Here is a 72,089-nt window from a genome sequence, read left to right on the forward strand (position 1 = left end):
TTGTATATTACTAGCCAAGAGGTAAATACATGTATGGTCGGGGCTACAAATCTGTGTACCCTATCCCCAAACAACTATACATCAAAAAGTTCCTTTCTAGTTCTAATTCTGAAAAAGGTCAGTTGCTCCCTTTCTGTCTTCATAATAGCTTTCGTGAAGAAAGAAGAAGTTCAGTGTCTCTTTACTCCCTAGTTAGCTTCCCTAACAGTGAGAGAAGCAAGAGTTTCCTTCATTCTTTAGCTCCACAATCTGCCCGACTACGTGAACAGGTGTGACTGAAACTATGTTTATTGCATTTATAAGTACATGGGAGTCTGCCTCCACCCAAAAATCTCCATAACCGAGATCCAAAACTAACTGCTATTAGGATTACCCTAACTACGTCCATGTTACTTGAGCAGATTCCAAATTATTCACTATGGGTGTATTTAGTATGAAGGAAAATATTTTTTGAAAAACGTTTTTCAATTTTTTCATGTTTGGTTAGGTTAAATATTTTTAAAAATATTTTTTCCATGAACACATTTTCCTCTAATTTCAGAAAAACCTTCTCTAGAAAGGGAGGAAAAATATTTGCCGAAACTCTCCAACTGATGATTCCAACCCTCCCACCCACTCCTGCACTCCCCTCACCCGCCCTGGCACTCCTGCCCCGCCTGCCCCTACACAGCCCCAAACCCCCCGCCTACCGACCTTCCACCCCCAACCTTCCATAGAAAATAAGTAAGAAAATCGCTTATTTTATAGAATTTTTTTTTTGAAAACATTTTCCTTTTACAACTGCTGGACCTAGATTATTCTTGTTGCGTCCATCTATGGTCAGTTTGGAGTGGCCATCAGGTGGCTTGAGCCAATTAGCGGGGATGATCATGAGTCTAGGTTTAATTCGTTCCACCTTAGTGGAGCAGTGAATTGTACACAGTAGTGTGAGTATCACATACTGAATCTGCTGTGGCAATCTTTGTGTAGAGGTCTTCTCTCCACCATATTTAAGGACATATCCCTCCTCCAAATTTCCCTACAGATAATACTTAGGAAGACATTGTAAAATAAATGCATGTACCTCATTCGTTGGCTTGGTTAGCCACAACTTCATAAGATTGTCTCAATCCAGGTGTTGTCCCAATTCCATAAGTACCATCAAAGAAAGACCAGGCTGCACCGACACCCTCATTGTCAAGGAATAAGTAGCTCAATGGTCTCGGAAGTTGGGATCCTACAACTTGAACAAATAGGAACATAATGTCCAAATCTGCTTATTATGTCATTGAACGGCTATTTTTGTAAAGATCCCGAAAGTAAATTCACCTAGCTATGCTACAAAGTTGTAAAAATAGCACGGTATAGCCAGTTTTCGGACTGGTCATTCAAAAATAGCCAACGTTTACGAAGTCAATGAAAAATAGCCACTATTTTGCTGCAACAGAGACCGGTCCAGCATAATATACTGGAGTTCGGTGCACCTGTGTATGAACTCCAGCATATTATGCTGGACCGGTATACTTTGCTGACTCCAGTATATTATACTGGACAATTATACTTGCTGGAACTCAAGTATATTATGCTGGAGTTCTAGTGTACTTATGCTGAAACTCCATCATATTATGCTGGAGTTCCAGTATACTTATCTTGGAACTCCAGTATAATATGTTGGAGTTCAAACATACTTATGCTGGAACTCCAGTATATTACTGGCGTATTTTCTGGGTTTTGAACAGTATTTTCGCTCAGATTTATCTTTACATGAAAAGTGGCTAAATTTCGATTACTTTTGAAACTGGGCTATTTTTGAATGACCAGTTGTAAATCTGACTATTTTTGAATTTCTCCCAATATTTAGAGTTGTCAATATGGGCTGGCCCAGTCCAGCCTAGCCCAGTCCACGCGTGCTTTGGCATTTGATGGACTAGGCTGGGCTGACCCACTGTTTCGATGGCCTTTAAATGGTTAGCCCAACCCTATGTGGGTCACGAGCCCCACGGGCAACACTATTTTTTACAATGATTATTTATATTTTTTAAAATTTAAGTTTTAACCTAAAATGCATATATATATATATATATATATATATATATATATATAACACAAAAGAGGAGGAGAATCTCAAAACAATCTACTCAAAAATATTTTCAAGGTGCTCATGGCATATCCAACACCAACAAATCATCCTCATCAAGCACATTTGAATCCTCTTGTGAAATAAAGGTGTCTTAACATCTTCATTTTCATTTAAATCTATAGTTATACGCAATAATTAGTTGAACATTAAGGAATAACTAAAATTTTAAGAACAAAAAATATTTAAATTCACATAAAAAAATATTACCAATTTGAGATTGGACTACTCTTCTTGTTATTTTTAGTTTCCTATATTTTTTATATTAATTTTATTTTTAATTAAATACATTTATTAAGCCTACCCCAACCTCGATCAAGCCTCATAAGTCACAGGCTTACTTGAGCCTAGCATAAAAGCCTCATGGGCTCCAAAAATCTTAGACCAACACTATTAAATTACGACATGTGTTGGTCGGCCCAGCGGGCCAAGCCTATATTATCAGCTTCACAAATATTAGTAGTTGCAAAGGTTGAGCTTTTGTTTGTTTCATGGCATGGCAAGCTGACCTACAAATAAAATTCTATTATTGTCCAAGTAAAATTCTATTATTGTCCAAATGGGTTTATCAAATGTAGCTCCCCCACGAACCTTCATCTAGGAGTTTTATTGTTGCACATTTTGATATGGTATTAGATTTAAGTTCGAGTCTTACTGTCATTCATCACCAAAAAGAATTTTCAATGATAATCACACATTCTAACAGGTTCACACGTTAGAGGACCCTCTTCCCCCGGCTACCCGGCCTTCCTTCTTTACGACTTTCGACCAAGCCATTATTGAAGAAACTCTTGTTTAGTCAGGACGTCGTTCCCGTCCCTTGTGGTGCTTTTTCAACCCCTTGCTTTGACTTGGTAAATTTCATCTGGATTCGCTCCAATTCCAAGAGATACCGCATTATCTGCATCACCAGTTCTAGGCGTATACTATGTTCCAGAGCCTTTAGTTTAGTTGCAGAGCTAGAAGCTACTATATATAGATAGTGCCCGATTTCTATATCCTGCCTGCGAATCGAAGCTCTTATCTCTGGACACAAATCCGTCATTCTTGTACTTCAGCTTAAACGGGACAAAAGTAGCTATCTGGCACACTAGGGAGTCCTCAAAGTATGAGTCGATTCACTTGCTAGCTAAGACCGGATAAGGCCAAACAAATGTTTATGGCTTTTGGACTCGTTCATTATGCCCCTTGTAAAGCAAAATGCCATTTGGTTATCTTATTAAACCGTGACGTTCTTAACAACTGATTTCTATGTAACTATGATTTATTGATTGATTACATGGGGGAAGATGAGCTGAAGATTGTGTCTCATTATGCATCATCGCTGCTATTTATTTAAAAGTTAAAAGCTTTACTGCTCTAGGCTACCGTCTGCAGTTCTAACATTTCCACTGCAAGTGCTATTTTTGAGTAAGAGAAATTTCAATCTTCTCTCGTATTTTTGCGTCATATTATCACCAATAGTAAATAGAATTAAATTATCTTCTTTTTTGTTCCAACTATATTCATAGATGAACACGATTGATTGAGAAATTGAGATAGAGCTAAGAGTGTTAGGACCGAAAATACCAGGTGTCATGCGGAAGCTATCTAAACAAATCTTGAACGACGATAAATCAGACAACAAAGGAGAAATATACCAAAAGAGACACAAACATTTAATGTGGTTCGCTCAACTGACCTACGTCCACCGCGAAGATGAGCAATCCACTATAATAAAAAGAGAGTACAAAATATCGAGAGAAAAACCTCACGAAGAGGCAAACACAAGTGACACACTAACACTTGTCCCGTAAAGTTCTAACCCTAAACACGACTCTCAAGCCCCCTATGGTTACATTATAGATGCTACTGAATGAGAAGGACGGATCTTTAGTTTATAGAATTCCAAACCTTTTCCTACAAGAAAAAGGACTAGCCAAGTATAGGAGAATTATAATTTCCTTCTACAAAAAGGAAAACCCAATTAAGGTAATTATATTGCCCTTTCCTTCAACAAATAGGAAAATCAAATATGGTAAGAAAATTATGGCAAACACCTAACAATTTTTCCCCTTGGCCGGAATTTTCTGACAAAATAAACTTGATCCACCTTCTTCACATAGCCTTCAACAGGTTGCATCTCCAAATCTCCACCACAAAGTTTGTCTCAACGTGCGTAGCACACCGGTCAAATTTCTCGGACAAAAATCATGATTATCGTCAAATATGTTGCGGCTAGAACTAAACCCGCCAAGATGAACCTGTCTTGAACCTCGCTCTGATACCAAGCAGTTCCTCGAGGGTCTCCCTTCGAGATTGACATTTGCCATGCTCGGCAACCCTCTCTGCTCGAATCTGAGCAGCCTCGGCCACCTCCTTTGCTCGGACCTGAGCAGCTTCAGTATCAGCCTGATAGATAACCACCACTGCATCAACATTGGCCTTAGTCGCTTCGACATCCGATTTGGTTGTTTTGAGCTCCGTGGCCAGGTTCTCCTGCTCGGAAACTGCTGAACACAGCTGGGACTTGAGCTCTTCGATTATCTTGGCTTGCACAAAGGTTTTCTCTTTTATGATTCAGAGTTGGATTTCAGATGAGGCCAGCTAGGCCTGAGCAATCTCCTTTTCGAAGGCCAGACGATCCATGTTCTTTTTTCATTCTTCGGCCTTTGCTTTTACTGCGCTCACTTCTTCATGAAGCTTCCCGTAATGTCGAGCTTTTGTTGGACCTGCGGGTTCGTACCATCAGTCACCATAACCGATTCACCAGCATTAACTTCAAAATTCTTCTTACCTGCTCGGCCAGGTCGGCATGTTCTTTTTGAGCCACTTCCAGCTCATCCTAGAGACCTTTAACTTCTCTTTCCCTTTGCTCACTAAGAATTTTGAAGGCATCCTTCTTCTCAGTGAGACCTCGGATCTCGGCCTCATAATGGCTCATCTCCCTGTGAGATCGGAGGAAAACCTCATGATGAAGCACCGAAGCCACCAAATACAGAAAAAAGAGTTATATAAAGGAGAAGAGTATAAGTATAAAAATTGACATCAACAAAATCTGGGATTACCTGGTTTAGAACTTGTTGGGCTTCGTTGAAAAGACATGGTGTTTCCACGTCATTCGTCTTATCTTGGTCTTCTTCGGTCACCAAGCATCGGCGATAGCTAGCCACCGAGCATCCTCCAGGACCGAAATGATAATTGACCGTTTACGCCTGGGGTCGATATTGGGGGATCGGAACTGATTGGTCAATTTAAGGCTCGAGGAAGCCTCACTCGAGCTATTCTTTGGTATCTCCAAGTCACCCAAACTAGTGACATCTTCCACTCTGACAAAATAGCCACGGAAAGGGTCTTCTGTACTATGGACCCCTTCATCATGTCTCTGCCGCATGAGCATCCTTAATCATCGACTCAGTAAATGTAGGAAATGAGAGGGAATCTCCGATTTCTATCACCCAGGTAAATCTTTTAGGGTACCGCCTTCATCTCGGGGAGCCTCGAGCATGGTTTCTACACCAACATCAACCGCCTTCTCGATAGCCTTCTCACCTTGAGGCGAAATGGCTTCAGCTCTCTCTGGCTCGGGGACTTCGGCCAAGGCATTCCCCTCATTCTTATCAATTCTATGCAGAGCAGTTTCAGATTCTACCGGCTCAGAAGTTCCTCGAATCTCGATGCGAGCTCGCACATGGGCCACCAGCCCGGAGTCTTCTTCTTCTTCTTCTTCTTCGGACTCATCCCTTAGCCGTTGGACTGACTCCAAAGATAGAGGGATGATGTTCTCCTTGGGTTTAAGGGTTGTTTTTTTTTGGGCTTCTATACCTCAGAATTCGTGGAATTCGAAGCCCTTTTCCTCTTCTTCTCCCGCACTGGCTTCAAAACAGATGGTGAGGGGAGGATTTCTTCATCACCAGATAGGGGCCTCATTGCCACGTCTTTCCCAAGACCTACAAAAGAAGAAAGATGAGTAAGCTCGGGAAGAAATTCAAACAATGGTCAAATCATTGAGTTAGAAAGAAAAATTTACCATAACTACTAGCCTCCCATCGACCATTTGCCAAATCACGCCATGTGCGCTCAACATGTGTTTGCTGCGATACAAGGCCCCTGACCCAATCCTCGAGTTGGGGAACAAGGAACTATACTTACGTTTCGTATTCCATTTCTCAGGAAATGACATACTCTCAGCCAAGATCAGGTCTAAGGTCCTCACTCGAACAAACTGACCTATCTAGCCAGGGTCTTTATCCTCATCTATGCTCGAGAAAGGTGCCCTGGTGCCCGCCGTTGAAGCTTTATTAGTCCTCCTCGATATAGTCAGGGACTATACAAGCATATAAGATGATCGAGGGTAAAAAGGACACCCCTCGATTTTGCATTGACAAAGTAATATCACTATCCTTCAGAAAGAAGGGTAGATCTGACCGAAGGTCACTTCGTACTTCTTGCTGAAATCTATAATTATCGGATCCAAGGGACCCAACGTGAAGGGATAAGTGTAAACACTTAAGAAACCCTTCACGTGGGTAGTGATTGATTCCTCAGGAGCATAAACCACCACATTTTTATTATCCCAGTTGTAATCCTTCTTTGCCTGGGAGAGGAGGCTATTGGGGACCGAACAGATATATCTCGATATCGGTTCGCGTCAGCCCGATATCGAGGAAGTCTTTTCAATCTTGAAATCAGAATCGATGACACACCCTCCGGAAAAAAACTCTTCAGGGCGTGGCTCCGTCGTCGGTTCCTCACCGGCCGGCCATGACGATGAAGCAGTCTCCTTTTGTGGAACGATTTTTGAAGTGTAGCCATTTAATTTTTATGGATGAAAAAGAACAGAAATTGAAAAGGAATACTTGGTATTTTGGGATAGAACAAGCGAAGAAACACAGAGATATGAAAATACAAAGTTCTGAGGAAGGCAAAGGATTGTGAAAATTAGAGTGAAGAAGATTTGAAAGTAAAGTTTGAAAATGAAGAAGTAGGGTATTTATAATGTCTCAATGACGGTTCAAAGCCGGTAATAGCCGACCGTCGAAAGATGCGCATTAAATGCCTGGGAAACTGTACCGACAAGACGTTTAGGCTACCTCAGTTGCTTACGTCATGATGTATCGAGGTGAAGATTGAGGGCTCAAATCGTTTCTTGTCATTACTCTCCAAAAAACGAGGGGACTATCTGTATACGGTCAAATCGGGCTTGCACTTTCTGTATGATTAATTGAGACTGGGGGCGTGGCAGGCCAAGGTTCGACCCATGTCGTACCAGACCATGACACGAAGTTAGATTGCCAAGCTCGTGACTCAAGGACCGATCGAGATCGAGATTAGCCAAGACCGAGAACGAGCGGGAAAGAGATCGAACAAGATCGAAGGAAGCTTGCCGAGCCGAATAGCGAAAATCCAAAATATCCGCAATTGGGCAAGGATGACGACGGAAATCTCAGCACATATCAAGGCGAGGTCGATTTATCAGCTAATCATGAGATTTCTTACCGTATTTAGAATGATACTAAGGGTAGGACTCCCCTACAATATGAAAGGGAGCTGATCATTTGTATAACACATCATATTCACGCTACATAAAGTAATATACTATCTTTTTCTTATACTCTCAATACTCTATTACTCTGTTCATATTTTTCGGTGAAATACTTGTTTGATTCGAATGCGACCTAGCTCGAGGATCAAGCTATACATTTTCTTTGGTTTGCTTTATCTTTATTTGCAGTTAATTTCAATATCACTTTGCGTTTTTTCTTAGTTTGTGCCAAGTAAAATCACGTGTACTTAAAATCACAATATAAATTCAATTGTTATCCATTTTTAGAGTAAACACACTATGGGGTCGGTTGGTTTGAATATGGCTTATGTCGGGATAAGTTATGTTGGGATAAGTTATGGTGTGATTAGTTATGCTGAGATTATTTTTTATCCACTATTTGGTATGTTATATTAAAACTGACAATTGCATAATTTCTAAGAAGAAGGTATAAGTTATCCCGGTGTTAATTTTAATCCCGAGATAACTTATACCTGGTTTGCTAACCAAACGAAATATTAAGGTGATGTTAAATTTTTATACCAACAGTATACCTTCTTATACTTGATACCAAAGTACCCTGGGTTTCACTGAAGGGCAACACGGTGTTAAAGATAGTACCAGAAATTAAAAGAAAAGAAAATATATAAAAACGCACGGCGAACCAGAAAGAAAATGGTGGGACCGTGTGTAGTACGTGTCACATCAAAGCAACTGCAATCTCAGACTGAGAGTCCAACTAACAAATTAACGACCTCTCTTTCATTTCTTTGAGGAAAAGCAAAAGGGGGGAGCATATTCAAATTTAATCTTCACCCCACCCTATTTTCCTTGTGTATTTGGAGACAAGGAGGCTCTCCTCCCTCTTCCTCCTCCGTTTCTCTCTATGTTTGCATCTCAATCAACAACAACCTCTGGTATTTTCAATCTGCCTTATTTCATTCATGCATTTCCTTGATTTATTCTCTTTTCTCATGCGTCCTCTTTATTTTCTCTATTAATCTCCCTTCCATTTTCTTTTCTTTCCCGATTCCAAAAAGGCATTTATCAACTTTAAATATCTTTAGATGGATTGCCCAATTAATTATTTGGTGATTGCTGCTTTTTGTTTTTTGTTTTTTGGTATAACCTTATGGTATTCGAAAGTATCAATCCAGATTCATGCCCGTAGGGCCCCATTTAAGGGCCCCGCTCCCTGCTAGGAGTTTCTCCATTCTTAGGGAAGAAAGATATCATGAGTTGTATAAAAAGAAAACTTTTTAGGGTCCTGTCCCTTGGACGACTTGAGTAATGGGAGAATGGCAACTGGGCCCTGCAATGGTAGAACCTCATAAACCGGGCATACTACTGACGAACCCGAGATGATTGCTGGTTACCTTTGTCGATACCCAAACTCTTGAATTGGAAAAAGCCTTGTATTTTATCTTACATCTAATCGCCATAATCTTAGACATATCATTAAGATTTGTAACCAAAAGATGACTTTGGCAAAAGAAAGAAACAATCCCATTCATTGTTTCCACGCGTACATTCAATCATCTAATTACATTCTTCACTCATTGCATTATAGACTTTTGTTAAATGTATGTCATGATTTTTCGGTTGTTTTTCCAGAAACACTTAGTTATTTGCAGCTTCCTCAAATGATTAGCCAGTATTTTGCATTCTTACTTGCAGATCTTCATGCTTCTTCCTTGTGTTGGATGCTGTGAAGATAATTAACTTCAAAAATGGCTTCGGTTAGCTTCAAATACTGGGATGATTGTGTGAATCCTCATGATCTGGAAGCCATGTGGGCCGATCCAGATGTTAGAGCCGAATGGCTTAATGCTGGTGAAACTAAGGGATCAAAAGTCCACCTCTCACGTGATCCTGATGGTCAGCCTTATCTAACTCAAACAGAAATGAAGGTTGAGCTGTTTAGACAGTCACTATCATTGACACAGAATATGATTCTTCTTTTTGTGTATTCATGTCGAGTCAATGAATTTTGTACTCAATTTCCTTAATTTGCTGGACAAAAGATAACTAGAGGGAAATATTGCTATATTGCTATTCCACAAGTTTCTCATAACTTGTTTGCGGGATATATAATGTTAATACTATATCCTCTATGCATTAAACTCTCCAACCAATGATGTCTTAGAATCTCTTCCAGAAGTTATGTTTAGCTTATGCATTTGACAGAATAGTTTACCTGCAAAAGTTATTTTCTGAATTGTTCCTTCTATTTTTCTTTACAGGCAGTAGCAGGTATTATAGTCCGAAGACATTTCCTATCGCAGATTGATTCGGTATGATGTCCAAGATCTTGAATGTCTACTACTACATGTTATAGAGAATTAGTGACCAAACTCAGAATATAATGAAATGTTCTAAATATTGTTTGCTAAAACTTTCTGTTGTTTTGCATCACAAGGGGCACTGTATTGTTGATGAAGTTGGGATGGGTGGTGGGGGGTTGTGGGGAGATAGTGTTTTAGTATTCTCTATTTCCAAAGGGTTAGATAAATGAATAAATGCGGATGAGATTAATTGTCGAGACCCGTTCTTTTTGTGCATGATAAATGGCAGATAGCAGTCAGCTAAACATAGCATCAAACTTCGTTTAATAGCGTCTTTCTACTAAAGACCTTTTTAATTATCAACAACCGGAACATTCAAAGTATTTTGTTTTCTCAATTTCATCTACAACTGTTAAAGCCTTTTACTCATGTAAATTTTGATCTTGTGGGTGACCTTGTTCTCTTTAAACTAGAATGTTAATACTCCTCATCCACTTAGAGTTTTTGGTGTATGCTATGATGCTATTTTATACCTTACATGCTTTACGCAAGCTTCATGAAGTCTAAGTGAGGACTACTTATACAAGTAAGTGCCTTGTCTCCACCTAGAATATCTCTGTGTCTCAACCTGCAACTATTGCTAGGTTGCTTAGTCAAAATTGAAGTCTTCTCATCTTAGAATATATATGGGGCAATTTGCATCTCTTTAAGGATGAATCAATTGATTTTAGCAATTATCAACACCTTCTCTGTAGTTCTCCAATGAGGTGGCCTTCCCATATTTTCAGGATATGCTTTGCGCTATCGCTGAGCTTGAAAGTGACCGGCAGCTTCTTGCAACACAGTACAATAAAAAATCAAAAGAGATTACTATGGGAATTATGCAGATTTTGCCTAAAACTGCAGACTGGTTGGTGAGGTAGTCATTTCCTTTTTCCTTGTTGAGATTTTGGGGAATTATGCAGATCATCATACCAAACACTGTGGACTTGTCTGCTTCATTTTTTTTTTGTGTGGTTGAAATAAGCTTAATTTACACTTTGTTACAGTGACTTGGGTTACCGAACATATGAGGTGGCAGCAGATTCGAAACTTCTTTACAAACCTTTTGTAAATGTGTACCTTGGTGCTGCATATCTAAAGTGGTTATCAAATTATGGAGAGAAGTAAGTTGATATGGTCATTTCTTCTTGTAGTATCTTCTTTCTATTTCATGTATCTTACATGTATTAGTTCTAAGGAATCCTAAAGATATTCTAACCAAGTACATAACTGTGGAACTTTATGAACAGGGAGAGAAGTGAAGAGTTCATGGTGAGAGCTTACAAGGCTGGTACTAAGAAGGCAACCCATAAGTCCACCTTACCATTTTGGAGAAGCTATCTCTCCGTCAAAGAAAATCTACCATCGAGGTAGCTGTTTGCATGCCATGATTTCCTTGCTGTTTGAAATTATTTCTACATTTTCTGAGTTTAAATGGCATCAAGGGCATGAGAGTGCACTCCTGTGGTACTATATGGTTTAACATAGTGGGCATTATATTATGAAAGGGAGTTGTCCAGTATATACTTTTTCTGAAGACGTGTTTCAAAAAAAAAAAAATAGGAAGAAGGAATTTTTATTGTTTATTTAGCTCCTTTTGTTTTATTACTTGTGGTTATACTAAAAGATTGAATATGCTATTCAATGAAAAGTTTCAGACTGAGCAAGTTTCTTGAGTTCAATCACATGTAGTATTGTCCACACTTCTCTATATATGATACAAACTTAAGACTTGGATCTTCCTTTTCGAGCAGAAAATGGTATAGTTTCTTGTGATACTTGGGTACCACTTTGAGCATATTTTCTTCCAAACAGAAATCGAGGTCTACTAGAGGCCATAATCCTCCCTATTAGAACAACATGAGGGCTTACTAGACCAGTGCAGGCACAGTTTGAGACAGTGGGCTGATCGAAACTTCCATTACCCATCAAAGCAATCTGGGTTAACTCAGGAAGGTTACTATCAAGTATCAAGTCTTGTGAATACTTTCAAATGGAGGTCCTGGCATATTACGGCATCATCGATGAGTCCTACAATGCGACTAGATCTTCAATTCAGATACAGAGTCTGTATAAGTCAATTATGGTGGAGTTGGAGCCAAATGGAAGTGAGGCTTAAAATTACTGCAATCTCTCATCTGACCAGTCTGCTTGTCATGTCTAGCTTCTGATAAACTGGTATTTGGGAGGGTGCTAGTTGAAATTTTGGAGTTACAGTAGCAAGGATGTGTTTGGGAGCATTCTTTAATCTCAAGCCTCCATCTCTAGAGTTTTATTGGCTGTCAATCCTTGACAAGGATGCAATCTTTGAAAAGGGGGCAGCCTGTGACACCATTTCCAGTCTCACATTATGGTGTATAACTAAATTTTCTATTTTCCGACTTTATGAACCTTCCCTCAGTTCTCGTGATTGATCACAATTCAGTAAGATCTAACAAAGGATGATTACCATTTTTACCATAGTAATCAGCAGGGGATATCATCCTCATGCACAAAAGGGTCATCTGAACACTAGTGACAAAGTGAAGAAATACTCTTGTTATGTACCTGAGATTCATGAGAAGGTTAAATAATACTGTAGGTGTATGATTGTGTTAGTATGCAAGAAGACTATCTTGACAATTTATACGGACTGAGTAGATGCTTCTGATTTATACATACTACCATTTGCTAATACTTATTAAGTAAATGACTGATATACTTGTTCTTAATAATTGCTACACTATCTGTCACTTTTATAGGAAAATCTTTGAAGTCAATCCATTACCCCCTTCAGCATCCGCTGGTGGAGTTCCGGAAAGGAAAGGTACTGTGAGCATAACTAATAAAGCATAGATATTTAGTTCAACTCCTTTCCCTCTCTCTCTCTCTCTCTCTCAGGCTTCTTCGTGCAAAATGCATATAACAATTTGTGTGAGAATCTGTAGTAGGATCACTTAAATGTGGTGGGTAGGGGGCGAGGCTTTATTACATTCACTATATCGGTTCATTCAGTGCCTTAAGTCTTGAAGTGAAAAATTAGTATTTAGTATAGTGACTTAAAGAGAAGAAAGGTAGCATGTTTGTCATGCAGCACTTCTTATGCTCGGATGTCTATGTTTTACTTAAAGAGAAGAAAGGTAGCATGTTTTTCATGCAGCACTTCTTATGCTCGGATGTCTATGTTTTGTGAAAGACCATTGATCATTGAAATTAAGAAATAGCTGGTATCCACAGTTGGACATTGCAGCTGGTATGAAATGTATGTTTACCACAGTTAAAAAGATGTCTTGAATTTTCTATTCAAGTTCTGTGAGTTGTTTTGCAAGTTGCAGTAAGTTGGTTTGCAATGTGATCGCTACTTGGAGTAAGATGGTCTGAAACTTGATTACAATTTGGAGTAATCTGGGTTGCAGTGTGATTGCAATCTCGGAAATGAGTGTGTTTACAACTTGGTATGATTTTCAATCTACCACACCAAATTGATCAAGTTGGCAATTTGGTGTTGGTCACGGAATCCTAATAAAGTCCTTCCTATAATAGGCATATCTTGCTCATTTTTAGCCACAAAATCTGAATGGAACAAAATGTAAATGAGAGTTGGATAGAACTCTCTCGCAGTATGAGGAGTTGAAAGCGCTTAAAAGTAGATTGAGAGAATTGTGAAAAAAATGTTACAATAGTCTTAGTATAAACTTTTGCGAAATTCATTTTAGAGTGAAACTTTTAGGCTATTCTCTTGAGTTTATTTTATGGATGAACTAGAGTGAGATCTGTTCTCTATAAACAGACTTCAATTATGGTGAAATTTCTCCTCCTTGCCCTTTGACGTGGGTATAACTAGTCGAACCATGTAACTCTCTGTGTTTCTACTTCTCTTACCGTATTATCACATCTTGACTATCATGTTCCGATCAGAAGTATTAGTTGATCCTCCACAGTGTAACAAATTGGTCCCAAAGTCTGAGGCATTTTATTCATATAGAGGTATGATTCACATTTATTATGTGAATTCTCTTGTATACTCTAGCATATGTGTGGTTCCGATGGATGCAAGGCAAGTTCCCTTATATCCCTAACCACTTGTGAGTTGCGATGAGTTCTCCCGTATACTTAGTCATTTGTTATGATTGACGGAAGGTGAGATCTTAAACTTGATTAGTGTTGGAATTGCTTAGTTAATGTTATTCAAGGCGGAGCACTCCATTGTGTTAGAAAATTCAAGTCAAGGTGGAGATTTGTTAGAAAATATTATGTAGTTTTTCTATTTACATTTTTTAAGTTGTTTGGTTGCAAGTTCGAGAAAGTTGGTTTATAATTTGTTTAGAACTTGGAGTGAGATGATTTGCAACTCGATTACAACTTGAAGTTAGTTTGTAACTTGATTGCAATGTAGTAGTGAGCTAGTTTGCAACGCCAATCGGTCACACCAAATTGATCAAGTTGACAATTTGAGATTTGTGAAAGAATCATGAGATAATCACCCGATAAAATCAACCTTTTTTCTCATTGTTAGCCATGGGATGGAAATGTAAGAAATGTAAACGAGAGATAAAGAGAGTTCTCTCATAATATGAGGTGTTGAGAGAGTTTTTAAATAGACTGGGGGAATCATGAAATATTAAAGAAGTGCTAGGATAAACTTGTATGAAATTCATTGTAGAGCTAATTTGTGAGATATTCTCTTGAGTTTATTTTCTCAGTAAATTAAAGTGGCATCTTTAATCTCCATTTATATTTTGGTTATAGTGAAAACTCCTGTATAAATCTTGGTTAAAGTGAAATTCATCCTCTCGACTGTGGGATGTATGCGTAATGACCGGACCACGTAACTCTTGGGGTCTCAAGTTTTCTAACCGTTACTATCATGTTTTGTCTGTCCAGCTTCAATCAAAGGCTCAATATTTTTCAATCGGATAACAATCTCTTATATGTTTTTTTCATTTTGTGCAGGTCCAGTCAATACAACTTGGGACTCTAGAACTTCTGCAGAAGACATGGAAGAAATGTGGAATCATCCTAGTGTGAGCAAGGAGTGGAGCAAGTCCGGGGAGAAAAGAGGCCATGTGCGATTTTCTCATGATACTGAAAAGAGACCATATCTTTCCCGGGTAGAATTGAGGGTAAGAATGCATGGTTAGTATGTATAGAACTGTAGAACCTATTAATAGATGTTGGATGCTTCTTGTCCTGGAAACTATGCCATTTGACCTTGCTGATCTCCAATTGTTAAGTTTAGCTGTTTTTTTCAGCAAGAACTGCTTGCACCAATTAGACTTGACAAACTGTAAAATCATTTCTAGTTATTTCATGATAAAACTGGAAAGATGGAGAGGTATTTCATAGTAAACTATAGATGCTGCATGTAGGAATTTTTCTTCTAATTTTGAGTATTTTTCATTCTAGAAACTTTTTACGCCTGTTACATCTGTTGAAGGTAAATATACTATTACTTTCGACAGAACCAGGTTTCTCAACCTACGTCATTTCTAGAGTTGTTTGATCAATTTTCTGCAAGTTCTAAATTTCTATGATCTGAAATTCTGCAATTACCATCTTGCTGCAGGCAGTTGCGGAAGTAATTGTATCAAACCACTTCATCACAAGAGGGCTGAAACCTGTAAGTGTCTGGTCCCTGGGGTCCACCTCTTTTAAGCTAGAAGCTACTGAAGTGACTAAAGTTAACAAATAGGACTGTATTGTTTATCGTAAAAGCTCTGTGTGGATAACCAGAGAATGGAGTGATATCTACGAATGTCAAGAGAGTGGTTAAGCTCACATTTGAAAAATTAAACAGGAAATATTTGGATGTTATAATCTTTAAGATACTAAAGAATTCTTGTTGATAGAGAAAGGAGGATACAGGATTCAAACACATGACCCATCTATAAATTTCACAGCACACATGGCGAGTTTAGTATCTCGTATTGATTAGTTTACAATCTAAAAGGGATTGCTGGACGAATGCTTGTGTCGTTTTCTTCTTTTTCCCTCTTCCGCCACTTGGTAGAAATAGGAAACATAATGGGGATATTTCCTTTTCATTGCAGACTGTCCTGTGTGCTATCGCTGAGATAGTTACCATGCGTTTTGTTGAAGGAATTGGACAACGTACTGGATTAATGGGAATTGACTATCCCACAGCACGCTGGCTTTACAAGTATGTGACATAAACCTTCTTGTATCATTTTGGTCTGGTCTAGCCATTCCTTTATTCTTTAGCAAATTGGTAACCTATGCTCACTTTGGTAAAGTTTCTCTAATAGGAGTACATTAGCAAAAGTTGTCTATAGAAATGCTTAATTAATTTGACAGTTGGAGTAAGAAAAGCAACGGTACAGAAGGTCAATGATGTATGCTAAGTAAGTAGTATGCGCGACCAAAATTGCTGATTAACGTGAAATCTAGGGACTTGGGGTACAAGGCTTACCGAGTGGAGTCAGTTGAGGATCTTACAAAGCCATTTGTTTCCATGTACTTTGGCGCGGGCTATTTGGCTTGGTTGTCAGAGTACGAGGGAAGGTAAGTCTTCTTTTGTTGGTACTGATTACGGTCCATGGGACGTGAAAGATTATATGATTGATTGTATTATTGCTAGAGAAAGGAGTCTCCAGTTTGTTGTCCAGGCTTATCTTGGTGGACCACAGAATGTGAACTTGCAGGAGACGGGTCCTATGTGGCTCAAATTTGAGGAAGCACTAAGCCGTTATGAAGAGTTAAAAAAGTAGGCATTAGTTAGTTATATTTGTGATTCGAGATTGAGTGACCAAATGTCCCTGAATTCTGATGAAGAAGCTTTTACTTTCAGGGAAGCAGGTAGTTGCAATATTATGTGAAGTCAACTACATACTGTTTCACCAAATCGTTGAAGGGGTTGCTTAACAATAGAGAAAGGAAATAAGTATTTGCATGCAGCACCAGTACAATGTACATCCTTCATTGTTGTTATATTGTTATGTAAATTTTCCTTGTATGCATTTGGGTCATATTACACCACTGTAAAATATAATTTCATTTACGCAAGTTTTACCAATATGCTGAGAAAATGTAACGTTTTCACCATATATAATGCCTATTTTGAAGAAGCGTGAATTACTCCCAATAGCATTTACAGCTTGTTTGGATGATTGTTACCGATTGTATTGTATCGTATTGTTGCTTTAAATACGATATTTGTTTTGATTGTTACTTAAATTTTATTCGTTACATAACGACAAAATGTGTCACTTTATGTAACGACTAATTTGGTGTGGTTGCGTCGTTATCTAGTCTTTTTCTCTCCTCTCACCCTTCATTATTATAAAATAATTTTATTTTATCATTTACCCAACCTTTTTATATAATAAATTTAAACCGCATTATAATTTTTCTTTATAATATTGCAAGTTCTTAATACTGTTGGTGAGTGATATCATGAAACAACATAATTTATCCAAACATTATATTTATCAAACGATACAGTATAATATAATACAATACGATACATTATAAGCCGATGTGTAACAACCATCCAAACAAGCTGTTAAAGAAGGGGAAGGGGAAGAGCAAAAGGTGGATCTAAGAATATAAAATGAATCCAAGTGGAGATTGGGAATGGAGCTAATTAATGATTGATGAGTACTACTCCATATAATTGATGATTTGAGGCAAAGGGAGAGCAGGATTTCCCCCCCTTCTTCCGCTATATCTCATGCCTTTGCACCCAACACAAGATAGACACTCTCTTCAAACTTAAGTCAGCTGCACACTATACCATGTTGGATTTAGCCCCCATTTAAATTCCTATCCTGCCACCATTATTATTGTACACACACAAAATGATAAGTTCTCTTTTCTCTATATTTTCTATGACATAATAATAGGACTAAAAGATTCCTAGCAAGTATATGACCTAAAGCAATCATAGTAACATGATTAATATATATACCACCATCCAATAAATATATAATAAATATATAAACAAGTAAAGCAGCCTGCTCCCTTGGTCCTATATATTTTGATTAGCATTACAGTTTCAACTGAAAAAGAATAGCTTTGAATTAGGAAATGAATTAGGAGGTATTACAAAAGTGATATACATTGGTAAGAAAGCAAGTTTTATGTGATAGGAAAATTAAGTTGTGAATGAAACAACTTAAACTAGAAAAGATAAAAGTAAGAACTTTGGTATATCTGTACACTAAATAAAAGTAATTATGTGGGGAATTAAAGTTTGGAAAGGAATTTATGGAAGTTGACTGACTTAGTTGGAAAATATTTGACAGTCTTTCACTTTTTTAAGCTATTGAATGCATGACATTTCAAATTTATGATATGTTCTTTTCGTCTATTTTTTAAAATGAAATTGTACTAAATGACTATGCAAGTATGAATAAATTGTCCCAAAAAGAAATAAACTACACAAAGAAGAAAAGAGAACTTCCAGATACTCCTTTTTTTTCTAAAAAAAAAAAAAAATTAAAAACTTCAAATTCATATCCTAGTAGAGCAACAAAAGAGAAAAAGAAGCTTAGGGGTTTGAGGGCAAAAAGAAAGGAGAGAGAGGCTTGAGACAAAGCCGTCATTCTAGTATTTTTTTGGTGTGAAAATCCGAAGAAATGCAAACAATATAGTAATGGATAGAGAGGGAGTGAAAGGGAAAAAAAAATGAAAATACTAATGTAGTCAGTGGGTAAGTATACAAATTCAAATGTCAAAATGGCGGTTTTATGTGCTGCAAGCTTCTCAAACTCTTATTTTCAGGTAACCATCTTATCTCTTTTGGTTCCTTTTTCTAAAAGGATTTCCCCTTACAATGTTCTTTCAACATTTTTGAGGGGCAGATATCACTTTATGCAATGTATTTCGTACTAAAGTTAAAACAAAGACAGAGGATAGATGATCTGGTATTTTGAGCAAGAAACTTCTTTTAGGACTTTTGTCTTCTTCAGAGCTTCTACGTTATTGTTTCACTGCAATGTGAATTTGAATTAGGACATGTGCTATGTGCACGAATTGAATGACATAGTCATAGCCTTGGATTATTTCGGCAAGTATACTAGAAAAACTTATGGATTTGAAGCTCAAGCAAGAGTGGGAGTATCTGTATGAATTATTGTTAAATATGACCAAAGAAGCCTATGAAAGAAAAGTCCACTTCTTCTTGGACTTTCGGAAGTTTGTAGTTTGTTAATAATTTGTTTGATATCTTTTACGTTTCTTGCACTGTTATTAACTCCACATCTATTTTTTCCCCTTTTTGTCAGCATTAATGGTTTAAGAAGTGTACTTGGATGGAGCGTTTGTGGCTTGAAAGAGAAATTGCCTTTCATGAATTAATTGAGACCCTAATTTTGTTAGAGCAAAGTCAAGTCAGTAGCTAGTAATGTAGCTCCGATTGTCGATTGCTTCCAGTGCATATGTATTGATGAACTCTGGATAGACTTGTTCTGTGCAAAGTGTTTATTCTACTGCATTTAGGTTCGTGCTGCTCCTTTATAGACATAACTAAGTATACTGGCATCCATATCGGTTACCATTGAGGTTGAGTTTATAGAGGTTGTGGTCTAATGGATCAATCAAACAATGGGACTTGTATTCAGTTCACTTCTGCTGAATATCCAAATGCAGAAATTCAACCTGGACCTCCGGTTTTTACATCGGACCCTCCTGATCATCCACATCATAATATAAAGGCTCCAAAAGATAATTGTTCAGAGGCTAAGCCCGTGCTTAATTTCTCTTTACAAACAGGAGAAGAGTTTGTACTTGAGTTCATGCGTGATCGTGTTAATCCCGGGAAAAATTATGCTCCCAGTACTTCTAGTGATCCTAGTTTTCCACAAGGTTGTTTGGAGCTAAAAGGCATCTTAGGCATCGGTCATACTGGATCTGATGGTGGTTCCGACACTTCCATGCTAGCGATGGTTGAAAAAGGTCCAAAAGAGTTTGAGAAACAGAAATCTTCCCTACATGAAGACAAAAATTACAATGGGTCAGTGCAATCAGTGCAACAAACGTCATCAGATTACTGTGGTTTCCGTTCTCTTGTGTATACCTCATCTGGAGCATGTGATGATTCAGTGGCAAAGCTTAAGGCGATGTGTAGCTTTGGTGGTAAGGTATTATCTCGGCCTAGTGATGGGAAGCTCAGGTATGTTGGTGGTGAAACACGGGTTATCCGCATCAGGAAGGACATTACATGGAATGAATTGTGGCAGAAAGCTGTTGTAATATATGATCTAACTCATATAATTAAATATCAACTACCTGGGGAGGATCTTGATGCTTTAGTTTCTGTGTCATGTGACGAGGATTTGCAGAATATGTTGGAGGAATGTGATGTCTTAGAAGATGGAGATACTTCAAAAAAGCTTAGGATTTTCTTGTGTTCTATCGCTGACTTGGATGATGCTCATTTGAGATTAACAAATTCAGATGCGGATTCTGAGTTTCAGTATGTAGTAGCCATCAATGGCTTGGAAACTGGATCAAGAAGTAGCTCAACTTTGCATTTTCTAGGTTCTTCTGCAAATAGCTTAGCTGAGTTGGATGGAAATAACATGGAGGAGGACTCAGGTAGATCTGTTACGGGCTTTGTTGGTGCGAGTAACTTACCTTCAGCTGGTTTTGATGACTCATCGTTGATTGCTAAATCTGCTCAGCCTAATGTACCAAGTCCCCCCAGTGCTTATGACATTGATTTACGCTTTCATCATGGCCAGATGGAAAATTGTGACGACAGTAAGCAGCAACAATTCCAATTTGGTTATAGTTCTAATTCTCAATTCTCAGCTACTCAAAGTGCTACTCATTGGTTCTCCAAGGGTGTAGTGGACTACCAAAATGATATTGAAGGTCAAGGCTCCCAAACACAAGTGAAACAATATGGACCCGATATGTACAGTAAGGCTTTTGTTCCTGAGTCTGTCACTTTAGAGGTTGATTCAACGGATATAAGCTTCTCTGATCCTGCTTCACCACCTCAGAGCGCTTTCTGTTCTGTGCACATCCCAAGAGGGAAGATAGAGTTCTTTAACAGGTTATCAAAGTCGGACGATTCACACAATTCACAGTTTCTTGCAACTCATTCCCATACAGATATTGCACAGCCAGAAATTTTTAAAGAATCCATTGAGAAAATGCAAAATAGAAACATGAATGAGCAGCTTGTTTCTACTGAAAAGCCATTGAGCTATAGCCCTCAAACTGCAGCACATGATCTTGGAGCGCCTGCGAATTTGAAGCAGGTTATTCCAAATGCTGCAAATATGAAAAGCGCCGTGCATGTGGATCAGGTTCCCCTAGCTAATCAACAAACAGTATGTGCCGACAATAAGTATACAAACTATTTAGTCAAGCGGGTGGAGGATGGTGGATCAAGGCCAAGTCCACTGACCTATGCAGATGCTGAAAATCACCACGAAAATGCGGGGGGCATTCATCTTGAAATTCATCAGGGTAACAAGGCTGGCAGCAAGTTCACATATACTAACTCTCAAGAGCAATCTCAATCTTCAGATTGGATGGGAAAATACAACGAGTGTGCTTTTCAAGGGGAACCATCTGTTGTGTTACCCAGATCTGAGCAAGGAGATATCTTGATTGATATTAATGACCGGTTCCCTAGTAATATCCTATCTGATATATTTGCAAAAGCCATACTTTCTAATAGTTCATCTGATATTTCTCCAGTTCAGCAGGATGGAGCTGGTATGAGTTTAAACATGCAAAATGAGGAACCAAAACACTGGTCATTTTTTCAAAAATTGGCAGGTGATGAGTTTGTTAGGAAAGATATTTCGCTAATTGATCAAGATCACGTTGCATTTGCACCGGGTCTCCAAAAATTTAATGAAGAGCCTCCTCCAGCTAATGAATGTGTGCCCTCAACAATCAACTTGGATCCACAAAGAAATAGTGCTGAGGATGGTCCCAAAGAGCTGCCTCATGCACTTGGGGATGTTGATAGTCAACTTCAATTAGGGTTTGGCGCAACCCAAACAGAAGTTAGCGAGGACATGCATGATGATAATATGGTGGATAAATCTAGGGCTTTAGACATTGATTCTGAGGTGCGTTTTTCTGCGAATATATGATCTAATAGAGCTTTCTGTCTTAGTGTATATTTCCTAAGAAATCTTTGATCCCTTGTGCTCTTAGGATGGGTTTAAAAACGTTGTACTGCCTCTAGGTCGTACGTTTGCGGATATTGACATCAACTCCTTGCAGGTAATCTTTCAAATTTTGCATTCTTGAATCTTAAGAGTGAGGCACATAAGGAATCCGTAATATGCTTGCAACCTGTGGATTTTTATTGTGATGAAAACTACTAACAGCTGTAAGTTTGGAGCTAATTTCTTGTGCACCAATCTGTCATAATTGAACTGTTCGTAAATTATGGCTTTAGGGGAGGAAATAGATATGTTCCTGGAGTAAAAAGGCTGGGAAATTAAAGATGTTAGGGTGCTCGTGAGGGGGGGGGTACCTTTCTATTCATTTGCATGCTATTACATGCAAGAAGGTGTGCACTTTTGGAAGGAAATGGATATTGTCCTTGAAGTTAAAAGGCAGAGAAAAGGAAAAGCGTTTAGGTAATCCTGAAGGGAGTAAAGGCAGGGGACACAATGGACTTTCACCTGTGGGGAGACTGGAGAGAGAAGTGATATGTCTAACAACGGATATTTTGTACATTTGCTAGGAGGAAAGTTTGGGTAGACAGCAGCTGGAAGCTTTTGATGTGATAGAGGGGAGTTTTCAAATACATTGAATTTTTTTTCCCTTTCCTATTGCCAGATACTGAATGGACACCATGTTTCGGAAATATCCTGCCATCGCTTTACTAATGCTCTCATTTCCTTCTGTATCAAACATACTGCTATAAACTGGGCAGAAGAGTGGGTGTACGATTTGCTATATTAAACAGCCTGCTGTCAAAATCATTTTCATAAATTCTTTGCTTAAAAATCCTAAGCTTCTCCTAGGCTTCACTCTTTGTATTATAGAGGGGGGCGGGGTGGGAGGTGGACAAAGGAGTTCTCAATAGTCCTCATTTCATTTTCACATTGCTTTCGTGCAGATCATTAACAATGAAGACCTCGAGGAACTGAAAGAACTTGGTTCAGGCACATTTGGCACAGTGTATCATGGAAAATGGAGAGGAACGGATGTTGCCATTAAGCGGATAAAGAAGAGTTGCTTCACTGGGCAATCATCAGAACTAGAGAGATTGGTAACCTTTCTTAACACTACGGACCCAAGCGGTTTTCCCCCTCTTTCTCTGCATAGCTTTGCCTAGTGCCTAAAGTATGTGTGTTAAAGCTCTATCAGATCAGCTACTCATAATCTTTCCACCTTCCAGGCCATAGAGTTCTGGAGAGAAGCTGAGATTTTGTCAAAGCTTCACCACCCAAACGTTGTGGCATTTTATGGTGCAGTGAAAGATGGACCTGGGGGTACATTAGCTACCGTGGCGGAGTACATGGCTGATGGTTCGCTAAGACATGTTCTGATCCGTAAAGATAGGTAGAACCCCTCTTATTAGCTCTCAGAATTTTGCACGCATTCCAAACAAAATATCTGGTTCGTTAGTTTCTCCGAGGACACGAAACAACATATCCACTCTCTTTCCATTTTGAGCCTTGTTCCCCTGTTATGATATAATATTCACCTTTTACAGACATCTTGATCGCCGTAAACGACTCATAATAGCAATGGATGCGGCATTTGGAATGGAGTACTTGCACTCTAAGAATATTGTGCATTTTGATCTGAAATGTGACAATTTGCTGGTGAATTTGAAAGATCCATCACGACCAATTTGCAAGGTCTAATCATGATATTATTGTTGTTTAATTAGATGATCTTAAATTTATTATTTGGTTTTCTGATGATATTGCATGTAACTTGAGTTACCCATAAAAAAAAGGAATATGAGTTAAGGTTCTTAGTAAACTATCTGCCAGCAAATGTGAAATTAGTATTTGATATTTTTGTGATGGACTTGCTAGGTAGGTGATTTTGGTTTGTCAAAGATAAAGCGAAACACCTTGGTTTCTGGTGGTGTGAGAGGAACACTACCATGGATGGCTCCAGAGTTGCTAAATGGTAGCAGCAGCAAAGTTTCTGAAAAAGTAAGATGCCAACCTCATGTCTCTCTGTTTATCTCACTTTAGGAAACAGAGAAATTCAAGTCTGTGCTGTACTAATGCACTTCTTGGTTCCTTTTAAAACAAACGACCCCTCGTCCTTGCAAAAATGTTGTCAAAACCGTGAAGGAGTAGTCAAAAAGGAAATAGTTCCTCTCCCTGTGCATGTCATCATCTGTTACCCCCCCCCCCCCCCCCCCAAAAAAAAAAAAAACACACACACACACACAGACACAAAACACTTTTAAGTGATTGGACAAAGGCTTCAGGGTAATTTCCCAATTTTATTTCTTTATAAAATCAGTTTCTTTCTCCTACTTTAGTTTTTATATTTCACTTAAATGATGGAAAATGTTAAAGGCAAAAACCTTTAAGGATGGAAGTCATTTCTTCCTCAAATTTTCTCGTAAAAGGAGAGCGGAGAGCACCTGGTCGCTATTTCAATTTTTATGGACTTTATAGAATCATAGGAAGTCACAACAGTCTTTTCAGATGTTTTCAACATGTTTGATGTGATACTCGGAATAGTTAGAGTCTTAGAGAGTTGGGAGTTGGCATTTTCTTCATCTGTACTCCCTACATTTAGTTACTTATCATGCTTATGGAAACTTTTAGCGATCTTCTTTTCTCTTGACTATTCAACAGGTCGATGTGTTTTCTTTTGGTATTGTCATGTGGGAGATTCTCACTGGGGAGGAACCTTATGCCAATATGCATTATGGAGCTATTATAGGTCAGCTCTTTTCTTTTCTATTTTCAAAGATTTAGGTGGTATCAAATTGGTGTGTTATGAGCTAAGATACTCTATCTTGAACTAAATTGTATATCAGCATTACTTTTCTTTTTTGGTTTTGAATCAGCATGCTAAGTAGGAATCTCGATCTTAACTGTTATAACCTAGGTTACGTCTTGAACCAATTTGTATATCGGTTAGTCATCTCTCTTGCAGCCATTTATGCATAAGCTCCTCTCTGGCAATTGTTTAGGCGTTGCTCCTCTCTCCTGAGATCGTTCAAGCATTGTTCATCTCTCCATCGTTCTAGTGCTACTATCGCTCCAGCCAGCGGCGCTGCTACTTTGTGCACAACCAACGCCTTTCTCTATACGTTGAATTTCTTGTTGTTCTACCAATTCAAGTTGTGATGATTACAACACTATATCTCTTTTCCAGGATTAAGAATAGATTCCTTTCTGTGTATAGTGCAAGAGGCACTTTTTTTCATTGTGCAGTTACCAAGTCGGGGAAAAAATTCCAACACCGGTTTTCTTTATGGTGATTGTGCACTATTCCCGTGAGATTTCACTTTCAACTTTTATGTTTCCAAAATATACAAACTCAAGTTGATTTCTCACTTTGAGTTTGAGGAGTTCTATTACAATATCAAGAGAATATATGTCTAGATTTATACATGTTTAGATTCATTGTACTTGAAAAAAGAAACTCTTATAGAATGTTCGGATACCTTAGAACATTTTATATTTAGTTATAGGATATTTACTTACCTTATTACTGTTGAAATTGATTACCTACCATAGTTTGTGAGGCTTATGACTACTATATATGGAGCATGTCTCAGGTCAATGAGAATCCCAGTGCTTTGATCTAGTGGTAAGAGCTCAACATGTGATGTAACATCCAAGGGTGTGACCCGGTGGTCAATAAAGTGAGTAAAAACCTTGGATACCAAGGTGCAAATCGGGTTAGAGTTGCAAAAAAAAAATAATACTAGGCGATTTCCCATTTGACTAAGTTTTGGTGAGCAGAGTTACCCGGTACCTATGCTGGTGAGAGATAAGAGGTACCTGATGGAATAGTCGAGGTACATGCAAGGTGGCTCAAACACTAATAAAAAAGCACAACATGTGAGGTTAGGCGCAAGTCATGGGTTCGAACCACACCATAGATAAAAAGACTGGTATATAAATGGAGAAGGGTAGAAGGGTCAGTGGCAGATCCACCTTGAGAGGTGGGGGTGCCATGCCGCCCGCAAGTTTGGCAAACTTTTTAAAAAATATATGTTGAAATATTTTAAAATATGGTTAAATGCATACGCTGCCACCCGCAATATCAAACCAGACGAAAGTGCCTTGTTTGGATTAGTTTCTTAAAGTTATTCACATGTTTATGCTTAGGTTTGAGTCTGAATCTAATGAGGAACTCAATTTTTAGTTTGCTCAGTTTCCCTTTTCTTTTATTTTTTCCCCTTTTGTCTTTGTCTTTTCTACTTCCTTTGTTTTTCTATCATTTTCCTTTTTTCGTTTTTCTTTTTCCAATCTTTTCTCCTTTTATTTGTTTGTCAATGACCTTGGAAGGAGTACATAAAAAAGCAACTTCAAATTATCAAAGTACCATAAATAAAAACTGTTGCTCTTAATTCAAAATTCTGTCACTTGTGTTAATAAAAAGTACACAAGATTATTCTTTTTAACATTCTGTTAGTTTGTATATTTTATATACGAAGTGCAGTTGTCCTATTGAAAATATATTGCTTGCAATGTGTAATTTCTATCAATTTTTTTCTTTTTTTTGCTTATGCTCTTAGGGGTCGTTTGGTAGGAGGTATTAGAAAAAATAATGCAAGCATTAGCTCTGTGCATTACTAATACCTTGTTTGATATATTTATTCAATCTGTGTATAACTAATACTTGTATTAGAGTATTAATTATACATCATACTTGGTATTATCCTATGTATAAGTAATGCATAGAAAACCATTACATTAAACCAAGCCTATTAATGCATGCATTAATATGGTTAAAGACAAAATTGTCCTTAAAGTCCCTTATAGCTAGGACATTTTTGTAAACAACTATTTTTCTTTAAAATTATGCAATGACCCCTTAGTGTGATTCTTCTATTGAAAATACTTTCATTTATGCAAAAATATTTAATAAAAATGGTGTGATTCCTTTATTGAAGGAAGATTTCTAATTTTTTACTTGTGCTGATTTGTTTTTCATAAGATTAGTGGAGCAATATAGGGCGATGAAGAAGGACTTGCATATGGTGTTCATTGACCTGGAGAAAGCCTATGACAAAGTCCCAAGAAAGGTTCTGTGGAGATGTTTGGAGGCTAAAGGAGTGCCTGTAGTGTATATTAGAGTGATTCAGAATATGTACGATGGAGCTAAGACACGGATTAAGACAACAGGAGGAGACTTAATACTTTCTGGTTGAGATGGAGTTGTATATGGGATTAGCACTTAACCCGTTTTTGTTTTCCATGGCGATGAATTCATTGACGCGACACTTGTATTCAAGGGGAGATACCTTGGTGCTTGTTATTTGTAGATGACATAGTCCTGATTGATGAGACACGAGGTGGCGTTAACGAGAGGCTGGAAGTCTGGAGACATACTGTGGAGTCTTAAGGGTTTCAAGTTGAGCAGGACCAAGACAGAATACTTGGAGTGCAAGTTCAGCGGTGTTACCCAGGAGGCGGACGGGGATGTAAGGCTTAATACGTAAGTCATTCCCAGGAGATAGAGTTTCAAGTATCTGGGGTCTATAATTCAGAAGTATGGGGAGATAGATGAGGATGCCACACACCGTATCGAAGCTGGGTGGATGAAGTGGAGACTCACTTCTAGTGTCTTGTGTGATAAGAATGTGCCGTTGAGACTTGGGGGTAAGTTTTACAAGGTAGTGGTTAGACCAACTATGTTGTATGTGGTAGAATGTTGGCCAGTCAAGAACTCCCATATCCAGCAGATAAAAGTAGCTGAAATGAGGATGTTGAGATGAATGTGTGGGCATACTAGGTTGGATAGAATTAGGAATGAAGTTATTCGGGATAACGTGAGAGTGGCCCCTGTGGAGGAAAAGATGCGTGAGGCGAGACTGAGATGGTTCGGGCATGTTAAGAGGAGAAGCATAGATGCCCCTGTCAGGAGGTGTGAGAGGTTGACCTTGGGAGGGGGGGGGGGTAAGAGGAGGAGTAGAGGTAGGCCAAAGAAGTCTTGGGGAGAGGTGATCAGACAGGACATTGCGCAGCTTGCGCTAGCCGAAGACATGACCCTAGATAAAAGGGTGTAGAGGTTAAAGATTAGGGAAGAAGGTTAGTAGGTAGTCGTGCGTTTCCTTTTGTCTTCTCTAGTTCATTAGTGCTAGTACGATACCATTTTATCCTTAGTTTGCTATACTCGCATTTCTTGTTCTGTTATTACTTGCTATCGGTAATCCCGTAGTTTGCTGCCTTGGATTTAGTTTTCTAAATATATTGTCTTGCTATTACTTGTTATCGGTACCTCTTTCATATTCTCTGTTGCTATCTTCGATTTAGTTTTCTAATTATTTGTCTTGCTATTACTTGCTATCAGGGCTTCTTTCACCTTCTTTTGCCGAGGGTCTATCGGAAACAGTCTCTCTGCCCTTCCAGGGTAGGGTTAAGGCTGCGTACATCCTACCCTCCCTAGACCCCACTTGTGGGATTATACTGGGTTGTTATTGTTGTTTATTTTTCTATTGAAAATGTCGTTAAATTTATTAAACCGACTCGTATGAACTCGAAACATATCAAGCAAATTGAATCAAACCGATATATACTCACATTAAAAGTTTATGGTCAGTGCGAGGCGTACATTTTAGTAAATATGGCACCCGCTGTCTTCAAATCCCGGATCCGCCTCTGAGAACGGTGGGCCCATTATCCGTCGTGTTTCGAACCATGCGCCACTAGCCCTCAGAGAATCTCAATTATAAGAAAAAATCAATGAGAAGTTTCTTCTATTTTTCACAATTGGAAGTGGATTTGCAAGTCAAAAAGGGGCTTAAGACAAGCTTTATCTCCTTTTTTGTTCGTATTGGTGATGAAAATCTTAAGTCTTATATTGAGGAAAGTAGTTGCAGATGGATGGATCAAAGGCTTTAATATAGAAGGCAGAGATCACGGAAGTATAGAAGTCTCGAATGTGTTCTATGCAGATGAAACTTTGCTATTATGTGAAGTAGAGAGTGAGAGCAATTATTATATATAAGAGGGATTCATTGGCTTTTGAAGCAATGTTTGTATTGTAAGTTAACTTGGCAAAGAGAAGAGCAGCATATTCTCTGTTAAAATTGGATAAGGGGCGGAAACAATGAGGAGCACGGTAGAACAATTTCCAACAGTATATTTGGGCCTATCTTTTGGAGCAAAGCAGAAGATCAGGGGGTTTGGCAAGGCATCATTGATAAATGCGGAAAGAAGTTGGCACCTTGGAAAAGGCAATACTTGTCATTTGGTGGGAGATTGTGAATTTAATAACTAGTGTATTGGATGAAACTCAAACATATATTATATCTCCAATTCCAATCCGAACAAAGGTGGAGAAGAGATGAAACAAGTTGAGGAATGATTTCTTATTGGAAGGAAATTCTGGAAGGGGAAAATACATTTAGTTAAATGGCCCACTGTTATGAAAGATAAAGAGAGGGGAACAGGAGTAACGTCTCTAAGACTTCTCAATAAATGCTTATTGTGTCAGTGGCTTTGGAGATTTAGTGACAATAGTAATGATTTATGGAGGTGGTAATCTCAAATTATGGAAGGGATGGAGACTGGTGTTCCAATCTAGTGTTAGCTCCTGTTGGTGTAGCAGTATGGAACAAAATAAGAGGGTCATGGAAAGAGTTCCATGAAAATACTTAACTAAAAGTGGGCAACAGAAAAAAGATTAAACTGTGGAGTGAAAAATTGGTGGAGGATATGACACTAAAAGATCTTTTTCCAGAATTGTTCTCTCTTGTTAACACAAGGATTGCTGATTGCTCTTCTGAAAATGGATGGAATTTGCAGTTCAGGAGACATCCTAATGATTGGGAGATTTGGAGGTGTTAACCTTCTGCTGCAAAAATCGACTTCAGTGGTGATAATTGAGGATAGGGAGGACTCAATACACCGGACAGCCAGTAGATGGGAAGTTCTCTAGTAAATCCTATAACTAGCTTCCATGTTCGTAGATGAAGCTGATTCAAAATTTTCTTCCATTCCAAGGCATAAATTGTATCCATGCGGCATGCGCTTCATATTCACCCAGAGTTCGCTCCCAGAAATATAGCCATCCCTGCTCCCAAATGTTGCTAGCTCAGGGAGACAGTAGATAAACAGCCTGCTAAGATGATCTGGACACTAAGGATCTTCCTAAAATGGCGTGTTTTGGATGGATTGCAACACATGGTGCTTGCTTGACTCAAGAGAAACTACAAAGACGAGGGTTTAGCTTTTGTAGTAGAATTATTTCTCCGAGAATTTCATTGAATCAAACCAGGCATCTTTTCACGCATTGCTGTCAAATCTTGACAAATCTGGGCAATGTTCTTAAATTTATTTGGTGACTCCCAAGGCCTAAAAGAATTGTTTAATTGCTGGCAGCATCAGAGGATTACCAAACAGCAAATGCAAAGCTGGAAGCCAATTTCATTATGCATAATCTTGTTTGCGACTTATGTCCCAGTTTAAACCTTTTATATGATGTTGACCCCTAGTGCTATTCAACAGTTTTGTTCTTTTGTTGATTTGCTATTTTAATCAGGCTAGTCATTTTGCTACATTATTCCTTATGCATAATCTTGTTTACAGTTTATACCCCGGTTTGAACCTTTTTATGATGTTGACCCCTAGTGCTGTTCAACAGTTTTGTTCTTTTGTTGATGTGCTATTTTGATCAGGCTAGTCATTTTAATACATTCTTCCTCGTATGCAGGAGGTATTGTAAACAATACACTGAGGCCAACAATTCCTAGCTACTGTGATCCAGAATGGAGGTGCTTGATGGAGCAATGCTGGGCCCCTAATCCTGCATCAAGGCCATCTTTTACGGAAATTGCTAGTCGATTACGGTTATTGTCTTCTGCTTCCCAGAACAAAACTATTGGTCACAAGGCATCTAACTAATAGTTGTCTACCTTCCACTTGTTTATGTGGTAAATTTATTCATTTTATTGGAGCAGCAAAGAATATGCTCAGACATCTATATAAACAATTACTCTAGATATGAGGATCACTTTTGCATCAGGGAGAGCTACTGCAAACTTTTATTTGTGTATCCTGTTTGGGAAAAGTAAAAAACGAAGTCTTTTGTTCGTTCGAGAGTTCTTCATGGCATGACAATCATTTATAGTATTTCACAATTGAAAAATTCGTGACACATTTTGCAGTCATTTTGGTTCTCCTTTGAAACTGCAGCATTTCTGCTGAGGTTTGCATCGGTGCCCTTGGATATTCATCTACTGCTCCAATAAAAGTACCATCCCTTGGGCTGCGGCCCTTTCCCGGACCCTACGTGAACGCGAGATGCCTACATCACACCTCTTGGGGTGCGGCCCTTTCCCGGACTCTGCGTGAATATGGGATGCCTTGTGCACCGGGTTGCCCTTTTTTCTCCTATAAAAGTACCATGACCAGTGAAGAAATTTCCCTGCTTTTTTAGTGTTTATTCATCTACTGCTACCGAGGAAGGAGGTAGTTGATTTATTGCAAGTTTCCGGACCTGGAAGGTCAGAAGGCTTCTTAAAGGTTGGTGCCTTAAATTTACAGGCCTTTGTGAAAGATTGGGTGTCTGACTATGGTCTATTTTGTCTCCAACTGCCAAAGTCATGTGCTTTCAGAAAAAATAAGGATTCCTCACCGGATATCATATCTTGTTAGTTGGATACCAGAAAGTGAATAACGAAAATTCAAAATTTGTGGGGCAAAATAATTCAGGTTATATTGTAATGTAGCGAGCTCCAAAAATTCAAAGCAAGCATGACTGCTTATACTCAATTCCAGTGAAATGATAGGAACCTCCTTGTTGGTTAGTATTATTTTCTCAAATGAGGTGACTCAACAGCAAGATTTGTCCACTAGCATATCAGGAGGATGCAACATTGTGGACTTCCCAAGCAGATGCAAACATTATTGGCCTTCCTTTCCATCCCAGCAGAAGGCAGCCCTTCTCATTGGCTAGAGTATAACCATCGGAACCATAGACTGAAAGCATCATCCGAGCCTGGCTCATACACTTCAATCCTACTACCTGAAATCCAGCACGTCCAAGTTGCTTGCGCCACTGGTCTACTCTTTCATGCCTCTCGATCCTATTCGATCCTTCATATGCCACAATGTTTCGAATCTCCTCTGCATAATGACACTTCTCTATCTTAATCCTTGTGGTGGAGTCCCGTGGGAGGCTAGCTTCAAGCGAATCAAAAATGGCAGAGTAATAGTGAAGTGATTCCAAGAATCTTCCTAGAAAGAAAGGACCATTGTGATTGGCGTCCTGTTCCACCACAGTAACCAGAGCAGGGCCTAATTTCTTGATGGCTTGAAGAATGGTCTTGAGAGATCCTCTGCTCTCTTTCACATACTTGTGCAACTGCATGACGCTGTTCACAATTAAAGCCTCCCCTTCTCTTACATCAAGCTTTTCCCTGGTGAAGAGCGATGCTGATACTGGCTCCTTGATCACTTGGAACTCTAGACGAATACTGCCCGAAGAAGTAGCAGCAACCTCATCCATAAGGCTCTTCAATCCTAGTTCAAGCTCCATAAAATCGTGTGTATCTTCAAGAATGCCTGTGATGCGAACTAGTCTTGGAGGAGGTGAGTCTGGTTGTGCAGTTAACGTTCTAATTATGGATTGCCATTGAAAAATATGGAGCATGCCAAGATCAATGATATGCAAGCATTCCTTCCCTCTGGAAGCTTTGCAGATAGCATCATTTGCAGCCATGAAACCAAAAGCCATGTAGGGAGTGATTTGGTGCAACCAATGATAGGCCTCTCTTTTCTCCGCTCTAGACGAAGCTGCTAACTGGTCCTGTATTAATGTTGCACCTGCATTATTTCTATGTTGAAGAAGCATTAGTCTGGATTGAAGTCCCAAAGCAAAGCAATAGGAGACCCTTTGGAGAGAGTCGCCAAAAGGGGTGACTGCAGGCCAGATTTGAGTAAGCAATGAATCAGAAAGTCGAGTGTCCCTACAACCTACAGCCTCAGCACAAGCCAAGAGCAAATGTACAAGCTGAAGCCCCTGATTCACCTCTGCCTCCACATGGTCATGGCTAATTGTTTCCGCGTCAAAAGGCTTCTCTTGAGCTACAAGCCTCCAGCACGGTATACCTTGGTTCTTCATCGGTCAGCAATGATAGATTCTCGTAACTGTATTCATTGAGTATCATTGATGTGAAGCCTCCAAACTCCTCATTATCAAGATTTACTTGGTGATCAAGAGGATCTTTGTCGTAAGAATCAATGTTGAAGAAGCTATCAACAAATTCTTGCTCCTCCTGGGAAGAGGCTGAGTGATCAGGGGTGCTAGTATAAGTGTACAGCTCACTTATACTATTTTGTGAATAATGTTGTTGTTGTTGTTGTTGATCGTTCATTCGGGCAGCAGCACAAAATTGTCGAATGGCAAAATCTTGGTTGTGGCTCTGAAAGGAGAGCACCCAATCCGAATTCATTTCATGCATTGGTTTGCTTTGGTAGAAAAGTCAGGACTTTATCTATGTGCAGGTAATACAGCTAGCGGGTTATGTGGTGGAAGATGAACTAGTTGGACAGGCCGTCTCAGAATATTCTACTACTCCTATTTTAGACGAGAGAATTTCGACAATGGACAAAACCCCTACAAGAAATAAGGAAATTAAACACTTCTTTGTTTTAACGCATGAAAAAGCTTTTTGTCTTGGATTTTCTTTCTATTTCTTGAATTAAAAGTGCAGAAAAGGTTCAAATTTGTCTTGTACTATCCAAAATTGCTCCATTTTGCCCTTAATTTACATTTTGCTATATTCATATTCTTGCCATTATTAACAAATCCTCTCAAATTTGCCCTTGAAACTCCACCTGTTCATATTTTTCGAGAAAAAAGTTTAATTTTACCTTTCTACTTTTAACTAAGATTTGAATTTATCCTCAGGGTGAAGTTAGGGACCAATAGCAAAAATGAGACTTACTATTAACGGCAAGGATAATATTAGACCAAAAATTTAACGCAGGAAAAAGATTCACCAAATGAACATTGTGGACTCTTGGAAAAGAAATGAAGCGGAGAATAAGGCAAAGAATAGTTGGAGGTTGAGGCAAAGGAAGACATAGGGAAGTGGGGTCATGATCCAATGCAAAGCTAATGCAACAAACCCAGCACTGTTGCCGGCAATACTTTTGACAAAAGAAGCTCATAGGAATGGGCTGGCATTTTGATTTTCCGTAAATATTTTATTTGTACTCCATGTTTATATTAAGTTAAATAATTAAATCTTAACTCTTAAAAATTAATGTAGTAATAAATATCACGTAATCGTGATAAATGATCGCTATATTATATATGTATGAAAAACAACCATATTACATTCATTAATTTAATTTAATATAATATGTTTTTATATTTTAGTTTTCAAAGACTCCCACATCATCGTTTGTTTGTCACAAAGTCATATCTAATTTATTAGTCGGCCACCAAATTATGTGTGACGCTACCTTATTGTTAAAGCTGCATGTCCAATTGCGTGTGAGGTCGAGGCAAATCTCATTTCCTCAATTTTAGGCAAATCACCATTCATTCTGGCTGTGAGTTCACCTATGTTGTTGGTGTTGTTGTTGAAGTGTTTTTCAACTTACCTTTTCATTTACGAAATTTATTGATTGACGATTATTATAACAATACTTTAATTATGTTAAATCATTTAAATACTTAAAAATAAAATACGTAGGTTTTTTTTCGAGGTCAGTTTACCTGCTCTATCTTTCTTTTCCCTCTCTTGATTATTCTTCTCTACCACATGAGACAAAATTAGTTGATCAGCAAATTAAAATAGATGATTGAAGAAGGAATTAAGACAAATTTTATAAAGGTGCGTAGGGGCAAGGAGTACACAGGGAACTTTAATACTGGTTAGTTGAACTGATTGAAGCAGATTTAGACAAGGACAGTATTCTAAAGTCTGTACCATTACCAACACACTTACAACAAACTTGGACTAGGTACAACCTCAATACTTAAATGTAACGCGAGTCCAATTCTAAGAGGTGAAGTGTCGGACTTTTAGTAAATGCGCCTTGTATACGGTCAAAAAACGGGCACGCCCCTTGTGTGACTAATCGAGACAGGAATATGATAGGTTAAGTTTTGACCTCGTATTATATCGAACCATGGTGCAAAATTAGGTCGTCGAGCTCGTGACCCAGAGACCGATCAAGATCGAGATCAAGCAAAATCGAGACCGAGCAAGATCGAGAGCAACTTACCGAGCCAAATAACGAAAAGCCAAAATATCCGCAATCGGTCGAGGATCATGGCGGAAATCTGGGCACTTATCAAGAAGAGGCCGATTAATTAGCTAGTCATGAAATTTCTCACCTCATATAGAACTGTATCAAGAGTAGGATTCCCCTACTATATAAAAGGGGTCTAATCATTTGTGAAGGACACCATTTTTTACGCAACATAAAGCAATATACTGTCACTTTCTAGCTTTTATTATCTTGTTACTCTGTTAATACGTCAGTTGAAACATCTTCGGTTCAAGGGTGATTGAACTCGAGGGACAAGGCTATTCGATTCGTGTGGTTTGCATTTATTCTTTTATCGTGAATTTCAATATTAATCTATTCTCTTAATTTGTACCAAGTTATATCACGTATCCTTAAAATCACGTATAAATTCAATTATTATCCGATTTTAGGGTAAACAGTTTGGTGCCCATCGTGGGGCTAAGCATAATAGTGATTACCTAGTACAAACTTTCATAACACACACTATTTTACACTTGTTCTTTGAAGTATCTTTGATTACAGGACTAAAATGTCAAACTGTCAGTCGACACCTCTACACGTTGATAATGATTTTGGTCACCACGGCGAAAATGATAACATAGCACCAGGGAACGATGTAGCTGTAGTTGACCTCGACGGAGCTCTGGCTGTAGATCCAATCGACGTCAGCTCACATGTAGCCATCAACGGAAATTTGGTCATTGATCCCGAAGGCAGTGTCCGTGAGGATGTTCGATCAGCCGCTCAAAGCGCACGTAGTAGTGAAGATGGCGGGATCATCCTGCGGGTGATCTTCGAAATGTTTCAGGCTCAGCAGGCAGCAATAGTCCAGCTCCAAAAGGAGAATCACCCACCGAGCAGGGTCGAGCTCGAGCCGTCCCAGGAAGTTGTAAACAAGGTCAAATCGGTTTCAAGAAAACCTAACGATAAAGAATCAGAGACCAATCTTGCAATCATGAAGATGCTCGAAGAAATGACAAAATGAATTGAGCCGGGGAAAAAAAAGATCGAGGCAAATAATAAAAAGGTGGAAACTTACTACTCCAGGGTCGATCAAATCCCGAGGGCACCACCAATATTGAAGGGACTGGATTCCAAAAAGTTCATACAAAACCCTTTCCCCCCGAGCGCGGTTCCGAAGCCAATCCCTAAGAAGTTCTGCATGCCCGAGATTCCTAAGTATAATGGAACGACCGATCCGAACGAGCACGTCACCTCTTACATGTGTGAAAGGGAATGATCTAGAGGATGACGAGATCGAATCTGTCTTTCTAAAGAAATTCGGGGAGATCCTTTCAAAGGGAACTATGATATGGTACCATAATTTACCACCTAATTCTATTGACTCGTTTGCTATGCTTGCAGATTCTTTCGTAAAGGAACACGCCGGGCTATCAAGGTTGAAACCAGGAAGTTGGACCTTTTCAAAGTAAGGCAGAAGGACAACAAAATGCTCAGAGAATTTGTGTCTCGATTCCAAATGGAATGGATGGACTTGCCACCGGCCGCTGATGATTGGGCTGTTCAAGCTTTCACTCAAAGACTCAATGTTCGAAGCTCAGTGGCTTCACAGTAGTTGAAGTAGAATTTGATAGAATACTTGGTTGTTACTTGGGCCGATGTGCATCCTCGATATCAATCAAAGATCAGGGTCGAGGACGATCAACTTAGGGCTCCTTCTGGACGATCAAAAGCATAATTCGTTTGCGGATAATACCTAGTGGCAACTCTATGGCAGGCCCCATATTTATCTAGAAGGTTATTCAACAACCGATTAAAGAAATGTGTTTGTAAATTATGAAAATGTGGATATGAGGTGTGGTGCCTCGATTGTAATTATTGTTGTACATTCTTTGTTAAAAAATCTTGTTGGTTGAACATTTTTGGTTATTTCCCTATTTTTATTACTTGTATTTGTCTGTATTTGGTTATTTGTTATTCTTATCATGTATTCACTTCTTGTTGCCTTTATTGCCTTAAATTCCATTGTTAGATGACATTATCGTACTGCTTTGTTATCATTTGTTTCCTATCCTTCCAATATTAGTTTATTTTATACTCTGTTTAATTTTCTTGTCCTATTAGGTTTCTTGACCTGGCATCATCACTACTCTACCAAGGTTTGACTTGATACCTACTAGGTACCGTCTGCTCGTGTCGGATGCCGGTGATTTACCAGTTGTTTTCGGAGACTTCAAGGTACACCTTCTTGACACACGTAGGCCTCAGAGTCATCTTCTTCTTTTAGTTGTATTACTATTTATTTCCAGTTCAAAATAGTATTGTACTTAGAGATTACTAGTATATTCTCTATAGAGCTTATGACTCAGTTCCACCGGATTTTGGGAGTCATTTGACAGTTGTACTATTTGAGTTTCATTATGAAGGTTTAACAAATTAAATTGATATCTAAGTTGTTATTTCTTCTAATTATCAATATATGTTAGGCTTACCTAGTCTTAAAGACTAGGTTCCATCACGACATCTTGAGGTGAGAATTTGGGGTCGTGACATCTATGACCCAAAACGATGCCCTCTTGCACCATGAAGTGGCACTTCTTCCCATACAATACCAAATTGATTTCTTCACACCGTGCCAACACATTGGCATTTTTCAAACAATCACCATAAGAAAACCCAAAGACTGAAAAGTCATCCATGAATACTTCTACAAATTTTTCCACCATATCGATAAAAATGGCCATTATGCACCTCTGTAAAGTGGTCGGTGCATTGTAAAGACTGAATGACATTCGCTTAAAAGCAAAAGTACCATAAGGACAAGTGAAGGTCATTTTCTCCTGATTCTCTAGGGCTATAACAATCTGATTGTACTCCGAATAACCATCAAGGAAGCAATATTACTCATGCCCAGCCAACCTATCCAACATATGGTAAATGAATAGAAGTGGGAAGTGGTCCTCGCGGGTTGTTTTGTTGAGCCCTCTATAGTCAATGCAGACTCTCTAACCTGTCACAGTGCGAGTAGAAATTAGCTCATTTTTCTTATTTTCTACAACAATCATCCCACACTTTTTAGGCACACATTGCACTGGGCTTACCCAATTGCTATAAAAAATAGAGAAGATGATGCCTGCATCAAGCCACTTAATTACTTCCTTCTTCACGACTTCCTTCATAATAGGATTCAATCTTTGTTGCTCAACACATGCGGTGTCCATCTTTCATAATGTATACGGTAAAATCGAAGGTTCCAATTTTCCGTCGTTACGATGCCTCTTAAGCACGTCTCGAAGGCTCGGGACCACGGTCGAGTTTCATCCCTCAAGGGACATCGATGCTCGACCTCGGATCAATACAGACTGACGGTTAAGAAGAGAAAGTGGGGAGTTCCCAATGCGTGTAAATAGGGCTGACAAAGTCTAGTGGGCTAGTCCAAAAATGAATCAAGGCATTAGCTAGTTGTACCATCTCCATATCTTTGTAATTAATGCATTTTATACTATGTTGGGATTTCCCCTCATATATAAAGGGGATCTTTATCATTTTGAAAACATCTGTTGCTCAATACTAAATATACAAGAACATTCTCTACTCTCTAACACATTCCCTTGATCTCATCACTTCATTTATTGTGTTCTATTTATTGTTTCATTTATTGGCCATAAAGAGCTGATAGATCTTAAATACTCTTGCCTTATGTTTTGATGATCTAACAAACTTACTGTTAAGAACCAGATAGGGAACATGATCTACTTATATTGCTGCATCACTTTAAATGGATTCCAGCTAAAGGTGAACTGCTACAGCTTCAGGAGCTAGGAACCAAAACAAAGACCTGATGCTCTTGTGGTTTCCTCATTGCAGTACAAATTCATTTAGACACAGCTGGAAGTGAAGTGACTGGTGGCACTGTTTCTGCTGCACTGGATTACTCTATCAGCCCACTCATTCTCTAACCAAACAAAGTACTCACATCATTTCAAGTGATGTGATCAAGATGTACCCAATGAGCTTTATACAAAAGACATCACTGGAAAGGTTTTGTTTCTCATTTCAAGCCTCTTGCAAAAAAAAGAGAAATCATCCTCACAAGCTTGAGAACAAGGTTGAACGCCACTATGTATCAGTTCCTAAAAGATAGATTGCCGCTGTCTTAGTTGAGTTGTAACCTTGTTATTGTACTTACTGTATCTCCTAAACCGCTTACCTAGAAGCATTCTGATTAGGAATCCTCTTGTAAATCCGTAAACTCGTTGAGTTTATGTTGTGACTAAATTTAGTCATAAGGAAAAGTCTTTGTAATCGTAGAATTACAAAGTGGCTTGTGGTGATAGCATCACAAGTTAGAAAAAGCATTTGTAACTAGGATAGTCACAAAGTGGCTTGTGGTAAAGGTACCACAAGTTAGTTGAGTAAATCCTTTGCAACAGAAATTATTGTAAAGTGGCTTGTAATAGGTAAGATTACAAGTTAGTGAAGTTAAAATCCTACAGGTGTAGCTCGTGGTTTTTTGATCCCCTTGTGTGGGATTTTTCCACGTAAAAAAATCTTCTGCCTCATTTACTTACTGTTTTATTAAGTACTCTCAACAGAATCTTGTAGAGGACTAGGTAATCTACTATTTGGTGGACCCATACAAACTAACAATTGGTATCAGAGCGGGTTTCTCCTATCAGGCTAACACCTAGGAAGGATCCTCATGGTGGCTCCACTAAATTTTGAAGAAGGTCAATCCATATACCGACCCCCCAAGTTTGATGGAAAATGCTATTGGTGGTGGAAAGTAGAGGTGTTTAAAGGGCGGGCTGGGATGGGCTGAATAACAAAAAACCCAACCCATTCATTAACGGACCAGGTTGGTTAGCAGGCTGGGGATAGCGGGCTGATAGCGGGTTGGGAATTTGCGGGTTTTTGTGGGCCCGTCCGGGTCCGGGCTTAACGAGCTTGGGTGGGCTGTGCTAATATTTTTTTAATTAAATTTTGTTAGCAACGGTACACAAATTAAAAAAAATTAAAAAAATAAAATTTTTAACCCGTCAACGGACTGAACCGGGCTGCAGCCCGTTAACAACCCGTTAACGGTTTTGCGGGCTTAGCAGGTTCCGGTGCACTGGTATCCAAAATGTGTTCATCTAAAACCCACTCCCCGTCCAACCGTCCCAGCCCGCTCTATATGCTACAGTGTCGGACTGAACCGGGCTGACCCTGGCTGAATCGGGTTGAAAACGGGTTAGCCGGGCCCAATTAACAGGTTTAGTGGAAAGCTAGAATGCACGATTTCATCATGGTTGAGGACTGTGAGCTATGTGATATCATTTGCGATAGTCCTTATGTTCCAATCAAGGTACTAGATGAATTCCCATTTTCAATGAAAAAAAACAGTAAAGAATACACTGAAGCAGACAAGAAAGCGATGGAAAAGAATTTTCGTGCCAAGAAAATTCTAGTATATGGATTGGGACCTAAAGAGTACGACAGATTCTCTACCTACGACACTGCAAAGGAAATATGGGAGGCTTTGCAAACAGCTCATGAGGGAACTACACCATGATGGCAGTTGAAGGCGAGGAGATTGGATATGACTCAATATTTGCTTTGATGGCTCAATCAGATGATGATGAAGACAATGGAAACGAAGAGGTAAACTTCAGGGATGTTCAGAGAAATCTGAAATCCTATTCTCCAAAAAAACTCATGTGTTTAGCTGATGTTTTAATTAATGCCTTTTGTAGTCTTGCAGAGGATAGGGATTCCTTGATCCTAGAACTAGAAGAATCTGAACATACTATAGAAGACTTAGTGGCTGCAGTTACTGATCAAAAGAAAACCATTGAAATTCTTAGAAAAGAAAAGAGTGATCTATTGGCAGAAATTGCAGACCAAAGGGAAACAATAGTAAAGCCATGGACTAAGTCAAAACCTAAAAGCTCTGAAAGAGGAAAGGAAATAGTTAGTGAGGAATACCTTAGTCTTGAAGATTAGGTGAAAGCTTTGAGATGTAGGATGTGTGCTAAAATTGAGAAAAACGAGCTCCTCCAAGCCAATCTAGAAAAAGTAATGAATGATCTTGAAAGGTCTCTAAAGTGGACCTGGTCCTCAGAAGCTACCACTGCCTTGCTCACTAATGATAGTGAAAAAGGGCAGGGAGTAGGGTTCCAAAGGGAGAAAACTCTTCACAACCCTCACAGTAAGAGTGTCACTGTATCTAATAATTGGCCTCGTACCCAATGTAGGAACACTGGGCGCTTCAAGGAAGGTGTCCAGGCCAAGAATCAATCAGTTCAGAAAGACAAAGTGGCTGCTGAAACCTTGACCACAAAAGAGGGACCAAGTTCCACTCACAAAAAGCGCACATTACCTGCATGGACTAAGAGAGCCCTTATCCATCCTCTTGCTTACTACAAGGGACCAAAACTTATTTAGGTTCCTAAAACTAACTCCTAATCTCTTGTGCAGGGGACAGTGAAAGGAAGCAGTCAACAATGGTTCATGGATAGTGGATGTTCAAAACACATGACTGGGAACACCACAAACTTTCTTTCACTAAAAGCCCTACAAGGAGGGAGTGTATCCTTTGGCAATGGTAAAAGGGGTACATTCTTGGAGTTGGAAAAGTTGAGAAGTCACTCACTCATTCTATTGAAAATGTGTACTATATCAATGGACTTAAGTATAGTCTCCTGAGTTTTTCTCAAATTTGTGATAAAGGAAACAAGGTGGAATTCTTGTCCAAAATATGTACAGTCACCAACCTTGTGACCGGTGAAATAGTTTCGGTGGCCAAAAGATACAAGAACATCTATGTTGCTGATTTTGAATCTTTATAGAGTGGTGATCTGAGTTGTCTAAGGGCGATTGACGATGATGCTGAACTATGGCACCGAAGACTGGTCCATGCAAGATTTTCCCTTATGAACAAACTAATTCAGAAGGACCTGGTCCATGGTCTACCTATGTCACAATTCAATATTCAAAAAGTCTGTGATGCCTGTGCTAGAGGAAAACATGTAAAGTCCTCCTTTAAGTAAAAAATAGATGTGAGCACCTCAAAGCCGCTTGAGCTCCTGCATATGGATCTGTGTAGACCTATGAGGGTGCAAAGCAGAGGAGGAAAGAGATACATTTTCGTAATCGTGGATGACTACTCCAGATTCACATAGACTCTATTTCTCATAACAAAAGATGAAACTGTTAACGTATTTGTGGCCTTTGTGAAAAAAATCCAGGTGAAGATGGAGTCTAGAATTGTATGCATTAGATCAGATTATGGGACAGAATTTAACAATGTCAAATTTGATGAATTCTGCAATGAAAATGGCATCACTCACAACTTCTCAGCTCCCAGAACTCCCCAGCACAATGGAGTAGTAGAAAGGAAGAACAGAACTCTGGAAGAAATGGCAAGAACAATGCTGATTGACTGTGGACTTGCAAAGAACTTTTGGGCTAAAGTTGTTAACACTGCCTGCTACTTAGTGAACAGGTGCATGATCATATCACTTCTGAACAAGACCCCGTATGAATTGTTGAATGGAAGAAAACCCAAGCTGACACACCTAAGAACATTTGGATGCAAATGTTATGTTCTCAATAATGGAAAGGATCAGATTGGTAAGTTCGATGCCAAAAGTGACGAAGGAATATTTCTTGGTTACTCCTCTCAAAGAAAGGCCTACAAGATATATAACAAGCGGACTCAATGTGTTGAGGAAAGTGTCCATATTATTTTTGATGAATCTCATCCATCATTTGAGAAGAGTGTTGAGGAAGATCAAGATGGAGAACCCTTACTTGTTCCCGGTGAAGTCATTAATATGACAAATGGAAAAGCAGATATGATGAGTCAAGTGAAGGAGACAAATGAAGACAATGCTGCCTCATCATCAACAGAACCAAGCACTTCAATTACAACCACTGAAGCTGAAGAAAGAGTGGTTGATGCAGTTCAGGGAACTCTACTGGCACTTGAGAAAAGGATAGACGAAAATCAGCCAAACATACCTTCCTCCTCTTAGAATGAACCTCAGACGTCCAACTGGAGACATCAAATCTCTCACCCTATAGACAACATAATCACTCCTCTATATTTCGGAGTTCAAACCAGGTCAAGATCCAGAAATTCACTTGTCTTCTCAGCCTTTCTCTCCCAAATAGAACCCAAAAACATCAAGGAAGCCTTGAAAGATGCAGATTGGATTACAACCATGCAAGACGAGCTGCATCAGTTTGAGAGAAACAGTGTGTGGCACCTGGTACCCAGACCCCCAAATAGAACCCTTATAGGAACCAGGTGGGTATTCAGAAACAAGCTCGATGAACATGGAATTACCACAAGGAACAAAGCCAGGCTAGTGGTCCAAGGCTACAATCAGGAGGAAGGGATTGACTATGATGAAACATTTTCTCCAGTGGCTCGCATGGAAGCCATCAGAATTCTAATTGCATTTGCTTCTCATATGGAATTCACCTTGTTCCAGATAGATGTCAAAAGTGCATTTTTGAATGGGCTCCTTAAGGAAAAAGTCTATGTGAAGCAACCCCCAGGGTTTGAATGTCATGCGCACCCTGAATATGTGTTCAAATTGGACAAAACTCTGTACGGGCTAAAGCAGGCTCCTCGAGCTTGGTATGAAAGATTGTCAAAATTCCTCTTAGAAAATGTTTTTAAGAGAGGGAAAATTGACAATACTCTTTTCTTAAAGAAACGAGGATGGAACCTGCTCATTGTTCAGGTTTATGTTGATGATATCATTTTTGGAGCAACAACTGACTCTCTGTGTGAAGAATTTGCAAAATTTATGGGAAGCGAATTTGAAATGAGCATGATGGGGGAATTAAACTTCTTCCTGGGTCTTCAAGTAAAAAAATCCCCAAAGGTTACTTCCATTTGTCAGCAAAAATACATTAGGGAACTCTTGAAGATGTTTGGCATGGAAGCATCAAAGGTGATAGGCACTCCCATTGTGACTACAACTCGACTAGACATGGATGAAACTGGATTTCCTATGAATCAAAAAATGTATAGAGGCATCATTGGGTCTCTCCTCTATCTCACTGCCAGTCGATCTGATATTATTTTCAGCGTGGGGCTGTGTGCGAGGTTTCAATCAAATCCCAAGGAATCTCACTTGAAGGCTGCCAAAAGAATACTGAGATATCTCAAAAGAACGCAGGATCGGGTGCTATATTATCCATCAGGTGACAGTTTTAATCTGATTGGGTATGTTGATGCAGAATATGCAAGTTATCTTGCAGACAAAAAAAAAACACATCTGGAATGGATCACTTCTTAGGATCATGTCTTATCTCTTGGGGTACAAGGAAGCAAAATTCAGTAGCTCTTTCAGCAACTAAAGCTAAATATGTAGCTGCAGCATCTTGTTGTGCTCAGCTTCTGTGGATCAAGCAGCAACTGGAGGATTTTGGGGTACTCACTAAGAGTGTTCCCCTTCTATGTGACAACACTAGTGCACCTAACATGGCCAATAATCCAGTTCAACATAAAAGGACAAAACATATTGATGTGAGGCATCATTTTCTGAGAGATAGAGCCCGTTTGGATTAGCTGATTTGAAGTAGCTGATAAGCATTAGGTGCTGAAAAATACTTTTAAGTATTGAAACTGATTTAATAAATAAGCAGTTACGTGTTTGGGTACAAGTGTTGAAATTGATAATAAGTTGCTGCAATATTTGATAAAAAGTGTTGATAAGCTCTTTTTCTGTTAAAATGACTTAAATAACCTTAGAATTGTTTACACTTATAAGGGCGTACACTACAAAAAAACTGAAATTAGCTACGAACGCCGTCGATAACATGTCACTAAAACGCTCGTAGCTAGCAGAATCTTCTGATAATTTGTCGCTAATCCGTCGCTAAATGAGATTAGCGACGAATGTTTCTGTTTAGCTACAGAATTTGTTTGTCGCTAAAATCTATTTTATTTAGTAGTGGTAATTTCTTCAAAATTTTAGATTCTGGATCGATTCAAATACAAAATATTCTATTTGTCATTTTATTTTAAATATAATTGTGCTTATATAAAATAATTTTTATGATAAATATAATTTATTTTATGATAAACATATAATCATAAGTTATAATAACTAGTAAATTGACAAAAAATTTTCAGTAAAAAATAAACCTAAATAAGACAAATTATTTGAAGAGAACAAATATTGTCTTCATCACCACAACACTTAGAAAGCAATACACCAAAAATTTGATATGTCCTCATTTATTACATACAATTCAAAGATTATTACACAATCACATAGATATAAGTATGCAAAGCATTAGAGAATTTGCTTATCTTAAATAGTCAATGAGAATTGTAGACTTGAAGAGGTGGGGGAGGGGGTAGGTTGAATACTTGAGGCAGTGAGTATCGATATATGAGTTTTGTTCTAAAAAAGAATATTTTAAGGATAAAAGAGTAAAAACCTTAGTCAAACTTAAAGTGCTTATAAGCTAAAAATTTATAAACTGGGGTGACCAGCTTATGGCTTTTGGTTATTTTTGACTTTTAAGCACTTGGCTTATAAGCACTTTTAACTTTATCAAACGCGTAGATAAGTCTAAAAGTACTTATAAGCTAGTTTGACCAGCTTATAAGCTTAGCCAAACACCCTCATAATGTGGAGAAAGGGTTGATATGTATGAAGTTTTGCAACACAAAAGATCAAATTGTAGACATTTTCACCAAATCACTAAGTAGGGAACAGTTTGAAAGAAACAGAGTAAAGCTGGGACTGTTGAGGCCAAATTAAGAACCTGATTCCTCTTTGGCCGGCTCGTATCCTTAAGAAATAACTGGCTGAAAGTGTTTTCTGGCCCTGTCTAACTCACTTCAATACCGTTGCAGGTAAACACGCATGATAAGCATAGAAGCGATAAATGCAATGCATGATTGATAAAAGAGGATTGTTTCTTTTCAAAAACAAAATCAAGAACCAGGTTCTTGTACTAAAGGTTAGTAGTTCTATGCATCCTTTTTAATACACGTCTTAAAAAAAGGTACAAAATACAACTGCCATGTCATCAACTTTTAGATCCTGCTATCACGTTCCTTCAATTCAAATCGTTCCATCTCCCTCTAAAACATCGCAATTCTCCACGCCCAACCGTCATTTCAGAACCGGTGCCTATTCCTCTCCATTTATAATTATCCTATCCTTTTAAAACCCCTCTCTTCTGCTCTTCCTAACCATAAGCCCTACTCTAGATTCACCCAAAATGGAAGGATTGTCATACTTCTTCTTCCAATGGCTGAGAAAACTTTCGATCTCTCTGCCTCAGCTGTAACTACCTCTGACCCATCTATGGAACCTCTCGTTTTCACTGAGCCTTTGCCACCCTCTATTACTCCTACTGCTGCAGTCATATCTTCCCTAGTCTCCAAATCTCTTTCCAACTCAGAAACCCTTAAAACTGTTGTTCTATTCTTTCTGTCATTTGTTGTTCCCACCAGTCAAACCCTAAGTGGAGAACAAGGTCAAAGTACTGAGTTCACAGAAGGTTCTGCCATCGTTGCCGCCGATTCCATGGTTGTGGAAGTACTGGTTGAAGAAGACAAGGATCTCGTAACTGTGTTTGTAGTATCCTCTAATAGGATATTGCATGAAATCACCTCCCAGAAAAATGAGTCTCAAAGTGTGGGGGAAGAAGGGGCCATTATGGCTGTTGAAGGGGATGCAGTAGCATACACTACTGGGGTATCACATTAGGAACCTGATCCCTCTCCGGAGGACCCAGGTCAGGACTCTTATCCCCAGGACAGTGTTGTTCCTACATTCGATGTTGTGCCCCTGGAAATTCAAGCACCTGAAATGCGATCTAGTGATGAAGAAGACCTGGACAACGTGGCCCTTGATGCATTCATAAGTAAGCGAAGGGTTGTCTCCACCCTTGATTCTGAAATCAAGTGACCTACTACCAGGCTTCAAGTCAAAGTGGCCTACGACTCTGCACTCCAAAAGAGCAAGAAAACTAGTAAGAAGAAAGTTGGTGAAAGATGGTGTACCTGTAAGTGATGAGGCTATCCCTGTAGTCGAGGTGGAAGAAGGAACCCATGAGGAACCTGGTTCCCTTGTTAGGCGGTCCTCGAAAAAGGTTGTGCCTGTTTTAATGGATAAAGGGTCAACATCTAAGTCCAAGATGAAGGAGGTAGTGAGTGATGAGGATGTACTAGTCAAGTCCAAGGGAAAAGGCAAAGTTAGTGAAGAAAAGCTTAAGAAACACTAGTCTGAAACTTCTGAAGAACCTAGTTCTGGTAAGAAGATGAAAAGTGAAGTCTTCCTTGGCTCTGAGTGCCTGAGGCATCAAAAAGTTTTGCTGGGTCATACGTTTGATCCAACAATCTCTGAGATGGCCGGAATGCGCCAAATTCTGGTAATGGTGGAGTTTTCAACAATGGGTGCATCTATTTTACATTGATGCACCTAAAGTGTATAAGGATGAGGTACAAAGTTTCTTCGCCAGTCTCTTTCCAGTTGATACTGACCATGTCTGTGCTATGGTCAATGGGGTAGATATCGTCTTTGACGTGAAATTTCTTGGAGAGATCTTAAAAGTTCCTACAATTGGGATGTCGAGTGTCCTAGATGGTTGTCAGTATAACTTCCGAAATGCAGTGGTGAAAGAAAATGCTAATCAGAAAGGGGACCAGATCCATAAGAAAGCATTACTTCCTGTCTACCAGCTACTGTTTGAGTTGGTTAACAAAGTATTGTTGCCACGAGCAGAAAGGAGGTCTGTGACTTCAAAATCTGACATATTCCTAATAGAGAAACTGGACTATTTTAACCCTGTGAGTCTGTTTTCCATAATAATTGAACACATGCAGAAGGTTGCCAATTTCAAGGACGGTAATCATGGGCTTCCCTATGGATTCTTGCTTACTCCGGTGTTCAAGTTCTTTAAGGTTCCATTAGGAACAGTTAAAGTGGGGACCCAAAAGCAGACATTCTCACAGACAACCTTGGAAGAGTGCGAGTGTATTGAGAAGTATGGGGAGGTAGGAAGTACATCAACTGTGTCTCAGCTCATCAATGCCCAGAATAGTGCAGCTGAGGAAATTCGTCGGTTGAAGGCTAGGAATGCTATCTTGGAAGGACAGCAAGCCCGATCGGTTCCCATGTAGAATGATGAGGTGGTCCGTTTAACCCAAGAAAATGTTGATCTCAGGGCGCAAGTTGAGAACCTGAAGGCTGAACTGCTCAACGAGCAAAAGTCGGGAAACGCCCGAATAGATCTTGTTCTCCAAACACTTGCTGCAGCTTCCAAGCCCTTTCCTACTAGTACCCCCTAACAACCCCTTCGGTGACCAGTTTTCTGGATATGTTTTTTTTTTGTTTCTTTGTTGATGGTTGGTGAATGGTTTTTTGTGTTTTTTTTATGGTTGGGATGTACTACTACTGCTCCTGTGAACAAGTCCAATATTACCTCTTCCTTTTTCAAAAGGCATAGACATATTAAATCTTTATTAATATGAATCCTCTTTTATTATGTCTAGTACCTTCTCTATGTGTTCTATTATTTCTCATGATTGTGTGCACATATGTGGCATGAGTTAGCTTCGCTGGACTTCTTTGTGTTGTTGTTCTTTTTTATGATGCCAAAAGGGAGAAAAATAATATAGGACTAAGGGGGAAACACATTGGGGAACTGGTTCTTATGCTCTATCACTCTTTGAAAAGAAAATAATATAAGCATAGTCTCAGGGGGAACTCTATGAAACTGGTTTTTACTGCCCCAATTCCTACTCATGATTGTTTAAGTTTGTCATTATCAAAAAGGGGGAAATTGATAGATCTTAAATACTCTTGCCTTATGTTTTGATGATCTAACAAACTTACTATTAAGAACCAGATAAGGAACCTGATCTACTTGGATTGTTGCATCACTTTAAATGGATTCCAGCTAAAGGTGAACTGCTATAGCTTTAGAAGCTAGGAACCAAAAGAAGGACATGATACTCTTGTGGTTTCCTCATAGCAGTACAAAGTAATTTGGACACAGCTGGAAGTGAAATGACTGATGGCACTGTTTCTGCCATACAACATTACACTGTCAGCCCACTCATTCTCTAACCAAACAAAGTACTCACATCATTTCAAGTAATGTGATCAAGATGTACCAATGAGCTTTATACAAAAGACATCACTAGAAGGGTTCTATTTCTCATTTCAAGCCTCTTTCAAAAAATAGAGAAATCATCCTCACAAGCTTGAAGAACAAGGTTGAACGCCACTATGGACCAGTTCCTAAAAGATAGATTGTCGCTGTCCTAGTTGAGTTGTAACCTTGTTATTGTATTTACTGTATCTCCTAAACCGCTTACCTAGAAGCATTCTGATTAGTAATCCTTTTGTAAATCCATAAACTCATTGAGTTTATGTTGTGACTAGATTTAGGCATAAGGAAAAGGCTTTGTAATAGTAGAATTACAAAGTGGCTTGTGGTGATAGCATCACAAGTTAGAAAAAGCCTTTGTAACTAGGATAGTCACAAAGTGGCTTGTGATAAAGGTACCACAATTTAGTTGAATAAATCCTTTGCAATAGGAATTATTGTAAAGTGGCTTGTAATAGGTAAGATTAAAAGTTAGTGAAGTTAAAAGCCTACGGGTGTAGGTCGTAGTTTTTTTATCCCCTTGTGTGGGATTTTTCCACGTAAAACAATCCTCTTCCTCATTTACTTACTGCTTCATTAAGTACCCTCAGCAGAATCTTGTAGAGGACCAGGTACTCTACTATTTGGTGGACCTATACAAACTAACAAGAGCCATCATTAATTTTATTATAACTGTTTGTCTTCATCGACCGCCCTCGACGAACATTAGACTCAACCCCGAGGCCCCATATAAGAAAGCTCGAGGCCTCGATCGACAACTAGCATAAAAATAGATCACGTATTTTTAGAATCACAAAATCAAATTTAATTGTTATTACCATTTTCACGATAAATAGTTTGGCGCCCACCGTGGGGCTAAAAATAATAGTGATTATTTTCTTGCTGGTTTTACTACACAATGCAAGTTATATTTCACACTTTTTCTTGCCCAAGATCTTTGATTTCAGGTCAAAATATCTGACTCAATATACAACAATCTTGAGAACTGTGGAGAGAATGGCGTGGATGTTCCAGGTGTTGGTGTACCATAACGAAACCCTGAGAAAGTACCAGAACCAATTCCCGTGGACACGGTCTCACGCGATTCCCAACACATCAATATAAACTCCCACACTAACAGGAGCGTGCACCAAGGAGACCGACAAGAAGCTCAGAAAACCTCGTCTAGGGAAGAACGGGAGGTTAGTCTTCACGTTATTTTTGAAATGTTGCAGGCACAATAGCTGGCGATTGCTCAGCTGTAAATTCACCAGAAAACTTCCGGCACAGTAGCACCAGGGACGGCTCCCCCAACCGAGCAGGTATTAAAGAGATCAAGCAACAACGGATTAGTAGCTGACCCCGCCATCGTAAAGATGCTCGAGGACCTCACAAAGAGGATCAAGTCGGGCAAGAAGAAGATAGAAGCCAACGACAAAAAGGTAGAGACCTACAATTCCAGGGTCGATCAAATTCTGGGCGCACCCCCGATTCTAAAAGGGGTAGACTCGAAGAAGTTCATGCAAAAGTCATTCCCGTAGGAAGCGGCCCCAAAACCCATTCCAAAGAAGTTTAGAATGCCCGAGCTTCCGAAGTATAATGGAACTTCGGACCCCAAAGTGCATGTCATTGCATACACTTGCATAGTGAAGGGCAACGACCTAAAGGATGACGAGATTGAGTTCGTCTTGCTAAAGAAGTTCGGGGAAACGCTCTCGACAGAAGCCATGATGTGGTATCACAACCTAGATCCTAACTCTATAGACTCATTTGCCATGCTGGCAGACTCTTTCATAAAGGCACATGCTGGTGCCATCAAAGTAGCTACATGAAAATCCGACGTCTTCAAGATCAAGTAGAGGGAAAACGAGATGTTGTGAGAGTACGTATCTCGCTTTCAAATGGAACGAATGGAACTACCACCGGTTTCCGACGATTGGGCGGTGTAGGCCTTCTCTCAAGGTTTAAATGAATGAAGCTCAGTGGCTTCGAAGCAGCTGAAACAGAATCTGGTTGAGTATCCCACCGTGACCTGGTCGGACGTCCACAACCGATACCAGTCAAAGAATAGGTCGAAGACGACCAACTGGGAGCCCTCTCGGGCTCGGTATACCCAAGAAGGCTTCTGGCGAAGGAGCCAAAACCAAACAAAGAAAGGTACCATCCATACACCAAAGACAGGAGAAATGCCCCGAGGTGCAACATACCCCGCAATGATCGAAGGATGGACCGAGGCCAGAACCCTCGGGGACTCATCAACAAAGCTGGATTCGATAGGCACACAAGGCCAACGGAGGTACCTCGCTTGTTGGAGTACAACTTCAACGTATCAGACATCGTGTTCGACATCAGTAAAATCAGAGACGCTAGGTGGCCCAGGCCTGTGCAATTAGATCCCTCGCAAAGAAATCAGAACTTAGTGTGTGAATTTCACAACACGCACGGCCACAGGACCGAGGATTGCCACCAGCTCCGAGAAGAAGTAGCCAGACTACTTAGTAAAGGTTACCTCCAAGAATTCCTCAGCGACAGGGCCAAAAATCAGTTTCGGGAAAGAGAGGCGGCCAAAAAGAATGAAACGAACGAGCCACAACATGTCATCCACATGATCTCGGGAGGCATCAATGCCCCACAAGAGCCCCTGATGAGAAGAACAAAAATATCCTTCACCAAAGAAAAGCAAACTCGGGGTTACATACCCGAGGATGCTCTCACATTCAGCAATGAGGACATTGAGACCTTGTCTCAGCCTCACAACGACGCACTGGTAATCTCTTTTCTTGTAAATATATTTCAAATTAAACGTGTACTTGTGTATCCAGGTAGCTCGGCCAACATTATCAAATCAAGGGTGGTAGAACAGCTTGGACTACTTGACCAAATCGTACTCTCCTCTCAAGTCCTCAACGGATTCAACATGGCAAGCGAAATAACGAAAGGGGAAATCACCCTCCCAGTCAACGTGGTCGGCATAACCCAAAATGCCAAATTTCATGTCATTGAAGAAGACATGAGGTACAACGTCTTGCTCGGAAGGCCATAGATACACTACATGAGAGCAGTACCATCCACCCTCCATCAAATGATGAAATTCCCAACAAAAGATGGGATTAAAACTATCTACGAGGAACAACATGCAGCAAGAGAAATGTTCGCAGTGCACGATGTGGCACCGACACCGGTACCTCTACCTTTAAAGGAGACGAAGGATAATCAAATAGTAAAATAAGAGATAACAAGCTACACTCTCAGCTACCCCCAACTAAACAAAGCAGAGGACCGTACCACATCCTCATCACAAACGACTGAAACATATCAGGGCTCGAAACATCGTTGGCACACTCTACACGAAGGTATGATCGTCTCCCTTTTCTTTCAATTATATTCTATGCTAACCTGAGTGCAGATATCCGATAGAAACGGCCGAAACACCCTCCAACTCGAAGGCCTTAGGTTTCAAAATCATGCATTGCACTCTTTTGCTTCGATTGGGTTTTTATCCTAAAAAGGGTTTTACCGATAAGGTTTTTAAAGAGGCAACATCCATATTCTACCTAAGGAAGACTCAATAAGTATTCAAGGCTTCTTTTGCAATCAACCTCAAATATTGGGGGCATCCCCCCGGAAGGTCGCCTACTCGGAGAAGCCAAGATACGCCAAATGGGGTCTTGATAGGAAAATGATGTACCAGGCCAAACGGTCGAACGAACCATGTCCGTATAGATTAATCGGGCCCCTGACAACAAAAATATGTATACTTGTACCAAGTTATCGAAGAATACTTTCCATCAAAGCATTTCACGCTTCAAAAGAAACTCGATATTCTTGCAAAAACGGCTCCTCTATTAAAAACGTCCCGAATACTCGGGAACTAGCGTCAACAACTCGAAACAATATGACTTCCGAGTTGGAAACTCCAAACTCGTAAGCCCTCAATAAGGCAACAACAAGATCACAAAATAGCTCCAGAGCCAAAAACGTCCCGAACACCCGAGGACTAGCATCGAAAACTCAAGGCCACATGACCTCTGGGTTAGAAACTCCGAAAGCGTAAGCCCTCAATGAGGCAATACCAAGTTTACAGGTAGTGGCTCCCGAGACGAGAAATACTCGACAACTCGGGGACTGCCGTCAATTGCCATTTCCATTGACTTATCAAAACCTGAGGCCGTAAGACCACATGTAGGCAGCCTCAATCTCGTAAGACCTATATAAGGCAACAACAATATCCGTAAGACCTCAATCAAGGCATGAACCACACTTGTACCAAGTGACAATATCTTTAAGACCTCAAGCAAGGCATGAACCATACTTGTACCAAGTATCCAAAACTGTAAGACTTCAAAGGCATGTAAAACTTGTAAGACCTTACTAAAGGCATAAACTCGATCTCAAAGTTAAGGCTATATATCAAACTTGTAAGACCCCTTAAAAGGCATACCCTCGATATAGACGCCAAAACTATTTCACTCGGAACTGAAAGGCTTTGGCCAAACACAAATGACTACGGTCACAAGGCTATACCAGGCAAATTAACGCGAATCGGGGATGCCCGACCATCGCTATAAAATCACAGGCCTTCAATTACTTCGGATACACTTCGAAAAGAATTGATTAAATAGGCTATCCTCAATATAGGCAAAAGAGCTTCGACCATGTTAGCTCCTAAATATAGGCTTCGAGATATTCAGCCACCGATCCAAACCTCCCGAAGTGCTCGATCATCGCCATATAACGACTCACAATCGAGGTTTTTATCAAGCCGTCGAAGAGTCAGGCAAACTTTATTTCAAAAAATCCTTGTCGAGGGAAAAATAAAGCCTATATAAAAGGTCGCATCGACCCAAAGCGTAAGAGCCACTGCCGCCAGCCCACATAAAAGGTCACATTGACCCAAAGCGTAAGAGCCATTATAGCCAGCCCACATAAAAGGTCGTATCGACCCAAGCGTAAGAGCCACTATCGCTAGCCCACATAAAAGGTCACATCGACCAAAAGCGTAAGAGCTGCTATCGCCAGCATACACAAAAGGTTGTACAGTCCCAATGCGTAAGAGCCTAAGGGCCAGCTTGAAATTCAAAAACTTGAGGGTCGAAGGAGCTCGAGCCGATACCCGACTCAGAGACTAAACCCAAAACAGTTGACCAAACATGCCTAAGAGCATAAGCATAAGAGCTCGAACACCAGCTTATACTAAAGGTTGCATCGACCAAGTGCGTAAGAGCCTACGGGCCAGCCTAATGAGCCCTAGGGCCATACCACAAATATAAGGATTCCTTTTAACTCAAAGACCAGTTCATCTGGATAAAATCAAGGCAAAAGAAATGAAGGAGAAACAAAACTACGAGGTTTACTCTTTATACATATTTGCGAGAAAATACAAACTCCATTTACAAGTGCTCTTTAAAAGCACTATATGCAAAAAAGGAAGGCCTAATCTATATCCCCTCGGGGACTATGGCCCGTCGGCCTCTTTCTCGCTATCTTTAGCATCAGGCAGAAGGAGCATAGCATCATATTCTTCCGCCTTTGCCTGTTTTATCTCTTCCGAGAGATCGAAGCCCCTAGCATGGATCTCCTCAAGGGTTTCCCTTCAAGATTTACACCGAGCATATTCCTTATTCCTGCCCTCGCGGTCAAGAGTCCTTCTCAGCTCAGCTTGAGCATCGGTGGCTTCCTTCAAATAGACCGCCACTTTCTTGTCAGCCTTAGTTCAGCTCATTACGGCTTCATCCCAGGCATCCATAACCTTGGACTTTATCTTTAAAAGCTCAGACTCGAGCTTAGTAATCATATCTATTCAAACCAAGTTACTATCACGAGCTAAGCAAAGTTGAACCTCAAAGGTAGAGGCTTCAGCCAGAGCGCCTTTCCCCGCTGAAGCCTAAACATCTGCTTGAGCCTTTTACTCATCGTACTCATGCTTGGCTCGACCAGCTTCATTTTAAAGGCGCTACAGGTCCTCTGTCTTTTTCTACAACTAAAATAAACAAAATGTTAGCCTCAGGAGCTAGAAAAAGGAACACACACTCCCTCGGAACAAAACTACCTGCTCCTTCAGGAAGCTCTCATAATTCGAGCTTTGACTCGCCTCATACCGTAAATGTGCCAACTCTTCTTCCCTTTTATCGCAAAGAAGCCTAAGGGATTTCTCCCCGTCAATGGCTTTTCGCAATCTGGCCTCGTGGCGAAGCAGCTCAGATTTGAGCTTATTAAATGCCTGTGGAAGAGAAACATGGTAAGAAAGTGAAAATTACAAAACTATAAAACCAGTACGAACGACTTGAACCTACCTTCGAGTAAAGTCGATGAGCTTCTGTAAGAGTTGAGCGTACATCTACTGGTTTGTCTCCATCTACCCCACTAGAACCGCCCCGGTTTATGACACGGTCACCCGATATATGCGCCCCTTAGCATCGAACATCCCTTGAAGTGCCTTCGACAGGAGGAGAAGCCAGCGACAAAGAACCCTCGAGTGCTGCAGGTTCGGCTGAAATGCCCTTTCTAAACCTCCGGGCCGGACTCGTGTTGCTACAGTCACTGTGGTCCAGCAAAGACCTATCCTGCTTATCGTTATCATTATCATCCCCCAGTCATGAAGTCGACAGTCTTTCTTTCTATCCTAAAGGGCATGAACTCGCTTTAAGGAACTCCCCAATGCCTACGATGACAGGGTTAGTATACAGAAAGAAAAAGCGCTCTTCCGAGAGAAAAGGGGGAGAGAAAATCACATAGCACGTACCATGGTGTTTTGCTTCCCACCTATCCTTAGATAAAGCTTGCCACTTACGCTCATTGCAAGTTGAGTGGGTCGCCAACTTCTGAACCCAATCCGGCAGATGGGAACCTCGCCCGGCATCCACGAAATCACTGCAGAAAAGGAAAAGAAGGCGCATTTACAGAGCCCGCCTTCGCCATAAACAAAACTACAAAGGCATGAGTGTACCACTTACGTGTAAAATTCCATTCCTTGAGAAATGGCAGAAACTCTACTAGAATAATATCGGCAGTCCGTACTCGGACGAATCGGCTCATCCGCCCTCGATCTCCGTCTTCTTCTTCATAAACAACGAAAGGCATGGTGGATCGGCATCGTAGGGTTAGTAGACCTCGATGGTGAAAAGGCCGATACAACCTAATGAGATGGATAAGAGTGAATGCAAGCCTTGCTTTCTCCGCAAAGAACCTCATCATCAAAACTATCCGCCAAAATGACGGATAAATCTACGCCAGGGTAACCTGGTACTTTCGACAGAAGTCAAGCACAACCCTATCAAGGGAGCCCAACGTAAAGGGGTATATATACACATTCAAAAACCCCTCGGCGTGGTCTGTGATGCTCTCTTTCGGAGAAGGTACCCGTAATACTACCTCTTCCACCATCCATAATCCGTCCTTTCTGACTCAAGGAGATCCTCCCTTGAAACAAAATGCCCAGAGGCGGAACTCCCTTCTCCCTACCGAGCGGATCCCGACATAGTGGCCATGACTGTGGTAGAACTAGAGAATTGGAGCGGGAATTTGAGCAAGAGCGTCAAATCTAAAATGATGAAGGACCTAATGCAGGAAAGGAGAACTCTATATGTCACATCCCAATCTTGGGAGGTGTGGTTGGCACCCGATGCCCGAAGGTCCGAGCGAACCAACCATGAGATATAATCTGAAATATAATAACCTGCAGGCAGAAGAGCCCAAAATGACACACACACACACACACACACACACACACACACACACATATATATATATATATATATATATATAACCTAGGCCAACAATTGTAACATGAAAAATGTAATTATTAAGAGAAGAAATATAGAGACAATTTGTATTCTGAAACTAGCCTCGATAGGAAACTAAAAGTCAACATGGATATAAATGTATGCTCATGGAATCGTTGCTCACTATCGCTACTTATAATATATTACATTATATAATAATAAATCCCTTTGTGGGGCTATAATATCCATAACATACCCAGTCATAATAAAGGCTCGGTAGAATCGTACCCGGGCACGTGAAGCTTGGTAATCCCAACTAATCAGTGGTTACATAATAGGTGTCATACCCATCCGTCTATAGTGCGGATCGGTAACAAAAGTAAATACATACATACATTAAATCATGAATTATATAAGTGCAATACAAAACTAACCTTAAAAGACGTATTCTAAGAAGAGTCGAAGTGGCCTATCATCATTATTCCCCGACTATCATGGTTGTCGCCAAAATATTTAATTTTTCAACTATGAGCCAACAAGTACTAAGAACATGATAGTTATGTATTATGAGTACCTTTGAAGTAAGTGTTACTTATTCATGATTTATATGAACGTCGAAAGGAGAACAAGTAAAAAATCTCTAGTTCTTTTTATGCAAGGAACAAGGAAAACCGAGAATTCATAGATTTTCTCTGAAGTAAGAAATCTATGAGAAAGGATCAGGTTTAAGCATCTTTATAAGTTGAAGGTGAAATAACTCAAATCCGACGAAACAATTCGATAAACGTGTATTCGAATTCTAGTCATGCCAAAAAGTATAGCGAAAGCCCTACATACGTTGTCGAAGGAGTTATATACGGTTTTCGAGACCTCGAAAGCCTTAGGAATTATTTCCTACATAATACGAACCATCCAATATCAAATTCAAGCTCATATCTTATATAATTCTTCATTTAGACATTTAAGCGAACAACTTGCGGGCATGAATTTGTAGACTCTTTTGTAGCTTAATTTCCCCCCAACACACCACCAAATTTTTACTTTACTACATCTCCTCATCGACACAATTCCATCTATGTCTTCACAGATCTAAACAACACAATAAAACCATATAAAATAGTCCCAACAATCAAGTCATATTAAAAGAGGTTTCTTAAAAAAAATCAAGAACATTTCTATAGAGGTTTCAACTATTTCTTAGGAATTCTTATGGTAGAAGTTTACAAAAATCAAAGAGGAAGTTAAATCATACCTTATGTGACCAGAATTACTTTAAATTCGAGAATACTTCAAGGCGGAGTCTTCCTACGAAAAGTGAAACACCGAAGAATTCACGATTCCGAAGCTACCATGGTGTTCTCTATCTTGAGGATGACTAAATTGTTGTTATGATTGGCTAGATGGATGGGATGAGTTTGAGAGGAAATCCCTAGATTTTAGGTTCTGTTTTGGAGAGGATAAAATGCAGGGGTTATATTGTAAAACTGACTTAAGAAAAAAAAAATTAACCAAAACCGACTATGCACACTGTTCCCGTAACAGTGTGTACCCCTGTACAAAAATATTAATATCTCTCTACTCCGAAGTCGTATTAACAAACGGTTTGTTGAGTTGAAAAATAGGCTCATAGACCTTCGATTTGGTGGGTAGAACACACCATAACTCCTAATATATTGAGAGAAAAGTTCATCAACATTCTATCCAAATTTCAGTAAAATTTAAAACCCGTAACTTGCGGCGATCTTTGTCGAATTTTTAATCACAACTCAAATGACTTCCAATCTTAACGTATAACTATTGCATCATTTAAATATCTCATAGAATTTATCTTCCTATCGAATTATCCCCTTTACAGCATGATAATGCCAAATACACAAGGTGTAACATTCTCCCCTCCTTAAGAACATTCGTCCTCGAATGTTAGCGGTTAACCTAACCTCTGAAATTTTTATTTTTTTTTAAAAAAAAATTTGCCAGAGTTTCCCCTGTAAATAGGACTATCCAAAACCTATCATCAGCCCAAACATACATATCTTAGGCCACACAGGGCTACACATCATCATAATAACATCAACTTGGCCCCACACAGCCGTTTACTTATACAATAATGATAATAAGAAGGTTAGCCATAACTTAATTACCTCAACTGTCACTGGTTGATATCTATGCAACACCTGCCATATTTGTCTCAAGCATATCACCTGAAGACTCAAATAAATGAAGGTATTTGGACTTCATGTCCTCCTTGGCCTCCCATGTCATTTCCTCTACATTATTGTTCCTCCAAAGTACTTTTACTGAGGCTACCTCTTTAGTCCGTAGCTTACGGATTTGACGGTCAAGAATGGCAATAGGTATTTCTTCATATGACAAGTCCTCGGTAGCTTGAATATCCTCAATAGGGCTGATGCAAGAAGGATCACCTAAAAATTTGCGAAGCATGGAAACGTGAAATACCGGATGGATTGCGTCTAATTTCGGTGGCAAGTCAAGTTTGTAGGCTACTCGTCCAATTCTCTGAACAATCTGATATGGCCCGATATATCTAGGTCTGAGTTTTCCCTTCTTGCCAAATCTCATTACACCCTTCATAGGTGACACTTTCAAGAATACCCAGTCTCCCACAGCAAATTCCAAGTCTCGACGTCGGCTATCTGAATATGATTTCTATCAACTTTGAGCTGTACGCAACCTTTACTCGATCAACTTTACCTTTTCTATAGCTTGTTGTAGCAATTCAGGTCCTAGCAACTTTGTCTCGCCAACATCAAACCAGCCAATAGGAGATCTGCATTTCCTCCCATATAGTGCCTCATAGGGTGCCATTTGAATATCGGCATAATAACTGTTATTGTAGGCAAATTCAATAAACGGTAAATGATCTTCCCAATTTCCCTTGAAGTCTAAGACACAAGCTCGCAACATAACTTCGAGCGTCTGAATAGTGCGTTCGGCTTGTCCGTCGGTCTGCGGATGAAAGGTTGTACTAAGGTTAACAAGAGTACCCAAACCTTCTTGAAAAGACCTCCAGAAATTAGCTGTAAATTGGGAACCTCTATCAGATATAATAGAAAGCGGAACTCCATGTAGCCGAACTATTTCCTTGATATACAGTCTCGCATAGTCTTCAACTGAATAGGTGGTCCTAACTGGGAGAAAGTGAGCTGATTTCGTCAGCCTACCCATAATGACCCAAATTGAATTGAACTTCCGGTGAGAATTGGGCAATCCTGTAATGAAATCCATATTAATCGATTCCCATTTCCAAGTTGGAATCTCAATATTATGAAGTATCCCTCCAGGTTTCTGGTGTTCAGCTTTAACCTGCTGGCAGTTGGGACACTAAGCCACAAATGTGGTTATATCTTTCTTCATGTCGTTCCACCAGTATAGCTGACGAAGATCATGATACATTTTAGTTGAACCAGGATGAACTGAGTACCGAGACTGGTGCATCTCTGTCATAATTTGCTTACGAAGCTCCCCAACATTAGGTGCACACCATCGGCGCTTATATTTTAGAATTCCATCATCAAATTGCTCGAACAACTGCTTCTTCTAAAAAGGGATGCTCTCTTTAATCTTGACTAGCTCCGGATCCTCAAATTGACGCATTTCTACCTCATCTACCAGTGATGACCCCGCAATATTTTGGACTACTACACCCTGGTCACCTGTATCATATAGCCGCACACTCAGATTGGCCAATCGATATATCTCCTTAGTCATTTCTAATTTCCCAGCTTCTACATGTTTCAAGCTGCCCATGGATTTGCGACTCAACGCATCAGCTACCACATTCGCTTTGCCCAGATGGTACAAAATATCCACATCATAGTCCTTCAGCAATTCAAGCCACCTCCTTTTGTCTCAAGTTCATCTCTTTCTGCTTAAATATATATTGTAAAATTTTGTGATCTGTATAGATATCCACATGAACACCATAAAGATAATGACGCCATATTTTCAAGGCAAATATAACGGCTGCTAACTCAATGTCATGAGTCGGATAATTGTGTTCGTGCTTCCACAACTGCCTCGAAGCATATGCAATAACTTTGCCATGCTGCATTAGAACACATCCCAATCCAACCCTAGATGCATCATAATATGCCACATAACCTTCAGATCTCTCAGGATTGCTAGAACAGGTGCTGATGTTAAGTGTTTTTTCAACTCATGAAAGATCATTTCACATGCATCAGACCATTGGAACTCAACGGCTTTGTGTGTCAATTTTGTCATGGGAGCAGCAATAGAAGAGAAGTTCTCCACAAATCTCTAATAATAACCAGCTAAGCCCAAGAAACTACGAACTTTCGTAGGAGTTGTGGGTCTAGGCCAATTTTGTACTGCTTCAATTTTCTGACCATCTACCTTAATACCTTCATCGGAAACGATATGTCCAAGGAAAGCCACTGAATTCAACCAAAATTCACATTTGGAGAATTTAGCATATAATTTCTGATTTTTCAAAGCCTGCAATACCACACGCAAATGATCCTCATGTTCTGCTTCTGATCGAGAATATACCAGAATATCATCAATGAAAACAATGACAAATATATCTAGAAATGGCTTGAAAACCCGATTCATTAAATCCATGAAAATTGTTGGCGCATTAGTAAGATCGAAAGACATCACAAGGAATTCATAATGGCCATATCTAGTCCGAAAAGCCATTTTCGGAATATCTCTCTCCTTAACTCGCAACTGGTGATAGCCGGATCGAAGGTCAATCTTTGAGAAATATTTGGCATGTTGCAACTAATCAAACAAATCATCAATTCTGGGTAAGGGGTACTTGTTCTTGATAGTCACTTTGTTGAGCTGACGATAGTCAATACACATTCTTAACAAACCGTCCTTCTTACGAACAAACAGCACTAGTGCACCCCAGGAAGAAATACTGGGCCTGATAAAGCCCTTATTCAGAAGATCCTTCAACTGGGCTTTCAATTCTTTTAACTCAGCAGGAGCCATTCTGTATGGAGGAATAGATATTGGCTGAGTATCTTGAAGCACATCAATAGCAAAGTCAATTTCTCTTTCGGGAGGAAGACCAGAAAGTTCATTAGGAAATACATCGGGAAATTCATTCACGACGGGAACCGATTGAAGGGTTGGAGATTTCACCTCCATATCATGCACTCATACCAAATGATAGATGTACCCCTTCAAAATCATCTTTCTAGCTTTAAGGTGAGAAATAAACTTCCCCTTAGGCACTGCAGCATCACCTTTCCATTCAATAATAGGTTCACTTGGAAAATTAAAATGAACAATCTTTGTCCAGCAATCTACATTGGCATAACAAGAAGCCATCCAATCCATACCCATAATGATATCAAAATCAACCATTTCTAGCTCATGCAAATCTGCTAACGTATGGCGGTCATGAATCTTCACGTCACAACTTCGATATACCCATCTAACTACAACAGACTCACCCATTGGCGTAGATACCTCAAAGGACTGTTGCAACAATTCAGGCTCTCTATCCCATTTACTAGCAACGAAGGGGGAGATATACGACAATGTAGAACCAGGATCTATCAAGGCATACATATCGATAGAAAAGACGGATAGTATACCTGTAACCACGTCCGGAGATGACTCTAAATCCTGACGACTCGATAAAGCATATATGCGATTTTGCTGACCTCCTGAACCAGAAGCTCCAACTCTTCCCCTACCCCTGCCAGCTGATGTCTGCATACTCTGCCGAGGAGGACGTATCAAAGAAGAAGAAGCCCCTGCAGATGTCGTCGGCTAAGCCATACCCCCTCCGCCTGTCATCGGATAATGTCTCATAATATGACCTAGTTGTCCACATGCATAACATGCATCAGAACCCTGGTGACATGGTCCAAAATGATTTCGGCCACATCGATCACATCTGGGAAACTGAGGCCTCATCTGACTGAATTCACCTCTAAACTGTGGACCTGGGGTCCGTGAACTCTGACCTGGACCAGAATAAGTGGTTCGATCATGTCGCTATCCCTGAAACTGTGGTGGTGCACTGGATACCGGATAAGATGGACGCCTAGGAAACTATGGCCTAAATCCACCTCAAAACTCTCCTGTGTTACCTGTGAACTGCGCCCTCTTCTACTGGCCTCTATCATGCTCTCAATTGGCTCGTTGTTGCCTCTTGCGATCCTCTAAACCCTGTGCATATGCTTGAATACGGGCAATATCGATTCCTTGGTTTAGAGAAGCTGTAGTGCACTCATTTATCAAGTGTGCCCCCAAACCACTAACAAACTGGTGTAGCCGATCACTCATATCGGCAACAATCGTAGGAGCATACCTAGCCAAAGAGTTGAACTGCATGTTATATTCCTGAACGCTCATATTACCCTGTTCTAAGTGTAAGAACCTATATCATCGGGCTCTTCGAAGCTCAATTGGCAAATATTGCCGTAAAAATGCCTCAGAGAACTCCTTCCATGTCACTGGCGGCACATTAGGCCCTCGAGTCTGCTTCCAAGTCTCATACCATATCACAGCAATATCACGTAGTCTATAAGAAGTAAACTCCACTGAATCAATATTTGTGGCATGTATAATTTGTAAGGTTCGTTGCATAAGATCCAGAAAATCTTGTGGGTCAGTATTAGGATCAACCCCTGTAAATACTGGAGGATCCAAGTCGATAAAGTCTTGAACTCTCGCACTCACGGACCTATCAACAATACTGAGGGTTTGGTGTTGGGCCTGGGAGGCCACTATTCGAGTCAGCAATTGTACAACACTTCGCCTGTCTAGGTCCTGATCAGGAACAACTAGGAGAAGGACTGGAGGTACGTTAGCTCCTCTACGCCCTTCCGAGGGTGGTGAGGTTGCCACCCCGGAAGCCTAAGAATCAGCCTCATTCTTTGGCTCATGTTAATCTACATTAGCAGGTGGGACCTGACTTGTGCCCTCTCCCACCTCCTCATCCAAATTCTGAATAAATTTCATAGCCACTTATCGTCTTGTAGTATTAGGCATCACTGAGAAGGTAAACAAAAAGAGAATTAGGAATGAATACTTATGATTAGGCACTATTGCACGATCTAGATCAAGAAGAAAGTAATAATCCTAAATGCCCAATAAACTCATGTTTATAAGTATGGTGCACAACACACCATAAACAAGACTCTACTAGACACGGCTTGCAGACTCCCTAGGACTGACCTGCTCTAATACCAAGTTTGTCACACCCCAATCTTGGGAGGTGTGGCTGGCACCCGATGCCCGAAGGCCTGAGCGAACCAACCATGAGATATGATCTGAAATATAATAACCTGCAGGCAGAAGAGCCCAAAACAACACACACACACACACACACACACACACACACACATATATATATATATAACCTAGGCCAACAAGGCTGCAATAATAGTATGACAACTATCCAGAAGGCCGATAGGGCCATACAAAAAAAATATACATGCAATGACCGCTAGTCTGCAAGCCTCTAGGAGTGTAAGACAATCTCAACAGGCCGGGACAAGGCCCCCGACATGCCCAAAACTACTCATATACATTTGTAATAGTACCTATGGACTCAAAGTCAGCAACTCCGAAGAAGTGGAGTGCGAAACCCAACGTTGATCCTGGGGGTCCTACTGAGGAGGCACGCCACTCTGTCTATCCGAACCTGTGGGAATGAACACAACGCATAAAAAGGCGTCAGTACGAAATATGTACTGAATATGTAGGGCGACAAGTGTAACATGAAAAATGTAATTATTAAGATAAGAGATATAGAGACAATTTGAATTCTGAAACTAGCCTCGATAGGGAACTAAAATTCAACATGGATATAAATGTATGCTCGTGGAATTGTCGCTCACTATCGCTACTTATAATATATTACATTATATAATAATAAATCCCTCTGTGGGGCTACAATATCCATAACATACCCGGCCATAATAAAGGCTCGGTAAAATCGTACCTGGCCACGTGAAGCTCGGTAATCCCAACTGATCAGTGGTTACACAATAGGTGTCATACCCGACCGTCAATAGTGCGGCTCGATAATGAAAGTAAATACATACATACATTAAATCATGAATTATATAAGTGCAATGCAAAACTAACCTCAAAAGACGTATTCTAAGAAGAGTCGAAGTGGCAAATCATCATTATTCCCCGACTATCATGGTTGTAGCTAAAATATTTAATTTTTCAACTACGAGCCAACAAGTACTAAGAACATGAGAGTTATGTATTATCAGTACCTTTGAAGTAAGTGTTACTTATTCATGATTTATATGAACGTCAAAAGGAGAACGAGTAAAAAGGCTCTAGTTCTTTTTAAGCAAGGAACAAGGAAAACCGAGAATTCATAGATATTCTCTAAAGTAAGCAATCTATGAGAAAGGATCAGGTCTAAGCATCTTTATAAGTTGAAGGTGAAATAACTCAAATCCGATGAAACAATTCGATAAACGTGTATTCAAATTCTAGTCATGCCAAAAAGTATAGCGAAAGCCCTACATACCTTGTCAATGGAGTTATATACGGTTTTCGAGACCTCGAAATCCTTAGGAATGATTTCCTACATAATCTGAACCATTCAATATCAAATTCAAGCTCATATCTTATATAATTCTTCATTTAGACATTTAAGCGAACAACTTACGGGCATGAATTTGTAGACTCTTTTGTAGCTTAATTTTCCCCCAACACACCACCAAATTTTTACTTTACTACATCTCCTCATCGACACGATTCCATCTATGTCTTCACAGATCCAAACAACACAATAAAACCATATAAAACAGCCCCAACAACCAAGTCATATTAAGAGAGGTTTCTTAAAACAAATCAAGAACATTTCTATAGAGGTTTCAACTATTTCTTAGGAACTCTTATGGAAGAAGTTTACAAAGATCAAAGAGGAAGTTAAATCATACCTTATGTGACTAGAATTACTTTAAATTCGAGATTACTTCAAGGAAGAGCCTTCCTACGAAAAGTGAAACACCGAAGAATTTACGATTCCGAAGCTACCATGGTGTTCTCTATCTTGAGGATGACTAAATTATTGTTATGATTGGCTAGATGGATGGGAGGAGTTTGATAGGAAATCCCTAGGTTTTAGGTTCTTTTTTGGAGAGGATAAAATGCAGGGGTTATGTTTTAAAACTGACTTAAATAAAAAAAATTTTTAACCAAAACCGACTATGCACACTGTTCCCGTAACAGTGTGCACCCCTGTACGAAAATGTTAATATCTCTGTACTCCGAAGTTGTATTAACAAACGGTTTATTGAGTTGGAAACTAGACTCATAGACCTTCGATTTTGTGGGTAGAACACACCATAACTCCTAGTATATTGAGAGAAAAGCTCATCAACATTTTATCCAAATTTTAGTGAAATTTAAAACCTGTAACTTGCGGCGATCTTTGTCGAATTTTTAATCACAACTCAAATGACTTCCAATCCTAACGTATAACTATCGCATCATTTAAATATCTCATGGAAATTATCTTCCTATCAAATTATCCTCTTTACAGCATGATAACGCCAAATACATAAGGTGTAACACTATAAAAGAGGATGACTACTCAGAATAGCGGAATCTCCAAAAGGGCGAAGACAACCCTATATATGGAAAAAGCGGCGACCACCCGCCTGCCTCAAAGGCCGATTAAAAATAATGGCTAACGCTTTTATCGCTTTGGAAAGATATGTCGGTGGAATCGCTTCGGTCATTTCGTAACCATGTCATACATTCGACGCCGCCATATGACGTTTTGGGGTCAGAGACTCCCGTATTAACCAAGCCTTGAGATGGTAACCGATCTCGAGGATCTCCACCAAAAAGAAGATAGGCTCTAGGAAGCCATCGGCATCATTACAAGTCCCGAGATGGTACCCTATCTTGAGGACACCCATCAAAAAAGAAGATAGGCTCCAGGAAGTCATTGGCATCATTACAAGTCCCGATATGGTACTCGATCTTGAGGACCCCCATCAAAAAGAAGATAGGCTCTAGTAAGCCATTGGCATCATTACAAGTCCCGAGATGGTACCCGATCTCAAGGACCTCCATCAAAAAGAAGATAGGCTCCAGAATGCCAGTGGTATCACTATACATCCCGAGATGGTACCCGATCTCAAGGACCTCCACCAAAAAGAAGATATGGTCTAAGGGGCCATTAATATCATTGTGAGACTCGAGATGGTGCCCGATCTCGAGGGCTTCACTCAAGAAGAAGATAAGCGCTAAAACTTTACTTATATGGGCTTGGCCTCGAGGTACCATCAAAACCCGGGTAAGCCCTTATCCGGGATCTATCTACAACGCCTTAAGGCTATCTACTCTGAGTTAAAAACAAGTCACCAGGCAGCCCGAGCTTGAGAAAATCCCCCCATCAAAGATTATCACGGGGTTTAAAAGGCTAAGTCTCGTACTGAAAGTTCGAAGCCCTACTCTCATTCAACTCAGAGTCAAGGATCCCGATGACCCGAGTTTATCAAGCCGATCCGGGCTCGGTCCAAGGGACGGCAAAGGGTTCTACAGGGAATCATTTTGATCAATTAAGGGCCGAAAGAAGTACTTGCACCCAAGCTCAATACTCACACCAATCGGTGGAGTCGTGCATTTAAATTCTCCACAAACGCAGATAAAAAGAAATATAGCATAAATCAGAGGAAAATTGAAGAAAAATCTTTGTATTCATAAGCACATGATTACAAAATCCCACGAATGGTCCTTACATATGATTACAAAAGCCCACGATGAGTCCTTATACAGAAGCAAAGAAGAAAAAAACATACATTTAGTAAAAGCCAAAGAGCCTAATATATCCTCGGGGGCACATCCTCGGGGGCAGTATCTTCGAGCGCCATCTCCTCGGGGGTACATCCTCGGCAGGCAGTATTTTCGAGCGCAATCTCCTCGGGGGTCTCATATCGGTATTCCAAAATGATATCTCCAAGGGAGAATATGAAGAAGAGGAAAGTGAGAAGATGGAGAAGAGGAAAGTGAAGAAGCAGAAAAAGATGAAGAAAAAGCCATAGCCCGCCAAAGAGCAAAAGCTCTACCAGGCCAAGAAGATCACGGCCCGATAGAAGACTTCGAGAGCGTCGGCCTTACCTGCACGGCTACTTTGAGTCCACTTCTTGAGACATTGAGCCTTGCAAGTTACCGGCTAGAAGCACCACTTCACCCCATGGAAAGCAAAAGGAATGAACTGCCACACCAGGCTGGGGTAGGGAGGTAAGCAGCGGTGCATAGTCCAAACGCCCTCTTGAACAGCGGTGTAGAGTCCAAATATCTCCCCGAGTCGGAAGAAATAGGCCCCCTATCTCATCATCTCGAGCCAACAATGACAGTAGTAAAAATAACAACGACGATGGCAAGTTAGTGTAATCTCGCTTGGCAAGGGAAAGCCCAGGAAAAAGGCCATGGCATGGCTGACGAGAACGCCACGATGTAACCTTAAGGCCGCAGGCCTCAAATATGATGAATAACGATGGATGAGGAGAAGAAAAGGGTGGAAGGATATTGGAGGACACTTGAATGAAAAGTGGTTCCAAGAGGCTCCCATTTATAGAGTGTGGCGGTGTAACCGACAACGCCATCAATATCCTTGAAAGACGTAGCGGCAGGCGCAATCAATGAGTTTTTGGGAACTGAATTGGTGGCGATCTTTTAGAGAATGAGAATCGGCAGTACATTGAATGGCGCTGAAAAGACAAGTCAACGGGACGCCTCAGTTATCGCAAAGGCTTGCGTCATAAGTGTGACATCATAGCGAGAAGTTCAAGAGATGGGTATCAAAGTCATTTCTTATCGTTCTACTCTAAGAAACGCGCGGACTATCTGTATACGGTAAAATTGGAGGGTCCAATTTTCCATCGTTACGACACCTCTTAAGCACGTCTCGAAGGCTCGAGACCACGATCGAGTTTCACCCCTCGAGGGCCATCGATGCTCGACCTCGGATCAATGCAGAACGACGGTTACAGAGCGAAAATGGGGAGTTCCCAAGGTGCGTAAATATGGATGACAAAGTCTAGTGGGCTAGTCCAAAAACGAATCAAGGCATTAGCTAGATGTACCATCTCCATATCTTTGTAATTAATGCATTTTGTACTATGTTGGAATTCCCCCTCATATATAAAGGGGATCCTTATCATTTGGAAACATCTGTTGCTCAATACTAAATATACAAGAACACTCTCTCTGCTCTCTAACACATTCTCTTGATCTCATCACTTCATTTATTGCTTATATTTATTGTTCTTCATTTATTGCTTATTATTGGCCATAAAGAGCCATCATTGATTTTATTATAGTTGTTTGTATTCATCGACCGCCCTCGGCGAACATTAGACTCAACCCTGAGGCCCCGAATAAGCAAGCTCAAGGCCCCGATCGACAGCCATTCGGTTTGGTTAACATCTTGCTTTAAGCTCATGTCTTGACTTCAAGTACCTCACTTAGCATTTATTGCCCTAACAACTAGCATAAAAATATATCACATATTTTTAGAACCACAAAATCAAATTTAATTGTTATTACCATGTTCACGGTAAACACATAAAAAATTTATGCGTGCAAAACAAAGGATGGATTCCCTTAATATCAGCAATTACCCACCCAATGGCACTTTTATGCTCACGAAGCACCCTTGACAACTTTTCTTCTTGCAAATTGGTCAAGCTGGATGAAATATTCACTGGCAATATTTCAGAACTCCCCAAGTAGGCATAGCGCAAGTGCGCTAGTAGAGGCTTGAGCTCCAGTTTCAGAGCTTTTTCAACCGACGGTTTATGAGGGGTCAGAGTAATTGGTCGATCCAACTCCTCAAATCTCCCAAGCCCATGGACATACTTGCAAGCCATGTTAAGGAATTGCTCAATTTCTTCCACCTACTCATCTTCACTTTCTTCTTTATCCCCCAATAAAGCTCATTTAAGGGGGTCTACAAGGCTCATATAAGGCACCACTGAAGTCACATCACCTTCCACCACAGAAATCATGGATAACTCTTCGTAGTGGAGTGGAAATGTAAGTGCTTTGTAAACAGTGAAGGCATCCACTTGGTCACCCACTCTCATTGTCATTTTTTCTTCACACACATCAATAATAGCTCGGCTTGTGGCTAGAAATAGACTCCTAAAAATAAATGGGACTTCTTGATCAGGCCCATAGTCCTAGATAAAGAAATCAACGGGGAATATGAAAGAACCCACTTGTACTAACACATCTTCAATCATCCCTTTCGGACTATCAAGGGAGCGATCTGCCAATTGCAAGATCATAATAGTTGGTTGCGGCTCACCCAGCCCCAACTGATGCTCGCATAAAATTGATGTCCGCTCCAAGATCACACAAAGCTCACCCAAGTGTGTGATTACTAATAAAAATCTGGATAGTGAAACTACCTGGATCCTTCAATTTCTGAGGTAGCTTACTTTGAATTCTTGAACTACACTCTTCTGTGAGTGCCACAGTCTCGAACTCAGCTAACTTTCTCTTATTTTCTACTATGTCCTTGATATACTTCGCACATTTTGGCACTTTCTGCAAGATATCTACTAATGGGATATTAATCTGCATTTGCTTCAATATATCAAGGAACTTTTTGTATCCAGCATTATCCTTCACTTTCTGCAATCTTTGAGGGAACAGAGGCGGTGGCTTTGCAAATATTGGTTGTGGTTGCTTTGCCACAACCTCTTTAACAGGTTTCTCTCAGTTCTTGATTCTACTTCTATAGTGGCATGTTTTTCACCAAAAGTCACTTACTTTCTCTTCTTTGATGGTACTTTTTCTAATTCTCTCCCATTTCCCAGTGACACAAAATTAATATAGGCCTTAGGATTAGCCTCAGTGTCGCTTTGAAGATCCTCATATGGTCAAGTATTTTGGGCACTAGCAAGTTGCCCCATTTGTCACTCTAAATTTTGAATAACTGTTGAGTGGGGTGCCTCTTAGGCCTGCTGTTCAGCCACCAATTTCCTTAGCATCTCCTCAATGTGTCTTGTTAAGGTTGTTGGTTGTTCATCTTGTGGTGGTTTATATTGCTCTTGAGGAGCTTGTGGCTTGTACTGATTTTGTGCACCTTGATTTTCAACCCAAGAAAAGTTTAGATGGTTTCTCTAGTTTGGATTGTAGGTGTTCCCATACTGATTTGTATGGCCTTGATTTGCATTACCCATAAAATATACAAACGCTGGATTTACTGGGCATTGATCGCTTGTATGACCCTCTCCATAAACTTTACAAAATGTCTGAATCTGCTACACTGGTTGAGCTTGCTGCTTATTGATAACCACGGTCATCTTTTTAACTTGGTTGGCCAATGTGGCAACCTGCGCTCATAATGCAGAAAGAAATATCTAACTCAAAGGACCCCTACAAATTTATGGACTATGTGTCTTCCCATCTCTCCTTGCCAATCAGAATTATTTTTGGAGAATTTATTCAACAATGCATAAATCTCATCAAAGCTTTTCTCCAACACTTGACCTCCTGCTGCGACGTCTACCATAATCTTGGTCTCTCACTATAGTCCCTCTATGAAGGTATGAGCCAACACTTCATTAGTTTGGTTGTGATGAGGAAAATCTCTAAGCAGCCCCTTGAACCTATCTCCCAAGCTGAATATAAAGACTCGTCCGACTTCTATTTAAAGGCAGCTATCTCACTTCTAATCTTTGCAGTTTGGCTCTTGACCCTTCGCATTCAAATAAATTTCTTAAGAGCAGAGCAATCAAGAAGAAACATTAGGCTTGACAAAATAGACAACAAAAGTAAAAGCTAGTAAAGTAGTTAATATTCAAGTCCCCCGCAACAGCGCCAAAAGCTTGTTGCTCTCAAACGCACACGCAAGTATACATGGTCGTACAAGTAATATAGGATTGTGAGTCCAAATATCGTACCCACAAGGACTTGTATTAACTATCTACTAATTTCACTCAAATTGTTATTCACTCGAGTCAATCAAGATTGAAT

General features: G+C 39.9%; 3 protein-coding genes across 5 annotated transcripts; 2 read left to right on the top strand and 1 right to left on the bottom strand.

Moving 5' to 3' along the window:
* The first annotated feature begins 8,389 nt into the window (after positions 1 to 8,389).
* LOC107787527 (uncharacterized) lies at positions 8,390 to 17,039 on the top strand. 2 transcript variants are annotated; one of them, XM_016609117.2, is made up of 13 exons: positions 8,390 to 8,557; positions 9,318 to 9,550; positions 9,884 to 9,934; positions 10,714 to 10,844; positions 10,975 to 11,091; positions 11,218 to 11,337; positions 12,709 to 12,773; positions 14,900 to 15,069; positions 15,513 to 15,566; positions 15,997 to 16,106; positions 16,355 to 16,468; positions 16,545 to 16,670; positions 16,755 to 17,039. In XM_016609117.2, the coding sequence occupies exons 2-13, from the start codon at positions 9,371 to 9,373 to the stop codon at positions 16,780 to 16,782; spliced, it is 1,266 nt and encodes a 421-aa protein (XP_016464603.1). In that variant the 5' UTR covers positions 8,390 to 8,557; positions 9,318 to 9,370; the 3' UTR covers positions 16,783 to 17,039. The 2 variants fall into 2 exon arrangements, with proteins under 2 accessions (XP_016464603.1, XP_075093071.1); XM_075236970.1 differs by lacking the exons at positions 16,545 to 16,670; positions 16,755 to 17,039 and having other exon boundaries at positions 8,413 to 8,557; positions 16,262 to 16,468.
* A 1,319-nt stretch (positions 17,040 to 18,358) lies between these two features.
* On the top strand, positions 18,359 to 31,192 carry LOC107787525 (RAF-like serine/threonine-protein kinase 20). 2 transcript variants are annotated; one of them, XM_016609115.2, is made up of 9 exons: positions 18,360 to 18,688; positions 19,192 to 21,999; positions 22,088 to 22,156; positions 23,004 to 23,156; positions 23,286 to 23,449; positions 23,604 to 23,751; positions 23,935 to 24,057; positions 24,718 to 24,805; positions 30,758 to 31,192. In XM_016609115.2, the coding sequence occupies exons 2-9, from the start codon at positions 19,495 to 19,497 to the stop codon at positions 30,946 to 30,948; spliced, it is 3,441 nt and encodes a 1,146-aa protein (XP_016464601.2). In that variant the 5' UTR covers positions 18,360 to 18,688; positions 19,192 to 19,494; the 3' UTR covers positions 30,949 to 31,192. The 2 variants fall into 2 exon arrangements, with proteins under 2 accessions (XP_075093072.1, XP_016464601.2); XM_075236971.1 differs by lacking the exon at positions 22,088 to 22,156 and having other exon boundaries at positions 18,359 to 18,688.
* Positions 31,105 to 34,019, bottom strand: LOC107787526 (GRAS family protein RAD1-like). The gene has a single exon (XM_016609116.2). The coding sequence runs from the start codon at positions 33,167 to 33,169 to the stop codon at positions 31,907 to 31,909; it is 1,263 nt and encodes a 420-aa protein (XP_016464602.2). The 5' UTR covers positions 33,170 to 34,019; the 3' UTR covers positions 31,105 to 31,906.
* Positions 34,020 to 72,089: the final 38,070 nt, after the last annotated feature.

This window comes from Nicotiana tabacum, chromosome 18, assembly GCF_000715075.1.
Source record: "Nicotiana tabacum cultivar K326 chromosome 18, ASM71507v2, whole genome shotgun sequence".
NCBI classification, from domain to species: Eukaryota; Viridiplantae; Streptophyta; class Magnoliopsida; order Solanales; family Solanaceae; genus Nicotiana; species Nicotiana tabacum.

What these genes read in the sequence shown, in the direction of transcription:
- LOC107787527 (XM_016609117.2), top strand. Translation starts at nt 9,371, where the DNA reads ATGGCTTCGGTTAGCTTCAAATACTGGGATGATTGTGTGAATCCTCAT. An exon ending in TTATCAAATTATGGAGAGAA is followed by an intron (nt 11,092 to 11,217) that starts GTAAGTTGATAT and finishes CTTTATGAACAG; the next exon opens with GGAGAGAAGTGAAGAGTTCA. An exon ending in TTTCCCGGGTAGAATTGAGG is followed by an intron (nt 15,070 to 15,512) that starts GTAAGAATGCAT and finishes ATCTTGCTGCAG; the next exon opens with GCAGTTGCGGAAGTAATTGT.
- LOC107787525 (XM_016609115.2), top strand. Translation starts at nt 19,495, where the DNA reads ATGGATCAATCAAACAATGGGACTTGTATTCAGTTCACTTCTGCTGAA. An exon ending in GCAGCAAAGTTTCTGAAAAA is followed by an intron (nt 24,058 to 24,717) that starts GTAAGATGCCAA and finishes ACTATTCAACAG; the next exon opens with GTCGATGTGTTTTCTTTTGG. An exon ending in GCATTATGGAGCTATTATAG is followed by an intron (nt 24,806 to 30,757) that starts GTCAGCTCTTTT and finishes CCTCGTATGCAG; the next exon opens with GAGGTATTGTAAACAATACA.
- LOC107787526 (XM_016609116.2), bottom strand. Translation starts at nt 33,169, where the DNA reads ATGAAGAACCAAGGTATACCGTGCTGGAGGCTTGTAGCTCAAGAGAAG.